We start from the raw sequence: 60,948 nt of genomic DNA, 5'->3' as shown, positions 1-60,948 counted from the left end.
CACAGTACAGAGACCACCCTTATCAAAGTGTTTAACGACGTCCATATAAATTAGTAACTTCAAATTAGTAACTTCAATTCAATTTTCAATTCAATTTTATTTATATAGCGCCAAATCATGAAACATGTCATCTCAAGGCACTTTACAAAGTCAAGTTCAATCATATTATACAGATTGGGTCAGATTATACAGATTGGTCAAAAATGTCCTATATAAGGAAACCAGTTGATTGCATCAAAGTCCCGACAAGCAGCATTCACTCCTGGGGAAGCGTAGAGCCACAGGAAGAGTCATCTGCATTGTACATGGCTTTGCTGCAATCCCTCATACTGAGCAAGCATGAAGCGACAGTGGGAAGAAAAACCACCCATTAACGGGAAGGAAAAACCTCCGGCAGAACCGGGCTCAGTATGAACGGTCATCTGCCTCGACCGACTGGGGTTACAGAAGACAGAGCAGAGACACAACAAGAGAGACAAAAAAGCACAGAAGCACACATTGATCTAGTAATCTGTTCTACATTAGATGGTAGTAGCGGGTGAGTCGTCTTCTCTGGATGATGTCACAGTTAACAAAACGCCAGACCAGGTGTACCTACTATGAAGAAAAAGAGAGAGAGCAAAAAGTTAAAAGCTGAAATGACGACAGTCATTTCAATGTAATACAATGCAAAACTGGAGAACAGTAGAAATCAGTAGAGTGAGAAAATTAGACCCTGATGTCCTCCAGCAGCCTAGGCCTATCACAGCACAACTATAGAGATAGGTATATCAACTTCCTCTTTAATACTCCCCCAAAACATCTGTTCCTAATCTGTGACTATACCAGAATTGAAAAGGTTCACACGTGATAATGAAGACCACAATGTTTATATATATATATATATATATATATATATATATATATATATATATATATATTTAAATAAATAAAATGCAAAATATTTCAGCACATGACTTTCTCATTACTTGATAGTTTTAGAACATAACATAAAAGAATATGGCATTTGACATTTTAAAAGTTTTAAGCCCCCCCTGAACATGAGAAAATCCTCGTTATTCGATGCTGTAGCGCACATATTCCCTAGTTACTGGGGGAAAATAGACGACCAATATGGCGGCTGGTGGCTTCAAAACGACTCGTTCTAACAGCGGGCTATTTACGGAGCCCCTCTGGTGACATGGACAGAATTTTTTTTTTTAAAGATGTTAAGTCGTGGCCTCGCATTAGTACATCGTGGCCACGAAGTACTAATTACTAATTCTTAAAAAAAAAAAAAAAAATCGGTCCATGTCACCAGAAGGGCTCTGTAGCTATTAGCACTCCAGTGCATAATATAGCTCCCGACGGACCCACAGTAGGGTCGTAAAATCTGGTAAATCCTAGACAATGATTCAAGTCAGAACTTGCCATATCGTTCAGATTCAGGAGCGCGACATAATTCGTAGGTGTTTAACAGGAGGAAATGGAAATATGAATATAAGAACAAGTAGTACCATCTGTCATACTTTAATCCGTTTTCTTCATCGATGAGCGGTCGTCCCAAGCGGGGCGCGCTACCGCGACAGGGCAGGCATGCACTTTTCGGCATAACACCGGGACGTGCCTGAGCTCCTCTCAATATTCATAAAGATAAAAGGGAAAACCACCTAATTTAATCTGTATTATAAATGTGTGTAAAATGTTTTTGTCCTCTATGATATGCATAACAGAACTAGTAAAACCATTTACATTATTTGTGATGCTGCAAAATAATGTATCATTCAAGAACGACACACTTCTAAGCATAGTTATCCAAAAGAACTTTGAGTAGAACTTGTACTTCCAGGATTCAACCATCAAATTCTATGATCAACAGATGTGAGTCCAGAGGGAGCTCTGAAGAAACTGGACTGAAATAGCTAGAAAATATGAAAAATGACCTTACTATAACCTATTAAAACTTGAATAAAACGTTTTCACGTGACTCTCTTAATTCACCAGTATACATAGAAGGCCTTTATTCATAACTAACAAAAACACAGGCGGTCAAATCTTGTAACACCTGTCTCTTCCATTCCAAAATGCATTCCAAACAGCAACCTTATGTTACTGCAGAGGGCGCTGTGGACTCATCCGGTTCAAGTTATTTTATAGCTGTAGGTTTTTGATCCACTGGCTGTCGCCATCATAGACATATATTATGTCTTATATTATGTCTATGGTCGCCATCACAGACATGTAGACGCCGCGTCCTCGGGTGAGAGGCGTGCCGACAGAGCGGCCATCTTAGGTCAGACCAAGCTGCGCTCAGACAGAATACACGTCAATTCAGGAAAATGTATTTTATGTTTTCAGACACTCTGAATCCGGTGAATTCTCACCCGATTTCCAGATAAATCAACTGACTGAAAACGTCACCCCTTTAGGGGCTACATGGGACCAATTGATTGAATTAAATGATTGTCTAATTTTAATAAATAATTTCGATTTTGTATTGAAAGTAAGCAAACTTCCAGAGCTACGTCCCAGGAAGCCCGACTTTTACTCCGCTTATGGGTGCGCATATAAAAGGACACCAGGAACCAGATCCTGGGGAATTACCTTCCATAAGTAAGATTTTATGATAGATAATCCCCATGCTTTACAGTCACAGTTTTTCTGGCATAAACACAATATGTGCTAATGGGTAGCAGGGATGGAAGCAGAGAAAAGTACATTAAACACAAAAAACAAACAAAATGGTCCTAAATTACTGGATAGACATGATTTATGTCTATCTAATATATTATACAGTATTTTTGGTTTTGCTATGATTTTGTAATTTCTCACCTGTTTTGGTGTTTTGGTCCTGTGAATACACCATGGCAAGGTATTTATCTACTTATAATTCTGGATTCTAAGATGCGTTATTAGGTTTTTTTGTTGATTCTTTTTTTCCCCAGATTGCGGTTTGTATTATATCATTTTTAAATGTTGTTATGAGCACCTTTGCTCTCACTTGTCTGTATATAGTTTTGCTCCTATGTAGATAAGTGCTGTTGTCTGTAGATCAGTGTCTGTATATATATATATATATATATATATATATATATATATATATATATATATATATATATATATATATATATATATATATATAGGAAGAAAGAGAGAGAGATTTATGTGTGTATAATTTGTGTGTATATTAGATTAATATGTAACTGCAAAATATGTAAGTGCATGTACATTTTTCATCCAGTTTGACTTCAATTTAAATAGTTTTGGTTCTGAATAAATATATGTAATCTGTCTGAAATGTCACGAGCATTGCGAACATATGATTAAAATGAGATCTGAGCTGCCTCCTATTAATTTTGACAGCAGCTGTCTGATCTGTGGTCTGACCCAAGATGGCCGCCCTGTAGGCACGTCAGCCTAGCGGCCGGCAGCGACCAATGGGGCGTCTACGTAAATGATGTCTATGGTCGCCATCACCATTTGAGCTCAGTAAAGAGTTCAGTTGATACAGTGTGACTTGTTCAAGAATCCCCCTGAATCAGCGGAACCTGCTCGGCTCTGATTGGCTGTTTATGTTCTCTTCCTGCTATGTCATGTGACCAACTGCCGTAACAGAGCTGACCCAGAACTCTCAGACGGACCGTCTGAACGCCGCTGCTGGACCTGCAGGTAAAGTCTGGCCTTTACACCGCGGTGTTTTGATGCTGCAGAACGACATGATGAAACACGTCTCACTCTCACTCAGGAATGGACGAATTCAAGGCATTGTTTTATTCCTATGAAGAATCTCTGGTCAGTTATCTGATTAGGCTTTAAAGCCAAATCAGTGTCAGATCGTAAAGTTAAATGTTATAATTAAAACAAACCCGAAGAAAAATAAATAGATCAAAAATAACCGCGCTGTTTCGCTTTCCAAAAATTAAATTTTAAAAAATTTAAAATTCAAATGAATCAATTAAATCGATTTATTCCCCAGCCGTATGTTCTTGTAAACATTAGAAAAAACACCGTTGTTACACTTTTGTACTTTTTTTAATGCAATAAAACATATAATTAAGCGAAGTACATCTGCAGCTGTCCGGCAGACTTTTCTGCAGGTTGCTGATCACTCTAAACACTTTTTTAAAAGGAAACATGTCTGTTGTGAGGCTGGAAGAGTGCCAACAGCACATCCGGGCGCAGCTGGACGGTGCCGTGGAATTCTGGCTCAAATACTCCCACGACGCAGTGCATGGGTACAGTAGTTCCCTATCTACTGCTGCCAGTAATGCTGCATCCAGCCAGTGTGTCTCTGACAAATTTCTCTTTTCCTATTTCAGAGGCTTTTTCACTTGCATTGGGAGGGATGGTAATGTCTATGATGAGCTGAAGTATGTGTGGCTGCAGGGAAGACAGGTTTGTCCTTGCAGTGGCTGTTTAAATGTTTGATCTGCTCTGTGAAATCTCTTCCAGAAGGACCATTTTGGATTTTTTTTCCAGGTGTGGATGTATTGTCGTCTCTATCGAAGCATGGATCGCTTCCACAGACCTGAAATTCTAGAAGCTGCAAAGGCCGGTGAGTTTGAGGCAGTTATGAGTCTGCAACAGTGTTTAAGTTCGATCAGAACATACCCAAGTCTGGTTAGGTTATCAGTGTCTGGTCATTTTCACAAACAATCCAAACTTTCATGCATTGTGAATCAAAATGGCGCAATATTTAAAATGTATTACAGATGTTTATTGCAATTCGCTCCAACAGTTTGTTCTGATATTGGAATGAACACAAAGCAAGAATAAAACCCAGTACGTGGCAGTTGACTCACACAGACTTCTTGGTGTGAGGACAGGCTCATGAATGCCTTTTCTTCTGTTTTGCTGCAGGGTTATTGCAATGCCACGTCTGTGACTCACATTAGTTCAGGGGCTTTTGCTTGTTCTGGACTGCTGTCTGATAAACTCCTGCTGGCAGAGACAAGTGGGATCTAACAGTCAGACAGTAACCAGTTGTCTGTCATGTGCTCCAGCCAATCATTGACTAGAATTCCACCTTTTTCTTGCCCAAGATGTGATGACAACAATGGATCAGCATGTCCTCCTCTCTCAGAACATTTATTTTGCAGGGAATATCACAGTGGAACCAAACTGCATTATTCTTTCATGAAGTAGCCTATATTAGGCTTTTCATTTCAATTTTGGATTCAGTTTATTTGCTTGGCACCAATTTACAATGAATTCCATCTCTTAGCACTTTACAAGATTTAGGAGCTGTAAGGAATCCCACAATACTTTGCATGATACAATGTATCAGCACAGCCCAACTCATGGAAATTAATGAACAATGTTTGGAGAGAAGAGAGTGCACACTTTGTAGTTCATTTTCAGAAGGCTGTAGGCCCGGATTTGATTCGCATCATCCATGTGTGTTTCCGTCACGTAACGATGTCGCAGTTAAAGGCTGTCTGAAATCAGCCCAGCAGGCTGAAGCTCCTTTCCTCACCACGACTGTTCTGACTGTTGACCCTGTGAAATGTCAAGGAACAGGAGCTATAATTAGGCATTTTTGGGTGGAGCCAAAGTTCTAATACTAAGCATACTTTCAGTTCTTCCTTTTCACATCGAAAACATTCAAGTTGTTAAAAAAGTATCCATCTGAGGAACCCTGCTAACTGCATTGAGTAACTGACTTTGCAGTAATTCCTTATCTTGAACAAGCATGTGATGGCAGTGGAGATGAACCAACCACTTTATTGAAGTCTGCAGCAGAACCAAAAAACAGTCTGCACAGCTAGAGTATTTGCTCCTGCCACTTTTTGGATGCCAGCATTCTGTTTAAATGAAGATGTTTGAAACAGTTTTTGATTCAGCAGTTTTACCCTAGAGGCCACAAAATAAATAAAAAAATGCCAAAATACCTCTCCAAAATAACTCAATACTGAACTGTTTTCATCATTTGTTGAAGTAAATCCTTTTATTTTTAATGGAACTAATTTCTTTCTATTTTCTTTAGTCTGCCCTGACTTTTTTTGAAATCTTTGAATGTTTCAGATAGTCTTTCTATGAACTTTGGTTGCTCACTAATTTTCAGTCCATCTTTTGAAAATTTTTTAGAAGAATGTTTAATTTGTTGACTTAACTCTGACCTATCAGTAGTTCCGGCACAAAAAGAAAGAAAAAGGCTCTTAAACAAAAGGGATGAACCAGTTCTATCTTTTTGCATAATGGTCAATGAAGTGAAAACATAAAATTAAATGGGATCTTTAGCACCAGCCTGTCACAATGTCACAATTTGTTCCCATTTCTTTTGCTGACTATGGAAATTACCAAAGTGTGATAGACAAAAAATCTTATTTTACTTCCTAAAAATGAATTCCCAATGATCATTTTGATATTAATAACGTACAGTAACACACTGTTTTAAATGAAGACAAACATTTCATCTATATTCCATAAAATATTTGACTACAGCCAGAAAATCAAAAAGGTTGTTAAAACTCTCACTGAGCCAGATCAAGTTGAGCCACAGCATGATTAAGTTATTGACCAGTAAATGACCTGTACTCAGGCTTTGCACTATAGCATAGTTACATTGTTTCTGTTTTAATATAGTGGATGTTACATGTTGAGTTGCAGAATTAGATTCATTAAGCTTCAGTTCTGAACCTTTGCACACCCACAGTAAGTTTTCTGGCACAGGTGGTGATAGTTTACTTTGTGGACTTTGGTGACAGTCATGTGTTTGTTCTGGAGGTGGCGATGATCATCACTGAGAAACAGCCGAGTGCTCCATGTTGTTGCCATTGGACAGGAACAGATTTGTATAGTGATGTTAGTTTGGAAGCTTTAAACATACTTTCAGTATTAAGTTGACTACCTGCAGATCATTAGGATAGTCCTATAGTGAAACCCAACATTTGGACTACAGTTCAATGTAATGACATATTAAGCAATATATTCCTTAATAATAATCTATTGAATTAAATACTAATACAGATTAACACACCCTTGCAGTTTGCTCTTTCTAAAGCCAAAAAGTTTACAAAATATTTTTTAAAATGGCTTAAAGCCTTTGTTGGTTAAAAAATGTTAAACTGTCAATCAGTGAAAGTCTTATTAGTGAGGGTCTTATTTATTCCAGTAAGACAATACTGCATAATATTCTGCATATATTACAGCAGTGTTCCTCTAAGAGTCAGTGGGGTCCCTACTAATTTCCTGCCAAGTATGGAGAATTTTAAACCATTGTATAAAAAGCAGTTCTGAAACATTATGCCTATAGCCACAATAATTAATAAAATTTGATCCAATTCTATTTATTCTTATTCTTATTATAAAAGCACCACTTTCTAACTAAAGTCAGCTTGGGTCACTATGCACACAAGTTAGCAGATCCTAATCATATAACTTAAAAGCCAGTGCAGTTCTAATCATTATTTCTTCCTGTTTATTACACTTCAACACAATTCTATTATCATTCTATGCGTTCAGTACAGCCTTAAATTCAGTTTAATTCTTTCATTCTGTATTTTGCATCAGTAACCCACTTAATCCTTGTTGTGATGCAGGGGGTTAGTGTCTACATCTAGTGGACGTTGGGCGAAGGATGGGGTACATCCTGAAATGGTCACTTGTCTATCAGAGGGCAATACAGAAGTAGACAACCATACTCACTCAGACCCAGGAGAAGTTTAGAGTGAGCCATTACTATGTTTTTCGACTGTGGAAGGAAGCCAGAGTTCCCAGTGAGAACCAACCCACACATGCACAAGAAAAATATGCAAAAAGATGGGATTCAAACTGGGGACCATGTTTTTCTAAGGCACCCACTAACAAATGTTTTACTGTGTAGCCAAAATAAACATAAGTTAGGCCTTGTCATTTGACAACTTTTCTTTTCCAAACTAACCTGCTCAACAGCTTTAACACATACAGTAAATTAAGCTGAGATTTTATGATTATGTCTGAAAATTTCCCTGGACTTATGTTTCTAATTAATGTGTGAAACCATAAACTAATGCCATATTGATCTGTTTGCTTCTTAGGGGGGGCATTCCTCAGAAAGTATGCCCGTTTGTCCAGTAGTGAAAATCAGTGGAAATGTGCCTTTTGTTTAACAAGAGATGGCAAAGCCATCAAAGTTCAGAGGACCATATTCAGTGAGTGTTTCTACATAATGGCCATGGATGAATTGAGCAGGGTCACTGGTGACAAGGAAATGCAGGTATGAATAAAATTCTGTCCATTTTGATTAATTAAGATTTTTTTTATCTGAGTTTTCTCTGGTTAAATGCACTTACCAACTATATGCCTGACACATTTAGGTCAATATCTAGCATCTTGGATGAGAACAGGAAGAATTCTGAAGAACAAGAAATCAAAAGGGTCTTTTTATCAATATCTTGTCTACAATAAGCTGTCAGTGTAGTTTATTAGTAAAAAGATTGAAAGGGTGCCCAGTATCATGTTGTGGAGAATACCATGGTTAAGGGATACTTTACCTTTATCTACTTAAAAGGGACATTCTATAAAAAACAATTACATTTTGCCAGAGTCCATTTTTGGTGTCTAAACTGAATGCCACTTTAATTATTACTTTGTGGAGTTGTAGGCTATAGGACTTTTAGGTATGAAAAGGCATTATTCAGAGTAGGGGTCAGAATTGTTAGATTACAGGACCAGAACACAAATTGGAGCTTCTATGCCTGTTACTTTGCAGTTGGCAGCAATTTATTAAAATTTATTTTCTGTGATTATGTACTTCAACCAATTTGGTAAGTTTCAATAAAGTGTTAGTTCTACTTAACTTAAACTTTTTTAATTTTTTACAAAGTCATCTACTGAAAGGAAAAGGTGTATTGGTAAAATTAATTTCAACAGATGATTTTGTCTGTTATAAAAAATAAGTCCAACAAAAATGGGGATTTAGTTGGGATAGATTAAATAGAAAGTCAAATCAAGTTTATTTGTGTAGCACATTTCAGCATCAAGGCGGTTCAAAGTGCTTTACCTCATGAAAACATAAAAACATCATAAACACATCCAAACAGTCACTGGTTGTGAGACCAATAACAAACATTACATTTTATCAAGTGAAAACATCAATATACATCAAATATGTTGGTCAGTGGTCCTACTATTATGGGTAAAAAGCAACTCTAAACAGGAGGGTTTTCAGTCTTAATTTAAGGAACTCAGTGTTTCGGTTATTTTGCAGTTTTCTGGAAGTTTGTTCCAGATTTTTGAAGCATAGAAGCTGAATGCTGCTTCTCCATGTTTGGTTCTGGTTCTGGGCTACAGAGTAGACCCAGAACCAGAAGATTTGACTGGCCTGGAGGGTTGATACAGAAACAACAGGTCTTTAATGTATTTTGGTGCTAAGCCGTTGAGGGATTTATAAATCAGCAGAAGGATTTTAAAGTCTATGCTCTGAGCTACAGGGAGCCAGTGTAAGGACTTTAGAACTGGGCTGATGTGCTCTATATTCCTGGTTTTATGAAAACATGAGCAACAGCATTCTGGATCAAAGCACAAAACCTGACATGGAATCATTCTGCTGTTGAGCCCAGTATTATTCATGGGTCCAACGTAATCTTTAAATTTTACAATGTTTCATTTAACTGAAAGTAATATTAATGCTTTGGAGTGACACAGCCACAGCCCTGACTTCAATGTGTTAGAGGATCTGTGGAGGGAGCTAAAGTTTAGGGTGGTGGCAAGGAGGTCTTCCAACCTCAAAGATTTGGAGCTCATTACAAAATACAAATTGTCAAGATTCCAGAGGAACATGCAAAAAGCTGCTCAGCACATATAACAAAGGATTGATTGCTGTAACGCCAATAAATCTGTTTCCATCAATTATTGAGAAGAATGTAAATAATATTTCATATAGCATTTTTAAATAAATGTAGAACTGATTTTCCTTTTAGATTGTTATATTTTCTTTTGCGAGTTCTTAGCTCATTTCCAATCAAAAACAAAATTTGGTTGAAACTAATTTTAAATGTAAATCTGCCAGGGGTATAAACGACCCAGGGCTTAAGTGTAGATACACCAGTGTCCTAAACGTACAGATTTCATCAGTGAGTTCAGTTTAGTGTTTTTAAAGGCTCAGTCCTGAACATTACTGTATAGTCCTCTGCTGTGGTGCATTTTAGCTGGAGGCTGAGCAGATGATGGAGCAGGTGATCTACTGGGTCCGGGAGGACTCCTCAGGCCTGGGACGGCTCCAGCTTCCAGGAGATGTTCCCACCAACAGCATGGCGGTTCCCACGATGCTGCTGCATCTGGTCCAACAGCTGTCTGAAGGCCGGTTGGAGGTGGCGAGGAAGTATGCAGAACTGGGAAGCTGGTGCGTGAGCCAGATTCACCAACACATCCAGGTATGTGCCCACTGGCCAGTGAACATTTTTAAAATAAAAATATGTCCAAACTTTGTCTAAATGGCTCATAGACATCTAAGCTGATTTGGATAAATATGTGGTTCAAATGTTTTTGATTTCTAGAATTAGTTTTCACATTTATTAGAGGTCTTAATTTTGGCTGGTTTCAGTTGAAATGGTCACGCATGTAAAAAAGAAAAATGCAAACCTGGGGCCTCTCATGTTCTGTCCAAGTACTTTTACCAGGTAAGCTACAAAGCAGCTGGTTTTAGATCGGTCCAGGACACTTAATGTGTGTCGGCCATCTTGTTAGTGTTGTGATTATCACAAATGATCCGTATCTCAGCCTTACATATACAGTGTTTAGTAAGCACATTTTTGTGATATAAATAAAGTCAGAGACTTGTGAACTGCTGCTGCATGTGGGTGAAGCTCTGTTTGTAAATTATTTATGCTGAATAACTGACAGGTTCACATTGATGAAAGCAAAATGACTTTTGTTTCCATTTGCCAGACCAGTGAAAATAATACCTCATTATTTCTACCCCTATTGTCTCAATTCTCTCACATAAAATACTGACACAAATATAAATATAAACAGATGAAATAATATGAAATGTATTACTATTTAAATCAGGCTGTCTTGATTAATTTTTTCAGTTTTTTCTTTCTGGCATTTTGCAAGTTTTTGTTTTTTTGACCTGATGATTTTCTTTCTTGGCCAACAATAAGGAAAGTCTATATAGGTCTAAATCATGGCTACAAATGGATGTATAATTGACTGAAGTCTAAATGAGGTTTATGTATAGCTTTCATGTTGAAATCAGGTCTAATTGCTCACTGAGTGGGCACACATGACAAAGCTTAGCGTTATATTTATAATCACATTACAGTATAGTCAGCTTCTTCGATGACAAATGAAAACTGTCCTTTTCTCTTTAAAAGTTTCCATTAAAGTTATATCTTAACTCCAGTTTAGAAAGTATGTCCTTCAGAAGTGTATCTTTTTCAACCTACAGATTTATAAGATGCTCTTCCGTAGGCTAAAAACCATTTCACGACTTCAAAATATATTTAATGTCAGTTTCACAGTAATCTACGCTGTTGTATTTTTTGTGGTATTGTGTGGAGTGATTCTGAGCAGATAGTATTTTACCAGCAGAAAACAAAGGTCAGAGTGAACTCTGTTTGGAGAAGTATGGAATTGTTCTGATATGGGAGCTTTAGTAGTTGTGTAGTAAGAAGGTATCAAATTACCCTAAAATTGTCTGGTTTTGAGTTACAGTTTGTGGACTGGAGCACAGACAAGAGGGAGCTGCATGTTGAGGAGAGTGGTGGTTTATTGTAAAGGCAAAGTCAAACGCACAGGCAGGCAGATGAAGCAGGGTACAGGAACATGACAAGGAAGGAAACCAGAACAGGAGTTCAGGAGGACCTGACGATGAGTGTGAGTGTGAAAAAACAGATGGACTATATAGGGGAGGAGACAGAAGTAATAGCAGGTGGAGGAAATTATACAGGTGAGAGGAGTAAGGCAATTAGACAGAAGAAGAGGTAGGGCAGTGAAATGGATAGTGTAGGACAAGAACTAAATCTAACATGATGAATGACCAGACTTAAGGGAAAAATAAACTAAGGATGGGCAGGCAGAAAATAACAATCTAACAACTACTAAAATAGTTATGTTTACGTGGACAAAATTTCACGATCTTATTGAAATGTATTCGGATTTAAAAAACAAAAAAATAATTGGACTTTACCATTTATATGGGCACATAATCAACTAATCCGATCAAAATGTTTGCGTATACACCTGTATTTATTCAGAATAGAACCACCCTGACTTGCACAGTTATCGAATTTCCCTTAAAAAAGGAAAAAGAACATCCATCTTTGCTGAACAACAAAATAATAGTAAACAAAGCAGGATTATGTGAGTTTGTCTTCCGAGCGCCCAGGTTGACTTTCACCAGCTTCTAATTACTGAAAAGTTACAGAACCAATGAGGTTGTATTGGGAGCATAGACAGTTTTGCTTCCTGACTTATTTTCATGTTGAGTGGAGGAAATACATCACGTTTACAGGCAGTCTTCAGTTGATCCAAAATGCTGCAGCAAGAGTTCTGATGAAAATCAACAAGAGGGATCATATTTCTCCAATTTTAGCTTCCCTTCATTGGCTTCCTGTTAAATCAAGAATAGAATTTAAAATTCTCCTTCTAACGTATAAAGCCCTTAATAATCAAGCTCCATCATATATCAGAGCTCTGATTACCCCGTATGTTCCTAACAGAGCACTTTGCTCTCAGACTGCAGGTCTGCTGGTGGTTCCTAGAGTCTCTAAAAGTAGAATGGGAGGCAGATCCTTTAGCTATCAGGCTCCTCTCCTGTGGAACCAACTCCCAGTTTTGGTCCGTGAGGCAGACACCCTATCTATTTTTAAGACTAATGTTAAAACTTTCCTTTTTGACAAAGCTTATAGTTAGAGTGGCTCATACCCTGAGCTATCTCTATAGTTGTGCTGTGATAGGCCTAGGCTGCTGGAGGACATCAGGGTCTAATTTTCTCACTCTACTGATTTCTACTGTTCTTCAGTCTACTGTTCTCCAGTTTTGCATTGTATCACATTGAAATGACTGTTGTCATTTCAGCTTTTAACTTTTAGCTCTCTCTCTTTTTTCTTCATAGTAGGTACACCTGGTCTGACGTTCTGTTAACTGTGACATCATCCAGAGAAGACGGCTCACCCGCTACTACCATCTAATGTAGAACAGATTACTAGATCAATGTGTGCTTCTGTGCTTTTTTGTCTCTCTTGTTGTGTCTCTGTTCTGTCTTCTGTAACCCCAGTCGGTCGAGGCAGATGACCGTTCATACTGAGCCCGGTTCTGCCGGAGGTTTTTCCTTCCCGTTAATGGGTGGTTTTTCTTCCCACTGTCGCTTCATGCTTGCTCAGTATGAGGGATTGCAGCAAAGCCATGTACAATGCAGACGACTCTCCCTGTGGCTCTACGCTTCCCCAGGAGTGAATGCTGCTTGTCGGGACTTTGATGCAATCAACTGGTTTCCTTATATAGGACATTTTTGACCAATCTGTATAATCAGGTAACCTGACGCCGCCAGATAGATTTGCTTCGCATATCCATCTGGAAACCTTCCGTTGAAGTAATTTTGGGAAGGGGCGAAAATACTGGTTAGCTGATTGGCCTATGTTGGTGATAGACGGGCCAAATAAACCAATCAGATCAACGAAGCATATGACGTACTCGTCAACATGCTTCGTCGTCGCTTTGTTACGAGCGACGACGAAAACACAACCACAAGCCAAGCTACTGTTGCTGCTGCAGGTAAAGGCTCGTTAGCTCAGCAAAGAAATACTCTGTAATTCCGATAAAACTTGCTCGATAGCCACGCTAACGCTAGTTTCATCGGCTGAAGCCGCCATGTTCTTTAGACTGAACTGTCGCGCTTCTCGTTGCGTCACACCTCAACCCGCCTCAAAGCCAATGCTGATTGGACGTTCGTTTGGTGAACGGCTCCAAATTTTCTTTAACGGAGAGTAGCCAGACTGATCTGCGAGTGAAACCTTGAAAGCTCGCGAGATCAGGATGGTCTCACGAGGCTATATAATCTGACCCAATCTGTATAATATGATTGAACTTGATTTTGTAAAGTGCCTTGAGATGACATGTTTCATGATTTGGCGCTATATAAATAAAATTGAATTGAATTGAATTGAGTTTACATTGGGCACACATGCCCACTTGGGTCAGTTTGCCAGATTCAGATTAACTTGATCCTGACAATCGTTTACATGCATGTCGATCGGATTATCAATTGCCATGAACCCCCCTCCATCACTCATTCGGAATACAATTTCATTCCAATTGAGCCTAATCACAATATCCTGATTGCCGTGTTTACATGACACATTTTTATTCCGATCTGTCCTTTATTCTGATTACTTTTGTCCTTGTAAACATAGCTAGGAATTCTGTACAATATAAAGTCATTCATGAATGGTCCCTGTCTGTGTTGAGGAGCTGTTTGCGTAGCTGCCTTATAGGTTTCTTGTGAGTCTTAGCACTTAGGACTCTGTGATTGCTGTCTGTTAGAAAAGGAAACAGTCCTTAACTTGATCTAAGACAAAGCGTCTTATCAAGAAAATGTCCTCTTCCATGCCAAAGTTCAGGAGAGTAAGAGTGAAAGACTTTTTTAATCACTGCATTCTTCATAGATTATTGCAAACTAGGATTACTCTGAGATTGTACCATTGAACTGCAATGGTACAATGTTCCTTTCATTTAAATAGTTCCAATTAGTTGGAAAGTAGAAAGTGTCCCCTTACATACAATTCAATAAAATGTAACTTATTACAATAATGCTTTTGAAGGTGTTGCTAATTTCTTCATCATTTTACTCACAAGTGAATCAAACATGTCAAGTAAGGCTTGAATTTTTCTCAAAGTGAGAACTGGTAACCCAAAGTTTCATTTTATGTTTGTGTAAAATAGTCTCAAATCATTAGTATTTTTTATATTTTGCTTGATTTTTATTTATTTAAAAGTAATTGGCAAATTAAAAAACACAAAGAAAAGCATCCTTTGAAAATAGTCTCAAAAAAGGACTTGACTGAAAGTGGGGAAAAGCAGCTGAGGTCAAAGGACACTTGGAAAGACCTTCAGAAAGCTTGGTATCTTAGGACAACATGAAAGTCTGGCTGCTTGGAAGAGAAAGAGGGATACCTTGACTTTTGAACCCAACAGTGTTTTTTTGTTTTGTTTTACAACTGGTTCAGAAACTAAAAGCTCCAGTTTGTTATTTCTGACTTAAAATGCAGTTGAAACCTTCAGTTCTTTTATTCTGTGTGTAAACCTCCTCTGTAATGTGGCACAGAGAGATGGCACAGTGATCTTAGAGAATGTGTCAGCGGCCGGGACAGAGCTGCCTGGATGTCTGGGCCGGCTGCAGAACCCAGGTAACACTCAGTGTCAGCGGATGTGGAAGCACAAGTTTTCCGGCTCTCATCTGCTTTTTTTTTTAAACATTTTCCATTGCGGTTTTCTCTCCCTTACTGGCTGTCTTCTGCTGACTCAGGCCATGCCCTGGAAGCAGGCTGGTTCCTGCTGCAGTATGCGACAGGAAATGATAACAAGGAGATCCAGAGAACTGCCATTGAAAAGTTTGTGGAACTTCCTTTTGAGAGTGGCTGGGATAAAGATCATGGTGGCCTGTTCTACTTTCTTGATGTGGATGGTCACTGCCCCACTCAGGTCCGTATACACAGAAGCCACGTTTCACTTTGCATTTCGTATGACGGTTAATGTTCCTTAAAAACACAAGATTGGACTCCTTGTTTGTATGAGCAGCTGGAGTGGAACATGAAGCTGTGGTGGCCTCACAGTGAGGCTCTGATTGCTTTCCTCATGGCCTACAGTCAGACCAAGAAGCCCGAGCTGCTGGAGAAATTCCTCAAGGTCTATGACTACACCTTTAGCCATGTAAGTTGATTTTGAAGACTTAGCAGCCACAGCAACAAAGGTTGTTTTCATCTCTAATTCTTAACCATCAGACCTACAGAACCCTGTAATGATCTTTAAAAGGGACATATCATGCAAAATCCACCTTTTTTTTTTACCCTTACATACATTTACTTGTGTACTTGGAGTCTCAAGGAATGCAAAAAAATTTTAATCTTTCCAGGAGCTGCGTAGGTATCTTTGTATTCTGTTTAGGTCATATATTTCAAACTGTTCAGTTTTCTCTGTGTTCTGTTACTTTAAAAAAAAAAACTATGACGTCACATTATTTGCTGTGAAACTTCAAAACCAAGTCATGACCTTACGGCTTACCAATTTTGCAAATCTGTGATTTTTATTTTTTGCTACAATTTAGTAGTCCAAGTTGACTGATGCCGAAGCTACAAGTGGATAAATCAAAATGTTTGGTTGTTCATTACACCGTCCCTCAGCAGACTACAAAAGTAGCTCGATCAGTGTGAAGTGGAACGCTCAGTGACCTGGAGGAGGTCGGTCTGTAAAGTGCCTCCTTTAGATTTCCACTTTATATAGACCACAACTGGATGATTACAAGTATATGTCCTCTTTAAAACTAAATTTTTTATTTTTTTTAAAAAGTTGCACTGCAATTTAAGAATTTTTAGATAAACACTTATCAAATTTAAAGAAGCTTTAAAGATGTTTTTTTCATAGTTTTTGTGTCTTTGCTCTCATAACAAGATGATATGACTATGACTGTTATCAGAAGGTAACACTAACTATGACTGAGTTTAAGAAATAAGACATAATACAACCGGTTAAACTCATGCTAAAAAAAATTACTAAAACCAGCAAATGGTAGATTAAAATCCAAAATGAATCAAAGTTTGTTATAAATCTGTCTAATTACTAATATATACTTCTATAAGTATATGTCAGAGCAAAGATTTTTTTATAAAATGCACAAGCCATGGTGCAGGCAAAACACTGACAGTTTTGGGCAGGAGCACACAGGCAGCACTGGGCAGACGCTCTATAGCAGGTCTGAGTAGATGCACTGTAGCAACGCTGGACAGGATCTGTGGCTTATTGGCTTACAGAAATCTAGGGCTGGGCAAGGTTCATGGTCGTGAAACAGTCCACGTCGTGTCTGGAATACAAAAAGCCAGGCAGGTTCGGAAGCATCAGGCTGACCCTGTGTGGCAGTAGTTAGAGGAGAATACTCATTGCTGCTTCATAATCTCTCTCCAACTCCTCCAATGTCTCCATGAAGCCTGGAGGTGGATTGAGAGGAGCATGGTCTCGCAGCAGTTTAATTTTAGTAGAATACTGTCTTGGATGCTTCCCTTGCTCATCATGATGAACCAGAACACTAGTGATGGATGAAAATGCTGATGGGGCCGAGGTCCAGGGGTCACTGATGCAGACGTGACACTGGAAGCTGCCTCTGACAGGACCGCCACTGCCTCTATGGCTTGATGAGGATTGGTGCAAATATGCATGGTTTTGTTCTGTGCACTGACTATTAAGAGAGAAGGCCTGCAGCTTTAGAGCAGTAGTTTAGAGGCTGTAGAATCTGAAAGAGATTCACTTATTAGTTTGACTTTTTTCAATTAGTTTGAAATCCTGTGGTGTTAAAACACTTGGAACAGAGAAAAGTATTTTTTTCCTTCTGCAGGATTGACTGCAAAGAATCCTGGGACATCCATCCATCCATCCATTTTCTTACTCGCTTTATCCCTCATGGGATCGCGAAGGGTGCTGGTGCCTATCTCCAGCATTTCAATGGGCGAGAGGTGGGGTTCACCCAGGACAGGTCATCCTGGGACATAATTGCTTTTTATATAAAGTATGGTCTGTGTTTTCTGTGCTGTAGGAGGAATAAACCTCATTTCTTGTTATTTGAGAGACTTTGTCTGGCATGTATTGTTAGAGGCAGTTTCATGGGTCATGTCTCATAACTTGGCATGTTTTGCAAAAAGAACTGTTTAGGCAGTTCATATAAGGAGATTATGATTCTAAACTAGATGCTTATCCCTAAATCTTGCATAAAAGATCAGTAAATTAATAACAAAAACCAATCCATACTGAATGATCTGTATTCACCAGTCAAATAGTTGACGGTAAACCTGCTTCCTCAGCAGTGTACCAGGGGGACAACAGCACCACCATTAGGTTCAATTGGAAAATAACAACCTTAACTGTAGGCATTAGATAAACAATTGTTTTTACTTATCAGTGGAACTAGTTCTTATTTAATAACCTGGGCATGCAGAGCTATAAGATTATTAACTGCCCAGTATAGAGAAATTCCGATGTTGTTCCTACATTTATTTACATAGTCTAAAGTTTGAACAGTTCTTTAAAAGAATTTTGTTTTTCAATTCTATCCAGTTTATATAGAACAGCATAGAAAAATATTTACTGTCTTACAGTGACGAGCAACTTAAAAACTTAGTATTAAAGTTTAACTGAAATTAAGAGTGCAATTGAGTTGTTTTTTTTTAATGAATGTGTATGCATGCATGAAAAACACAGACTATTTACAAGAAGGGAAGAACTGTCATACTTATCTTTATACCACCGTCTTCAAAAAAAGCTATAAATGTTGTCCTGTGTTATCAAGCTTGGATGATTATATTCCACTACCTTCTTACCATAAGCTTCAGTCAAAAAATGTGACCTAATTTTCCCATCATGAGACTTATATAATTTGACCCAATCTGTATAATCTGATTGATTTTGACTTTGTAAAGGGCCTTGAGATGACATGTTTCATGAATTGGCGCTATATAAATAAAATTGAATTATACTGATGATATGTAATATCACCATAACTGTTACCGATGCTTGATTTTACTCAAAAGTCTAAAGGGGTCAAAACATCATTAAAATATTACAATCTGACATGGGTTTGAATTTTCTTAGACAAAACATTGAAAAAGCAGCAACAATGTGAACTGCTTAAGATTGGGACTTTACTTTTAGTGTCTGTGCTAAGCTGGCTGAGCACGGGTTTTATTCCTGACCATTGATGATGCGTTTATCTGATAAATTTACCCTAGGAATAAAAACTAATCCTTTTAACTCCACAGCTGGGGATATTTTTACAGCACTTTCTGAACACTTTTTATTTTTTTACTGATTTTTAAATGCCAGACTTGTACAATGAATGGTGGGATTATCCATCCACTGTCAGTATCATATAATGGGTGTTTGTGTCTGCATGCAGTTTCCTGATCCTAAGAGCGGTGAGTGGTTTGGCTATCTGACACAAGACGGGAAAGTAGCTTTGGATTTTAAAGGAGGACCCTTTAAAGGTAAGCACTTGTATGATGTCTATAGTGCTGTTTAAAAACAACAGATGGCATGCAGAGTCACATGTACTGTTCAAGAAATAGACTAGTACAAAAAGCGTGATGATCAAGACTGTAAGGATTTTGTCGTGGATGAACCCGGATACAGCACGCACACACAGAGCTGAGTTTAAGAGAGTTTGTTGAAAGAAGTGGATGATGATGGCAAGTGGAACCAGAGTTCTCAGAGACAGCTAGCAGGACTAACCTTGAGGAGAAGCTGAGGTGACAGGGTACCAATTAGTGATGGGACATCTGAAGAAAGGCTTTCTTCTTCTTCATTTTGTGTTTATTGGCGGTTGGCAAACAACTATATGGTGCATTACCGCCACCAACCAGTATGGAGTGTGGATCAGGACAAACATGCTCAAAAAAAAAAATTATATATATTTTTTTCGCTAAACCTGTAACCAATAAATAATGCAACATAATTCTATAACCTGAATCATAAATGTTTTTACTTAAAATATTTATCAGACAGTACTGCTCTTTCTCCTTTTCAAAACTCCTTATTAGCTGTGTTCTTTGTCTTTGAAATTTTCTACAATTATACATAACATGTTCTATAGTTTCTAATTCCCCACATACATTACAATTTCCTGATTCATGTTTCCCCATTAACTGTAATGTTGAATTAAGTCCTGTATGTCCCAATCGTAATCTTGTTATTGTCCTTTCCTGTATTCTGTTCCTCCCAATTTTCCCTCTAACTTCCCCTACCTTCCTTTTGTCATGATTTGTTTACCGAAGAACTCAGGAAGCGCACACGGGACTAAAGTTTAAGAGTTTTTATTTAAAGGAAGTGTGCTAGATGGCGGATGATGAAGACTGGAGGTTCAGGGCTGCAGAAGGTCAGGGATGTAGGTGATGGCAGGAGCTGACGGCCTGGAGCGAGAGTCCACAATAATCTAAGTGGCCAGGAAGCTCAGTGCTACTTAGTTAGCAGATTACAGGAGACACCAGGGCACTGAGCAGAGCTTTCTCAGGGCGGCTAGTCAGGTGAACAGATCTCTGGAGACACTGTGGCACAGAGCTGGGCTTCACCAGAGCAGCTTGTCAGGTTAGCAATTCACTGAAGAAACCTGGACAAAGAGCAGAGCTTCTCCAGGAACGAACCACAGAATAAAAAGACTTACAGAGGTACTGGCATGGAGTGGTGGATAGCAGAAGACGGCCCAGTGCTGAACTGAAGGCAGAGGGAGGTTTAAATAGAGCACTTCACAGGTGAAACAAGGGTCTGACTAATTAACAAGCAAATGATTATCAGGTGTGACTGACTGCTGAGGAGGTGAAGTGAAAATTGACAGAAAATAACTGATGACTGAAAACAATAAATAAAATTAAACCTAACTCAAAAGAGATGAAAAAATGAAAATAACAGAAAAACAAAGAAAAAACCAAAACTCAACCATGACACCTTTGTATTGTGTAAAGCCATCTTCCTTTTATATCCCCTTCCCACTGTTTTTGCCATTTTTCTTGAATGTTTCTTTTAATAATACTTTTAACCTCTGATTTATCCATGTCTATTCTTTTATCACTCTTCCTTTTATTTATCGATTCTTTAGCTTTCTTATCAGCCTTTTCATGAAGGAAGGCTTTGAGGCATGTACCGAGTAAAAAGGGGGCGTGTAAGACGAAGCTCTGCTTCGTAGCTTGTGTCATATTGAGGAAAATCACGTGATCAACAACAAACGAGGCCTCGCATTACATCTGCCACGTCATTGCTTCATTTTGCGTATCATTTTTTAAAATAGAATCTGTTGCTCCGTGGGTGAGGTCATCTGCCGACGAAGAAACCGTCGAAAATCTGAAACAGTGAAAAAAAAGTCCTATTCCTAAATAAAATCAATTAAACCTAAAATCCAGATATTTCTAAATGTTCTTTTGTTTGATCAGAAGATACATCAGAATCACTCATCAAAAGAAGACTAAAAGCCATTGGAAAAGGCAAACTCTATGCGTAACTTAATATTAAGAACCAGAACTAGAACTCCCAGGAAGAGATGATTTTAAACAAATTCTGTTTTTCAGGAAGCAAGTTTCAAGCTCAAAGCATACAGAGTCTGCCCCAACAATCACTCAATTCCCAATACACTAAAGTAACACATATCTTCATTGTCAAATAAGTCCATGACATAAAAGAAAACCCAGTACAACCACTGATGGTAAAGGAATAGATTGGCTACAAATCATTTTAATAATTAATACATGACAATTAAATATGATTCAAATGATTCTCTTACTAAACATGAGTTTGATGAAAACGTTGTGACAATATTGCATTTACTTATTTTTGGAAGTATGATCCAACTAAGTGACAAGGCTGTTACAGTTTTACCAGCAGATGTCACTAGTGAGTGATGAATGAAGCATCGAGTAATGAACCTTTTTCCAAAGCAAAGTGTTGGAAAGCTTCATTGCTTCATGAGGCTTCATTTTCACATCACTAGTACCAGTTATGCAGGAGACAAAAACAGACATGCGTGGAGTGCGTGTTGAACGACGACGGACCAGTGAAGAAATGAGCACTAATGGAAAACAGAAGCCAAACCAAAACTAAACCATGACAAAGACACTTTAATTATTGGCTTTAAAATTACTCTTCATTAATGTACAGGTGATTGGCACAACACCTCAGCTCCTTTCATGCACAGTCTTTATTTGACAAACTGGAAATCTTAATGGATCTAAACGTTAGCTGCTGTCAAGGCCAGATTTTCCAGGCCAACATTAAGACAGTGTGGTAAATTTGAGTTTAAACTTCCACAGTCATTTACCTGTCAAATCATAACCCAGTAACCCAAAAACACAAATCTAGCTGTTACGTGTAAGTACAAATCTAGTTTGTTTCTGTACTAAATGTGAAGGGTGAGGGTTAGACCAATAAGATGAAAGATGTGTCAATAATGGGAGGTCTTAATTCATTTAAAAAATACTTAATAAATCAAAAGAGAAAATTAAACTTTGTTGTACGCTGTATCATACAGCTGTGATACAGTGTATCAACTCTTTTTTCAAAGAGTTGTAGCCTCTCCATCTGGCTGGCACAGGCCCCAACAGGAGGGTTAAAGTTCTTGCAGCACTTCCCCAGCTTCCTATGACTAGCTTCTCAAAGTTATTTTAATTATAGCTACTCCAACATGCAGCCACTTCCAGTCGTGAAATTCTAGAAAATTCCTCCCAATTTCCAGTTTTCTCTTTCCAGTCTTTCCTTCTTATTAGTTTGTGAAATGGTAGATGGCCTGCTCTTGTGTAGTGCTTTATCAAGTCCTGAGGACCCCAAAGCACTCAGTCTGCATTTGCCAAACAGGTCCTCATGTAATGCATATGCTGCAGCGATCCATTGTGGTGAAGAGAGAGCTGAGCCAAAAGGCAAAGCTTTAGCTTTACTGATTGGTGTATGCTCCTACCCTCACCTAAGCTCATGAAATTTGGGTTATGCCCGAAAGGCCAAGATCCTGGCTACAAGTGGCTGAAAGCAGCTTCCGGCATGGTGGCTGGGCACTCCCTTAGAGGTAGGGTGAGGATGCATCAAGAGGAGTCAGCTGAGCATGGGAATTTGTTCTGAATGTCCCCTGGATGCCTCCTCCAGGAAGTGTTTCAGGCATATCCAATTGGGAGGCGGCCCAAGACACGCTGGAGAAACTGTCTTTCAGCTGAGTCTGCTGTCCCGGCGATCCGGTCCCGGATAAGAGGAAGACAATGAGTACAAGTACAAGTACAAATTTAAATATGAGGTTACAGTTACAAAACTCAGACCAGACCTCTTAACAGTACCCTGTGCCTACATTCCGTATGGCTTTACTTTTCACATGCAAAATAAAACAAGTTGGCCTTGTGATTTCATTATTGTGTAGACAAGAACTTACATTGAATAACACCAATGAAATCCAGCTAATTTGTCCAAAATAACATCTCCCTTCAAAGTAGAAATCAGCCCCGTCTGAAGGCTCATGAAATTCTGAAGCTCATTCTATTTGAAACAAGATATAAAGAGGTGGTGCAATATTTACATTTCAGCTAAGACGTTTCTGTAAGACGTTAGCTTCAGCTGCATATGCAGGCACGGGTTCTCTATCCGGTACTTCATGTTCCTCTCAAAGCACTCTTATTACTTTCAATTCAATTCAATTCAATTTTATTTATATAGCGCCAAATCATGAAACATGTCATCTCAAGGCACTTTACAAAGTCAAGTTCATTCATATTATACAGATTGGTCAAAAATGTCCTATATAAGGAAACCAGTTGATTGCATCAAAGTCCCGACAAGCAGCATTCACTCCTGGGGAAGCGTAGAGCCACAGGGAGAGTCGTCTGCATTGTACATGGCTTTGCTGCAATCCCTCATACTGAGCAAGCATGAAGCGACAGTGGGAAGAAAAACCACCCATTAGCGGGAAGGAAAAACCTCCGGCAGAACCGGGCTCAGTATGAACGGTCATCTGCCTCGACCGACTGGGGTTACAGAAGACAGAACAGAGACACAACAAGAGAAACAAAAAAGCACAGAAGCACACATTGATCTAGTAATCTGTTCTACATTAGATGGTAGTAGCGGGTGAGCCGTCTTCTCTGGATGATGTCACAGTTAACAGAACGCCAGACCAGGTGTTCCTACTATGAAGAAAAAGAGAGAGAGCAAAAAGTTAAAAGCTGAAATGACAACACATAATGCATAATTGAAGAACAGTAGAACTCAATATAGTGAGAAAATTAGATCCTGATATACTCCAGTAACCTAAGCCTATAGCAGTAAAACTATAAAGGTAGCTGAGAGTAACATGAGTCACTAGTTATAATTTTTGTCAAAAAGAAAAGTTTTAAGCCTAGTCTTAAAAGTAGACAGGGTGTCTGCCTCACGGACCAAAACTGGGAGTTGGTTCCACAGGAGAGGAGCCTGATAGCTAAAGGATCTGCCTCCCATTCTACTTTTAGAGACTCTAGGAACCACCAGCAGACCTGCGGTCTGAGAGCGAAGTGCTCTGTTAGGAACATACGGGGTAATCAGAGCTCTGATATATGATGGAGTTTGATTATTAAGGGCTTTATACGTTAGAAGAAGAATTTTAAATTCTATTCTTGATTTAACAGGAAGCCAATGAAGGGAAGCTAAAATTGGAGAAATATGATCCCTCTTGTTGATTTTCATCAGAACTCTTGCTGCAGCATTTTGGATCAGCTGAAGGCTTTGAACTGCATTTTGTGGAATTCCTGATAGTAAAGAATTACAATAGTCCAGCCTTGAAGTAACAAATGCATGGACCAGTTTTTCAGCATCACTCCTGGACAGAATGTTTCTAATTTTGGCAATATTCCGGAGGTGCAAAAAGGAAACTCTGGAAACCTGTTTAATATGGGATTTAAATGACATGTCTTGGTCAAAAATAACACCAAGATTTTTTACTTTATTACCAGAGGCCAGGTTAATGCCACCCAGATTAAGTGATTGGTTAAGAAGTTTATTTTTTGAGGACTCTGGCCCAAAGATTAAAACTTCGGTCTTGTCAGAATTTAGATGCAGGAAATTTAAAGTCATCCAGCTTTTGATGTCATCAAGACATGACTGCAGTCGAAGTAATTGATTGGATTCATCAGGATTTATGGATAAATATAGCTGAGTATCATCAGCATAACAGTGGAAATTAATCCCATGCTGTCTGATAATTTTGCCTATCGGAAGCATATATATAGTAAAGAGAATTGGTCCAAGGACTGAACCCTGTGGTACTCCACAGGTGACCCTAGAGTTTGAGGAAGATTTATTATTAACATGAACAAATTGGAATCTGTCTGACAGATAAGATTTAAACCAGCCTAATGCTTTCCCCTTAATCCCTACAGTATGTTCAAGTCTTTGTAGGAGAATATTGTGATCAACTGTATCAAACGCAGCACTGAGATCTAACAGGACAAGTATAGACACAAGTCCATTATCTGAGGCCATGAGAATATCATTAGTGACCTTCACCAGAGCTGTTTCAGTGCTATGATGAGCTCTGAAGCCTGACTGAAACACCTCAAGTAGGTCATTACTTTGTAAATGTTCACAAAGTTGATTAGCAACTACTTTCTCAAGAATTTTAGATAAGAAAAGAAGATTAGATATAGGTCTGTAATTTACTAACTCATCTTGATCAAGAGAAGGTTTCTTAAGTAAAGGTTTAATAACAGCTACTTTCAAAACCTGTGGTACATATCCATTTACTAAGGATAGATTAATCATGTCTAAAATAGTGCCACTGATCAAAGGGAATATGTCCTTAAACAACTTGGTTGGGATTGGGTCTAACATACAGGTAGAAGGTTTAGATTAAGCTAAAATTTTAGATAGCTCAGAAAGCTCTACTGCTTCTAAACAGTTCAAACACTGCGCAGATTCTAAAGATTCCTCTAATGCTGCCTCACTTACTGAGGACGAGGTAATCATGTTTGGGAGGATGCCAATTATTTTATTTTTAATGGCATCAATTTTATTTATGAAGAATCCCATAAAATCATTACTACTAAGAGCTAATCTGACCCAATCTGTATAATATGATTGAACTTGATTTTGTAAAGTGCCTTGAGATGACATGTTTCATGATTTGGCGCTATATAAATAAAATTGAATTGAATTGAATTGAATTAAGGCAATGGATGGATCAACAGAGCTGTGGGTCTAATTTTCTCACTCTACTGATTTCTACTGTTCTTCAGTCTACTGTTCTCCAGTTTTGCATTGTATTACATTGAAATGACTGTTGTCATTTCAGCTTTTAACTTTTTGCTCTCTCTCTTTTTGTTCATAGTAGGTACACCTGGTCTGGCGTTCTGTTAACTGTGACATCATCCAGAGAAGACGGCTCACCCGCTACTTCCATCTAATGTAGAACAGATTACTGGATCAATGTGTGCTTCTGTGCTTTTTTGTTTCTCTTGTTGTGTTTCTGCTCTGTCTTCTGTAACCCCAGTCGGTCGAGGCAGATGACCGTTCATACTGAGCCCGGTTCTGCCGGAGGTTTTTCCTTCCCGTTAATGGGTGGTTTTTCTTCCCACTGTCGCTTCATGCTTGCTCAGTATGAGGGATTGCAGCAAAGCCATGTACAATGCAGATGACTCTTCCTGTGGCTCTACGCTTCTCCAGGAGTGAATGCTGCTTGTCGGGACTTTGATGCAATCAACTGGTTTCCTTATATAGGACATTTTTGACCAATCTGTATAATATGAATGAACTTGACTTTGTAAAGTGCCTTGAGATGACATGTTTCATGATTTGGTGCTATATAAATAAAATTGAATTGAATTGAATTGAATTGAATTGGCTCTGGGTAAGTTTGGCAACTGTACTAAAGAGAAATCTAGGATTATTTTTATTCTCTTCAATTAATGATGAAAAATATGCTGCTCTAACTCTGCGAAGTCTTGTTATACAACAATAGTCTGTCCCTCCAGATTAAGTAGGATTCCTCTTGGTGTGTAGAGCGCCATTTTCTCTCCAATTTCCTAACATTGTGCTTCAAGGAACGCAGCTCTGAATTAAACCAAGTAGCCAGCTTCCTGTGAATAATCACCTTCTTTTTCAAGGGAGCTACATTGTCTAATGCAGAACGCAATGAGGAAGTCACATTGTTAGCAAAGGTATCGATTTGTGAATGGGAAGAAACAGCAATGCTGCCATCTACAGGGCATTTCTGCAATACTGAGGATATTAAAAAGGGGACAGACTCTTTAAGTTTTGATACAGCATTATCCGATAAAAATCTACTATAATGGAACCCTCTTTTGGGGGTGGAGAATTCAGTTAGATTAAACTCAAATGTTATTAAAAAATGATCAGACAGGACAGAGTTGTGAGAGAATACTGTTAATTCTTCACAATCAATGCCATATGTCAGAACAAGGTCTAAAGTATGGAGCCGAGAGTGCGTCGGTTCATGCACATTTTGAGCAAAACCAATTGAATCTAGGATAGTTTTAAAGGCTACACTAAGGTTATCACATTCAGTGTCAACATGGATGTTAAAATCACCCACTATAATAACCTTATAAGTATTTAACACCAAATCAGAAAAGAAATCTGACAACTGATCCAAAAACTGAGTGTAAGGGCCTGGTGGACGATACAAAACAACAAACAGAAGAGGTTTTATTGCTTTGCAGTTTGGATGAAGGAAACTGAGGGTTAAATGTTCAAAAGAACTGTAATTATTAGTTGGCTTGGGACTAATTAATAAATCAGACTGAAAGATAGTTGCCACTCCTCCTCCTCTTCCCACAGATCTGGGAATGTGGAAATTTGAATAACTGGAGGGGGTTGACTCATTTATACTAACGTAGTCCTCTTGTAGCCAGGTTTCTGTGAGACAAAACAAATCAATCTGTTTATCAGAAATCAATTCGTTAACTAACAAAGTCTTTGGAGGGAGAGACCTTATATTTAATAGACCACATTTAATTCTTTTATTTTTTGGTTCAAAGTGATCCGTATGGATTTGTATTAGATTTTTATGATTTGTTCCTTTTAGATCAGTTTTTGATCTGTTAAGTTTTGGCCGTGGGAAAGACACCGTCTCAATAGGATAATGGATGGGTAACAGTACAGAAGCTGCAGAGAGGTGTGTTAAACTACGGCTCTGCTTCCTGGTCTGGACCCTGGGTTGTCAGCATTTAGGAGAACTAATAAATCCGGCCAGATTTCTAGAAAGAAGAGCTGCACCATCCAAAGTAGGATAGATGCCGTCTCTCCGGATCAGACCAGGTTTTCCCCAGAAAGTTCTCCAGTTATCAATGTAGCCCACGTCGTTTTCTGGACACCACCTAGACAACCAGCGGTTGAATGATGACATGCGGCTAAACATGTCATCACTGGTCAGATCAGGCAGGGGACCAGAGAAAATTACAGAGTCCGACATAGTTTTAGCAAACTCACAAACCGAAGCAACACCAACTTTGGTGACCTCTGATCGGCGTGACCGGGTGTCATTACCGCCAGCGTGAATAACAATTTTGCGGTATTTACGCTTATCCTTAGCCAGTAGTTTTAGGTAGGATTCTATGTCGCCTGTTCTGGCCCCTGGTAGGCATTTAACTATGGTCCCTGGTTTCTTTAGTGCCACATTTCTCATTATGGAGCTGCCAATAATTAAGGTCGGCTCCTCGGCGAGACTGTCGCTCAGAGGGGAAAATTTATTAGAAACGCAGATGGGTTGGTGGTGATCTGGGGTCTGTAATCTAGAGCTATGCTTCCTACGAACCGTCACCCAGCCAGCCTGGTTACCAGGCTGCTCGGGTGCTACTGCTTTAGGTTCGCTACGTGAAGTTACTCTATGCGGCTCCGCGCTAGCAAAAGAGCGGCTATCAGCTGGTTTTTCAACAGCACGGAGCCGGGTCTCCAATTCTGACACCCTCGCCTCCAAAGCTACAAAAACACCACATTTATTACATGTACTATTATCACTAAAGGAGGCAGAGGAATAACTGAACATCTGACACAGAGAGCAGCAGATAGGAGACTTAGTCAGAGACGGAGAAGCCATTATGAGGCTAACGCTAGGCTAAAGCTAGGCTAGCGCCCTATTATCACGCCAAAGAACAAACCGTGTGAAACACGAGGAGTTCCCAAACATGATGAGCAGCCACAGACAATGTTTTAAAAGTGCTTATGTTTGGAAACAGATGTTACAGCAAAGAGGTTTAAAGATAAAAAGTGAGAGAGCCTGGAGCAAAGCTCCGTCGTTCACACAGCAACAACAGGAAGTGACACAATACGCCTTACCGCAAACAGGAAGTCCGCGAGCCAATCTTGCCCTAAGTTGCAGGAGGGGCCATGTGTGGTTGTGTTCCTCAGTGTTGCCCTGTGTGCCATAATGATATTGTTTCAAACTGGATCTCTGGTTATGGAAAACCAAAGTGCTTTATGAATATTTTTATTACAAATAGTTAAGAACAGTTCTGTCTTATAATCTCTGTGTTGTGTCTTCTCCAGGCTTCTTCCATGTGCCCCGCTGCCTGTACATGTGTGAGTGCATCTTGGATGATCTGCTGGCAGAAAACCCCTGAACATTTAGATAGCAGTGATCTGACAAAGGGCAATAATCTGATTTATAGTTATATGTGCTGACTCAAGACACAGAAAAATTCTGAAATTTGTCTACATTTACCCCACTGCCTGTAACAATTTTTTTTAAGTGAACTGCAGGAAATTAAAATAAATGTTTTTCTATACTGTCAGTTTAGTGTAAGATTATTTTGGTACATTGTTGTTCAACTAATCTAACTTCCAAACACATCCATGCACAGTAGATATTGGTGTTTTCATCGCTGCAGCTTCAATCTGTATGTTTTTTGAAGAAATAAAACTGTATCTGAATAAAAATATAATCATTCTGGAAGACCTCTATCATCAAACACAAACATAACATATAAAACTGACCTTGTTTGTTAAGATGTGCCTTATTCTTTAAAAGATTTGATCTTTTTAACATTCTCATCCTATGTCCTGATGAATCTCAATAATCCAGGTAGGTTATCTGGACGGGTTATGTTTTTGCTGAAACTTTTTCTCCCTTCTCTGAGAGACTTTTTCAGTCTGTAGAGTTGTAGGTAAACTCAGCCTTATAAGCTGTACTTTTTGTGCATCTTAGTTTCTCTAAACTCCCGTAACAAACGTAACAACTACTGGTCTGGGTTTGGGGGCCACGTTTTCACCCCATGCCTGGCTGGAGTCCCATTTAGGTTTCTTGTCTGCTTCAAAGAAAGCCCAGTTGGGATAACCACATGGCTCTAGGGCCTGTCTTGTGTGTGATATCTCCTTCTCCCTGGCTCCTGAGCTTGTGGGGACATTGTCTGCTCTGTGATACAGAGTCCTGATCATAGGCAAGGCAAGGCAAGGCAAATTTATTTATATAACACAATTCAGTAGAAGACAATACAAAGTGCTTTACATGATTAAGATATAGCAAAATAATAAAATGTAGATAGAAAATATAATAAAAGCAAGTAGGGATAGAATGTAGAAACAAAGAAGAACATTAAAAACAGTAAAACTGTTTAACTAGAACAGTCAAAGGCAATTTTAAACAGATGTGTTTTTAATCTTGATTTAAAAGAACTCAGGCTTTCGGCACTTTTACAGTTTTCTGGAAGTTTGTTCCAGATAAGCGGAGCATAGGAACTAAATGCTGCTTCTCCTTGTTTAGTTCTGGTTCTAGGTATGCAGAGTAGGCTGGAGCCAGAAGACCTGAGTGGTCTGGATGGTTGATACACTGATAACAAGTCTGTGATGTATTTAGGTGCTAAGGCATTTAGGGATTTATAGACTAACAGAAGTATTTTGAAGTCTATTCTCTGAGATACAGGGAGTCTTTTCTCTGATGTATTAGAGCGAAAGTCGTTGACGTACCTCTGTGTGTTGTCATGATTCTCCTGGGTCACATTTTGGAGCGGAGCGAATCTGTTTCGTAAAGGAATTCCAGCATTTCCAGCAGGTTTACTCCTGTCATTTGTTGTGGGAACAGCCCGCTGTTGTTTCACTTGTCCTGGGACATCTCTCTGTAGTCTCGGCCAGTTTTCTTTGTCTAGGCGTGGGGTTCGTTGATCCTTTGGTCTTGCACCCAGAGTGGTCCAGGGATTCTCGTTTTCCTCAGGGATCTGTTTGTTCAGAGAGTTGCTGGGCTGGTGGTCCCCGTTTGGAGTCTCAGGCAGGGTTGTTTCATTTCCATACGCGCCGTTTACATCATAATTCAGTTCGAGTCGGCATATCTTCTGTTCTATAACAGCGATCTTCTGTAGAAGCGTGTCAAGGTCCACTGTGGTGAAGGTAGGCATCTTTGCAAAATCAAAATCAAAAATAAATAAAAAGAAAATAAATAAAAATAACTAAATCCAACTTTCCGTGGTTTTGGCAAAGAGATAAAAAGGAGATAAAAAGTAAAAGGCAGGAAAATGCAAGCAAGCAGGGAGCAGAGAAAAATGCGTCCGAGCAAACTGTTTTCACTGTTGGATAGAGCAGACAACTGCCCACAAACTCAGTTACTGAGAAAATGAGACGTTTATTTTCTAAACGTGACATCCCAGTGGCTATCAAACTCCAAAACACATTGTGATAGACTTGTTCACCCGAAAGATCTGGTCCCCTGCCACAAAAGGAGCAGTGTTGTTTATGCTGTTTACTGCCAGGAGGACTGTGATCAGGGCCCCGTTCTTCGTACGTTGCTTAAAACATCCAAGATCAAATGAGACGTCCAAGAAGATTTCATCTGGCTACTCATGATCCGGCTAATTGGGTTCTTCGAACACACCTGTTGTTTATGATTAGTTTGGCTAGATTGAGTTATCTGAGATTTATAATAAGATTTAAGTCATTAATTAAAACGACAGGGAACACCTCAAAATCTGTTAAAGCCAGGAGAGAGGGCTGGCAAAAAGCAGCAGACAAATGAATGCGTAAATACTGTCCATGGTAGATGTTTCTATCACTTTCTACAGTATGAAATTTTGCCTTTTAATAATCTCATATTTACTTTGTTCTTTTATATCACAGCCTCCACGGGACCCACTAGAACATGGGGACAAGTAAAAGTGAAATACAAGAATATTCTACAAAATGGTAGCCTTTAATTATTATACTTTATTTTAAAAAGCCACTTGTTATGGCAACAGATCCAATATCGGCGTCATTCCTTAGACACGGGAAGTAAAGGACACGTGCAAACTGAGAATTTTAACAAAAAAATCTTTATCTCTAAAAAATGAAGTTCTTCCTTTTCCAAGTCATCCACAGTTTATACGGTCAAAAACTGTATTGCTCCGTGTCTAGATAATCCATCCATCGTTTTTTTCTAATACAATATACGGCTCGACAGGAAGCAAGCCTTTCAAAGTAAAACTAAACTTCACAATAAAATGGCCTGAACAAATCTTCTTACTGAATATGATAAAAATAAAAAGAAAACCATCATACAAATACTTAAATATTTTCTATTTATGGCTCTAACACAACGCTTTCCTCTTTAAAAGCCACTGTTAAATGATGTGTTTGTCTGTTTATAAAAGCTACCAAGAAAAATCTCTCTACAAAATCACTGTCACACTGCGCTAAAGGATCCTGTCTATCTCGCAATACGCAATTAATTCAAAAAGCTCTGAAATTATTCTTGCACCTTCCGCAACAGGTTGCTGTCATAAAAATGGACAAGACATGGCTACGACAGACTTCCCTATCTCCTCCGCCCATAAAGCTGTGATCTAATCCTGTTTACATTAAATAAGCTTGCGCACATGTTGCTATGACAGCAAGTGCAGGATGACTTTCGAAGAACCAAACGATCTAAGATAATGCCAAATCATCAACAATCAAAAGCAGCTAACTGAGTTAGCGACGTACGAAGAACGGGCCCCAGTTCTACATCGGGGAAACAGAGCAGCCATTGGCCAAAAGGATGCCCCAGCACAGAAGAGTCACATCATCAGGCCAAGATTCTGCAGTTTACACTCATCTGCAGGCCAGCGGTCACTCTTTCATGGATGAAGATGTTCTCATCCTGGATAGAGAGGAATAATGGTTTGGGAGAGGAGGAAAAACATCCCGTAATTAAACAGGACTCGTGGCGTCTGGGTCTAATTGTTCCTTTCTTACAATGCTGTTATTGCGAGTATGACTTAGCCTTCTGGGAACAATAAGTGGCCATCAGAGCATAAAGGATCAGTTGGTAGGCTGATGGTCCTCTTCTGCATGTGAACAACCAGTTTTAATTGTCACCATTAAACTTACTGATCCCCAGTCCAAAGGTACTGTTGCTAAGGCTGAGTTTACCTATAACTTTACAGACTGAAGAAGCCTCTTGGAGAAGAGGTGAGACATTTCAACAATCCTGTCAACTCAATGACAATGTCAACCTGTCCAGAGGACCTACTCAATTTTGTCTTTTTTTTGTGTCTTCTCATCCTACATTTTAACGGCACATGTATTTCACGTCTTTTGGAATCTGAATGACCAAAAATTAAATTAATTTCACATTTCCATGTTGTTGTTCCCCTAATGTATTAGAAAAACCTCAATTGCCAAATATTTATATTTTAAAATCAGAGTTGGTACCAATGTCTTGTCATAAATGATTCACCAGATCTTTCAGAATTAGTCTCTTGAAGAAAAAAAACATATATTTAAACTTGTCCTTTTGCAAATAAGTCTTTTAAACCCCTAATATTAAATGTTGAACAAGGAATATCACTTAGATGTGGCGACAATGAACACATTCAATAGAAAATAGAGAAATTAGTTAAGGAAGCAGTAAGGATGACAGTATTTAAAATATCTCCATATAACTTTCAGTTATTTTGCTTACTTAACCTACTCCTATGGCCTAACATCTACACACTTGCCATTAATGTAGCCATATGGACTACATATGGTCCTCCTTGTCAGCAAACCGAACACCCTCCTCTAAGCAGACTAGTGATGATTTGGTTCTTTTCCAGATGTCTCAGATGATTCCTTTGGGGAACTACAATCTGTTGGTACCTGTTTTCCGCTTTTCTTCTCGCTTGATGAACAATGTCTACAGCATCCTCTATTTTTTCTGCCGTGTCTGGGGCCGCTTTGCACAATATGTTGACAGCGTCTGTTCTGATCTTTTCATTCACATTCTCCATCTTCTTCTGTATTTTCCTGTTCCACCAGCTGTTCTTTCAGGTCTTTTTCTTTGAGGAGGGAGCCTACTTGTTGCTCCAGAGCTCTGATTTGCATTCTTCCATATATTCTGAGTTATGTTGTTTATTCTACAGTGGCTAGCATTTTCTGGTGTGTTCATTGGCGTCAGGTTGTCTTTACCGCGCTTATCAGAGGTGCTAGCAGCTTCAGCTTGCAGAGCATAATCATGCTCCGTCACGTTCTCAGAATGCCATACTGGGTGGATTTAGCCCCTACAGGGTTTTTAGGACTTTTCATGTGTTAACCGGATGAGTTCGCTACTCTACTGCTCATTGAGAGTGGATGTACAGACCTACCATAAGACAGATCCAACCGCTTCACTTGCCATTCCACTGGAGGCCATCAACAGACAGACAGAAAATATTCAGGGCATAATGAAGGGCATGCAATGCGTGGGAGCTCTGGGAACCAGATATTCAAGCCAGAAAGTGTTTGCGTTTTAAACAGCTTATTTTAAAAAAGGAAGAAGGCGGCAAGGAAGATAGGCAGGCAGGAATGGCTGACCAGATCATGCAGACACAGACTGACTTGACCAGACGATGCGGGCGGTGTGTTCCCAGCGCAGGCAGAGCGAGACACGGAATCCCCAGGAACAACCTGAACCAGGCAGTGCACACAAGCACTAGTCGGGCCATCCAGCGAGGGCAGGGCGAGAACAGGCCCACAGGATCAGAAGGCTAAGCGACAAAAACACTGGGGAAAAACACCTGCAGGGAGTGGATGAGTGAGGCAGGTGTATGTTGGTGGAGTCCTGGGTGGAATCGTGACTGAGATGAGCAAAGGACATGAGAACAATGAATCTGTCCAAAACACAAAACAAAAGCCCAAATCATAACGACATCATTAAAGCATTGCTCCATTGTGGCCTCCATCTTGACTGCTATGGTTACAGATAAGCGCTGTTTCATCCAGTGAGTTTTAGACCAACAGGTCTGATCCTGCCCAGACTGACAACCTGTGTATTAACATGTGGACTGAAACATGGCCTTTCCAGCTGCAGATACCAATGTGTTAGTCTATCACTCCTTTCTGCAATCACTCTTGAACAACACTCAAACCTTGTGGAACTCATCTGCTTCAAGCAGAGATATATTCCTCACTCAAGGAGGACATTCCAACTATTTCCAGGTTTAAAAAAATACGCTTCAGATTTGGCTCAAATTTACTCTGAAGGTTGTAGACTAAAAATTTGAACAGATCTAGGTCCGCTTCAGAAAAAACAGAGGTAATAACTTGAGATTGCCAAACTATATAACGAAAGTTATGACTGTAACTACGGTTCTATGAATCCTGGATGACCGCCAGAGGCGGTGCTCAAAGCACTGAATGATCACTCTTGCGCATGCACAGGTTGAGAATCTTATACCAACATAGTCAGGTGTTACCCCCAGTGACCCCGGAAGTTCACATAATCACGTGGCAACGACAGCTCAGTCCTTGTTCTACCACGTCCACAATCCAATGTGCAAGATGCTGTTTAGAAAGGGCCTGCCCCTTGCGGGGCCCAGTGTAGCAAACAAACAGACTATCAGACTGCCAGAGAGAAGCTGTGAGTCTGACATATGTCAGTTATATAACTTGTTTCACTTATATTACTTGTTTTTGAGTTCACATAAAACTAAGAACTACATGTGTTATTTTGCTATAATTTGTTTTAACTTGTGGTGGGAACCTATGACAATGTGTTGTGGGAAAGACTGATTCTGTATTTCTTATTTTGCTTATATTTGCTGTATTCTGAGTGCACTCATATTATTTTGCTTCGCACACTGCTGAGATGCTGGGAAAGTTTTCTGTTTTGGAAACATGTTTTGGGAAGCAGGGCAGCTGTGGAGGGAGAAATGGCCACTCTCGCTCTACATCTGACTCTTTGTTTACAAGTATATAAAGAGGAGACTGCCCTCAGCCCTGTGAGTCTGCCGTGAGTTCGTGTGGATACCGGCATCGAGAACGCTGATCTTAACCTAGGACTGAGGGCTCCCAGTTCGTGTCAATGGTAAGGGCTGATTCTGAGAATCTGTTGAGCGTCACGTTTGTTTGAAAGCTTGTTGCTTTATTGTGTTGTGATATTACCGCCAGGATCATCAAAATGGTTGACTGAATCAGATTGAATTCTGATGACACAGCTACAGAGGAGAGAGAGCCAGCGGGGACAGCCCCTCCTTCTCTCACCAGGGGGTCCCCTGCTGATGATAAAACTTTCCTCCCACAGACAAAGACCCCCACTTCTGCAGACCTCTTCAGCAGCTGCACAGATCACCTCTCCAGGACAAGGGAGGAGGCCTGAACCATGGGGCCATATGGCCTCATCTGCTGGAACATCTGAAAGATTGCCTGGACCAGCCACAGTTGATCCAGGGTCTGCTAATGTCGTCTGCCGGCTTCAGCAGAGGATCTGACTGAATCCGGATGAACAACACACAAAATACAGAGCTAAGTTGCTGTCCTAACCTTACAATCAGATGCAGGGGGAAAAGATCCTGCATGCGAAACAGCTTTGTGTATTTTTCCTCAGCCTGTACAGGAAAGCGAACCCAGATGGGGCGGAAAGCTGTGGAATTCTGAGGAAAAACCCTGCTCAAATCGGACTGCAGCCGGTTCAGAGAACGTGCTCACACCATTCCTCCGACCCGACCACGCCGTTAGCCAGATGCTGCTGCAAGGCTAACGCTAGCCTGCCAAGAGCCAAGCGCTAGCCCGCTAGCGCTAGCCAACAACTTCCCTCCTTCAACGCTCCTCCCGTGAATGGCCAAAACTGGACAGGACTGACACGAAACAAAGGACAGAGGTTTGGGCAGCAGTCTGAGGGAGAAGTTAAAAGGTTTATTGGGAAACGATTTGTAAACCTTTGTGACCTATGGTGTTTAGAAAAAAGGGCTAACCGGTAGCTCGCGCTAGCCAAACATGCTATTAGCCTTGCTAACATCCGGTCTCGGACCTTTCAAAAGGAGTCCGTTTTAAAGCATAAAGCGTAACTGTTCTGCGCCGCCATTCTCCGATGGTGTTGTAAGCTTTATTCCCGCATCAATATGGTATATTAATGCCGGTTTTCAAGGCAATCTTGGCAACTTTATGTTGTAACCTCTTAGCCACCGAGTTGCCACAGCGACCCCATGCGCCCGGAGGGAGAATCGCATTAACAAACTCGGTCGTAAGGGTTTAAATGATTTTACAGGACAAACAGTCCTCAGAATATTATTTCAACAAATAATGTTTTGTTTAACTTGGGCTTTGCATTGTGAATGGATTGAAATACATGGCAGATGTTTTAACTCCACTCCATGCTTTTGAAATCAGATCTGTAGTGAACAGGGATTCACTGAATTAATCTGATTATGATCAACCACTTTTGTTTGTCTTTTGTTTGTTTTTGCATGTAAATAGTTTCTTAGCTTAGCTTCTTTTTATCTTCATTTTGCTTAGTAGTTTAGTTAAGTTTCACTAGCCTAGTAGATAGGATTTATTAATCAAAATATTGTGTTAATTCAGGTAAACAGCATTACATAGTGATGTTCTCTGGATGTTCATTTTATTTCTGTTATTAAATTCTTGAACTTGAAAATAAGTTGTCACTCCTTTTATTCTATGTGTGTGCAGGTTTTGCTGTTAAAAAGATTGCTAGTGCTTGAATTCATCCCTTTCAACCATTGTCTTGATATCAGCTTAAGAGCTGATCATCACCAGACAATACTTAACAGACAGAGAGTTATATATGAAACATTAAATAAAAAAAAAAAAACTTTAAACAGTGTATAATTGCACAACAATTGCTTGCTACTTTGCGTGTGTGACGAGCTAGTTGTTTTGATGTGCTGTATTCTGTGGGGAATGATAATAAATGTGTGCCTTATATTCTAACAGAAACAGTGTTTGAGTCCTTATTTGTGTTTGCTGATCTCTCCCGATCCTGAAATAAACATTTCATAAAACACTCATCCACCCGCTTCGCCGAAGCCATGGCGAGGAGAAAAGCTGTCTTTTTTGACACACACTCAAGGCTCGCCTCTGCCAACGGTTCAAACGGAGGAGATCGTAGGGCAGCGAGGACGAGAGAGACGTCCCACACAGGCACAACGGGGCGTGTGGGAGGGCGCAAATGTCGGGCACCTCTCAGGAACAAAGAAACATCTTTGTTACGGCCTATCGTTTCTCCACTCACCACCGAATGCCAGCTAGAGATGGCAGCAACATTAACGTTCAGAGTGGATGGAGACCGACCTTGAGGAGGCAGTGCTTGAAGGAAGGTTAAAATAACAGAAACAGGACAGTGTGCAGGGTCCTCACGTCTTGCCTGACACCTCCTAAGTTCACATCAAACTTTTTTAAGGATTTTAGTGACCTCTTGTCTGTGATATGTGTTGATTATGACTGTTTAATTATTGTTGGAGACTTTAACTTTCACGTTGACAACCCTGAAGACAAAAGTGCAAAAGAACTGTGTGACACACTTAGAAACTTTGGTTTAACTCAACATGTTAAACAGCCAACACACAAACAGGGACATATTTTAGACTTGATCATCACTAAAGGTCTAAACATTTCTAACGTCAATGTAACTGAATATTGCCCTATCTGATCACTTCTCCGTTACCTTTGAATGTATAATTTCCAGTGACTCATTTAGCCAAAGAGACACCGTAAGAAAACGCACCTTTAAGGACAATGCCACAGAAAATTTTATTCGAGCTTACTCTGCTACTTCAACCTTGGGCTGCAACTCAGTAGATGAATTAGTAGATAACTTTTATTCTAGAGTCTCAGACATCATTGACTGCATTGCTCCAGTTAAAGTGAAAGTTCTTTCCGGGAAGAATAAATCTCCTTGGAGAAATGCTCAAGCAGTTAGAGGTGAAAAAAGGGAATGTCGAAAAGCTGAACGCAGGTGGAGAAAGAACAGACTGCAGGTTCACTATGACATCTATAAAGAGAGACTTTACAGATATAACTTACAACTGAAAAATGCAAGAGAATCTTTCTTCTCTGAGATCATTAAGAAAAACCTTAATAATGCTCGTGTCCTATTTTCCACAGTCGACAGATTAACAAGTCCTCCTGTGTCAGTGGCTTCCGAACTCCACCCCACCAGGGCCTGCAATGAATTTGCCAACTTCTGTACTGAGAAAATCCAAATGATTAGAGGATCAGTTTGTACATCCACACCAAGTTCAGTACCAAAGTTGTCTCAAACTAGAATTGATTTTGACCAAATGTCCAAATTCACCCAGCTAAGTTCCTCCCCCTGCTGTCTTGATGTTCTACCCACAGCTTTTTTTAAGAAAGTTTTACCTGTCATAGCGTCTGAGTTGACTCAGATAATAAACACGTCCCTTCTGTCAGGTGTTTTCCCCCAGTCCCTAAAAACAGCAATTATCAAACCACTGCTGAAAAAGAACAATTTAGATAAACTACTACTCCAGAACTACAGGCCCATCTCAAACCTCCCCATTAACAGTAAGATTATAGAAAAAGCTGTATTTCAACAATTAAACACCTTCTTAACAACGACCAGCCGCTTTGACGTATTCCAGTCTGGCTTCCATGCTCACCACAGTACAGAGACCGCCCTTATCAAGGTGTTTAATGAGATCCATATAAATTCAGACTGTGGAAGAACCACCGTGTTGGTTCTATTGGACCTCAGTGCAGCATTCGATACTGTTGATCACTCCATCCTGTTAGAGCGCCTGGAGAACTGGGTCGTCCTCTCTGGTACAGCTCTCAACTGGTTTAAATCCTACTTAAAGGACAGGGACTTTTTTGTATCAGTAGGTAACTTTACATCAAAGATGACAAAAATCACATGTGGGGTTCCCCAAGGGTCCATCCTGGGTCCCCTCCTCTTCAATATCTACATGCTCCCTCTTGCTCAGATAATAAAAAAACAACAACATCAGCTACCATAACTATGCAGACGACACACAGCTCTACATCACCATGTCACCAGGTGACTATGAACCAGTTCAGGCACTGAGTAAATGCCTAGAAGAAATCAATGCCTGGATGTGCCAACATTTTCTTCAACTGAATAAAAACAAAACTGAAGTAATCATATTTGGACCAATAGAGGAGAGATCCAGAGTTAGATCACAGCTTCAGTCGCTTCAGCTAGGAACCACTAATCAGGCCCGAAACCTGGGTGTAGTGATGAACTCAGACCTGAACCTCCAAAAGCATCTAAAGACAGTTACAAGGTCGGCTTTCTATCACATGAGGAACATTTCCAGGATTAAAGGACTAATGTCTCAGAAGGATCTGGAAAAACTAATCCATGCGTTTATTTTTAGTCGACTTGATAACTGCAACGGTGTTTTCACAGGTCTGCCTAAAAAGTGGATCAGACAGCTGCAGCTGATCCAGAACGCTGCTGCCCGCGTCCTCACTAAGACTAAGAAAGTAGAGAACATAACCCCAGTTCTAAAGTCCTTACACTGGCTCCCTGTATCTCAGAGAAGAGACTTCAAAATACTTCTGTTTGTCTATAAATCCCTAAATGGCTTAGCACCTAAATACATCACAGACTTGTTATCAGTGTTTCAACCATCCAGACCACTAAGGTCTTCTGACTCCAGCCTACTCTGCATACCTAGAACCAGAACTAAACATGGAGAAGCAGCATTTAGTTCCTATGCTCCACTTATCTGGAACAAACTTCCAGACAACTGTAAAAGTGCCGAAAGCCTGAGTTCTTTTAAATCAAGATTAAAAACACATTTGTTTAAAATTGCCTTTGACTGTTCTAGTTAAACTGTTTTATTGTTTTTAATGTTCTTCTTTGTTTCTACATTTTATTCCTACTTGCTTTTATTTAGCTATATTTTAATCATGTAAAGCACTTTGCATTGCTTCTGTACTGAATTGTGCTATATAAATAAATTTGCCTTGGCTTGCTTTGTCTTGCCTTTCCAGCTGCTAAAAATCTTCCACTTATGGGTGTACATTAGTCGTGTGGAAGGGGCCCAGGCATTAGTCATCGCATGTCCGATGTCTTCGTCATATTCGGAGAAGGACACGCCAGGCCCTGTAGCGGCCAAGCCCACAATTTGAGGCGACTGGGATTGGGGTGCAGGATCTGACTGAGAGCCGGAAGAGATATGTGATCCGGCTGCCGACAGATGCGAGCCAGAGTCAAACTGATCTTGAAAATCAGTGCCAGATGCTGCCAGGGAAATAGCATCGTCCTCCAAGGCAGAGAGTCCTAAACCCATGCTCTGCCCTGGGTCAGGGTCTCCAGTCAGGCCAGCGCCACGTCCGTCCCTACGGGACTCGAGCAGCGCTTTCATCTCCTGCAGCTCAGAAGTGAGATGGGCGACCTGCCCAGACAAGTCCTCCGAATCCGTGGAGCTCTTCTTGGTCCTGTTCTGGGGAGGCCCCATAGCCTCAGGAGCCATACGCTTCGCAGGCTGGCTGGCGCCTTGACAGTCAGCCAAACGAGCAGTACGCAGGGACAAGGGCAGGACAGAACAATTGGGGCAGGGTGCATCAGTCAAGGCCTCTCTTAAGTGATTCGGTCCCAAACAAGAGGGACACAGATCATGCCCATCCTCCAAGTGGAGAGGAGCCAAACAAGCTCTGCCACACGGCACATCCAGCATTTTACGCAAGCCCAAAAACGGCTGCGATTAACGAAATACAGGCGAGCTGAACACGGCTGCACAGTCAATGAAAAGGGCAAGCCCGAAAACGGCTGAGTAAATAAAAAGTTTTTTGACGGTCCCTAACTGCACCACCGCGTGTGGGAGGAGGGAGCAGCTGAGAGACGCTGGCTGAAATTGGAGTCCCTCAACCGGATCAACCATGAGTTAGATCCCGCTGACTCCGTGGAGCTTGAATGTCCAATATCCAACTTCAAACCAACTTCACCGTGGTCACAAAGATTTACTCGCCATGTGGAGGCTAGTCCTCTGAAATCCACTCGCCAAACGGGAAATGTACTCGCATTTGCTGTCTGGCGAGTGTTAATTTCGGACCCTGCGTACAGCGTTCTAATTCTTCCAGTCTATTAGCAGCTTCCCTTAAGAGGTCGGACACTGAACGTCTGCCTGCTGAGTTTGACATTAGTAAACAATGCTTTAGTGCGGGGAAAATCCATGTAGATTTGACCGACGCAGTAAAATGCTAACCAACCAATGCACAGAAGTTGAGCCCTTAAGACACAGCCCTCCTCATTTGCATAATGAGGCAGAAATGCATACAGAAATGTAAAAAGGACAGGCAGAAATAAAAAGCATCACAGAAATATATAGGGTAATAAAACAGACAAAAATATTATAACATGCACATAAATAATTACTTTAAAAAAATAAGTAATTAATAAATAAAGTTAAAGATTATAACGGACAATAAATAAATAAGGTAATTATTACAAAGGCGAATAAATAAAGAAGCTAATTAAAAGAGATGTCTCACTGTATAATTTAATTTCTACCTACATTTATTAATTTGGTGGCAATTAATTGTATGCTTATTTATTTATTGAGCATTTATTTATTTCTGTATTTATTTTTAGATATGGAAGACTTGGTCCTCCATACTGAACTGACTGTTGAAGAATAAAAAAAGGAGAACGATAACTGTTCAGTATAGATACTCCTAAATGAATTAGTGTGTAAGTACAATGCCTCCCTAACATGACACAGTATGATAGATGGCCTTAATTACAAAAAATATATATTTGCATTAATGTATATTGAAAGGAAGGAAACTAATGACAATTATTAGACAAAGTGCAGAAGAAAGGGAGTAGTCAAATGAGAATGAAATATAAAAAATTGGTATAAATAAAGGAAAGGAAAATCAGGCAAAGTTGAAAGAAATGTCATATTAGCTTTTGTTTTTTTACTGCTATTTACTGTAAACATCCTCATTGTATAAGAAAAATAAATTATCCTTAAACCTCTCCATGAAAGAAAAGGTGTCAGTTTACCAAGTCATCCATACACTCACTTAAACTCAAACCGTATTCCTAAAAACACTCCTTTTATTAAAAAACATTTAAATGATCATGTTGTTTATGGGATTTGATAGAATCTGTATACTGTGGTATTGCCATCTGCAGTTAATCATCTGCACTATTGTGGTTTGAATTTAAAGAGATTTAAATGAGATGATGACTGGCACAATAAATAGGAGAGGAGAAAGAAGAGAATGCAGGTGAAAGCAATCAGCACAGGGGAAATATGTGTTGGTAAGTAGACTGAGGGACACAGAAAGCAATGATACATTTTATTTATTTATTTAAATGCATACATTTGTATTGTGTCCTTAGCACAGCTCTCTTCACCCTTTTCAACCAGGACTGTTCTGCTGTCCACCCCACAAACATAGTGATGAAGTTTACGGACGACACCACTGTAGTGGGTCTCATCTCCAACAATGATGAGTCCCAGTACAGGGATGAGGTCAGCAGTCTCACCCAGTGGTACTCCAGGAACAATCTGATCCTGAACACCTGGAAGACCAAGGAAGTAATAATGGACTACAGGAGGTCCAGGAGGGCTGAACACGCTCCTCTCTACATACAGGGGGAGGTGGTGGAGCGTGTGGACATTAGATTTCTGGGTATTCACTTCTCCTCCAGCCTCTTTGGACTGCAAACACCTCCCACCTGGTGAAGAAGGCCCAACAACAGCTCTTCTTCCTCAGGAAACTGAAAAGGTCTGGACTTTCTACTAAACTGCAGAACTTATACAAAGCTACCATAGAGAGTGTCTTATGCCTTAGCATAACTGTATGGTATGGGAGGGGGAGGAAGGACCTAGTATGGGTAGAGAGAACAGTGCAGGGGATTGTGGGATGCCGCCTGCAGGATCTAGACTGAATTTATGCAGAACAAGTCCAAAGAAGAGCCTGACCCATCTCTACTGCTCCCACTCACCCAGGTAATGCACTGTTTGCTCCTCTCCCATCAGGTAAACGCTTTAGAAGCATTAAATCCAAAACAAATAAACTTAGATACAGCTTCTTCCCAAGAGCTGTTAGGGCAATCGCCTCCTGTTAGGAGACTGCAGTGCGATGCTTTAAACCCCCCCCCCCCCCCCACTGTCACTAGCCCGTCATACATTACAATCACCTTAATATTACTGCCTACTTGCACATTATCATTTCAGAATATCTGAATACACATTTGTCATGATTTGCGGGTGTCGAGAACCAACGGTGCAGCAAAGCAGCCATCAAAAGGTTTAGTAACTTTTAATCGAAGGACTTCAGGTAAGGTTACAGAGCGTATGAACTAACTGATCGACTAAGGTTGATATTTACTCTGTTAGGTATGGCTAACAAAGGATCCAGCGAAGACTGAACAGAAACCAAGAACTTAAATATGCTGGACAATAATCAATCAGGATAAGAAACAGGTGAGATAATTAACAGAAATAGAAACAGCTGGAAAGCTAACTAGGGTGAGAAACTAGAAGGGGATGGAACACATAAACCAAACACTAACTGAAAGATGCACAATCCAAGGAACTTAACTAATAAATAACCAAATTCCTTAGGATTGTGACAACATTGCTGTAAACAAAGCCTCAGGTCATGATTGTTCAATAAGCACCTTACCACCTCATTATCTGTTATCTGTGACTCTCCTGAATGCTAAAAACAAAACAAAACAAAAAAACAATCTAACCCTTGTTCATTACCTGTTTGTTTGTCAGTTTTTACCTTCATTATGTGTAATGGGAACCAAAGTGGCCAAAGAGAAATTTTGCCACGGTAACACGTGGTGACAAATAAAATACTCTGATTCTCTCTGATTCCTAGATTATAAAGTCAAAGTCTGGCCCATACTCTGAAACAGTAGATGGCGGTCATGCCCCTTCAAGTTGGTCGCCAACCACCAAAAAATTTAAAGAGGCGAGAGCAACATTCTGACAGGGACAGGAGGAAAACAGAACCTAACAATACTAAACCATGGTGAATTAAAAGACTATGGCAAAATAAACCCACTGAATCAGCGGTGGCCAAAGTGGGACCCGGGGCCATTTCTGCCCCCTGGATTGATTTTGTGCGGCCCTCAACTGCAATTCAACAGTTTGACGCACCAGCATGTGTGAGTAATGTAGATGGTTGCTATTTATTCTTAATTAAGACAAAATTGTTAGAGATTAAACATTTCTTGCAATTTAATTTTGATTTTTGGTAAAACACTAAGTATCTAATTTCATAGTATAAATAGGATCACATTTGTTCAATGACTTTTACTCAAATGCAGACTTTAGTGCACCGAAATTGGCTTTTAATTAATTCAGTTGCTGTATTTATACAGCAGCTAATCTTCTTATTGCAGAGAATAGACAAAAAAGTTAATTTGTGTCCAAAGAAATTTCCAAAATGGACGACCATGTTTTAATACGACAAAAGACGCAAAACCCTTTTAAATTTTGAATATGCAATGATTTACACATCCCTTTTGAACATAAAAACATCATTAAAGCAATGATTTCTATTAGATGAATTCCAGAATATTAAGAGAGAGACATTTGTAGAAAATGTGTAATAGATGCATCTCAAAAACTTTCAATATTTAATAAATATTGAAAAAGTTCAATATTTTTGTCATTTCAGAAAGGGAAACTCATTACTCACCCGCTACTACCATCTAATGTAGAACAGATTACTAGATCAATGTGTGCTTCTGTGCTTTTTTGTCTCTCTTGTTGCGTCTCTGCTCTGTCTTCTGTAACCCCAGTCGGTCGAGGCAGATGACCGTTCATACTGAGCCCGGTTCTGCCGGAGGTTTTTTTTCCCGTTAATGGGTGGTTTTCTTCCCACTGTCGCTTCATGCTTGCTCAGTATGAGGGATTGCAGCAAAGCCATGTACAATGCAGATGACTCTTCCTGTGGCTCTACGGTTCCCCAGGAGTGAATGCTGCTTGTCGGGACTTTGATGCAATCAACTGGTTTCCTTATATAGGACATTTTTGACCAATCTGTATAATCTGACCCAATCTGTATAATATGATTGAACTTGACTTTGTAAAGTGCCTTGAGATGACATGTTTCATGATTTGGCGCTATATAAATAAAATTGAATTGAATTGAATTGAATTATGAATTCACTACACTGTTTTATGCATTGTTTTAAGTTATTTAATATTTAATAAATAACTTACTCTGTTAGGTATTGTCCGGTGAATATCAGCCAAACAGCTGATATTAGAACAATAGATCAAAAGGTAATTCGAGCACTGGCATTTTTTCGACAGCAAACTCTGCACATATATGGAATAAATGAGTGACAACTAATCTTCAAGTACAATAATTTATTAACAGAAATCAAAAGAACATCCAAAGAACACCACTATAGAATGCTGTTTATCTGAATTTTCAGCTTTTTACTTTTTTTGTTCTCTCCCTTATTCTTCATAGTAGGTACACCTGGTCTGGCGTTCTGTTAGCTGTGACATCATCCAAGGAAGACAGATCACCTGCTATTACCATCTAATGTAGAACAGATTACTGGATCAATGTGTGCTTCTGTGCTTTTTTGTCTCTCTTGTTGTGTCTCTGCTCTGTCTTCTGTAACCCCAGTCGGTCGAGGCAGATGAACGTTCATACTGTGCCCGGTTCTGCTGGAGGTTTTCCTTCCTGTTAATGGGGAGTTTTTCTTCCCACTGTCGCTTCATGCTTGCTCAGTATGAGAGATTGCTGCAAAGCCATGTACAATGCAGACGACTCTCCCTGTGACTCTACGCTTCTTCAGGAGTGAATGCTGCTTGTCGGGACTTTGATGCAATCAACTGGGTTTTCTTATATAGGAAACCTTTTAAATAACCTACAAAAGTGGGCAGCCTCTTGTGCAAACCAAGACAAGAGGACTTTAATTGACCCATCCCAGCACAAGAGTCCGTATTTCAGCTGAAAACGTTTTTTAATTAATTTTTGAATTTTAGTTTAATGTTAAAACCTTAGTCACCGTTCTGTATTGTGAATCCTGTTTTATTTGCCTTAAGGATTAATTTATTTTTATTTTTTTTCCCAGTGTCCTGTCTAGCAATGTGGCAATAAAAATTGATATCTTAATGCCAAATAGAGCTCGACAGATTTTACTTTCACAAGTGGAGCAAACAGCTTTCGCCATAATGCTCCGCTTGATTTGTGCGTGTAAATAGCTTTATTGTGATTCCTGCAGGGAGAATTTCAAATTATATGGACACTACAATGGGAAAGTAGGAGAGTAAAAGAAAAACAAGAACAGAAAAAGAAAAAGAGAAAGAAGAGGTGAAAGAAAGAAGAGATAAAAGGAAGAGAATGATAAAACTTCCTCTGTCTGCTCCATCACCTGGAAAGAGACACAAAAAGAACAGCACAACCAACAGACATAAAGCAACAGATACAATCGTGTAACACCTTGATACCATTGCTAAATCATATGTATTATTATTTAAGCTGACATGTGTAATGTGATACCTAAAAAAAAAGGTAAAAGAAAGTAAAAAAAATTATAGCCTTTCTGTATATAAGTGAACATTTAATACCTGGGACCCAGCACCTGTGGGAGATTGTGAGAGTGCACTAGTTTAGGTGAAAATTATCCAGAAGGAAATGGCTTGATAGTGATTGTGGAGAACCGAAGACCCACCTTCCCTGAGCACAGAGGCAGGGGTCAGGGGACCCATAACCCCGGACTCCCAAAGGGGCCCCCAAAGCAGTGCGCCCGAGAGGGGCCTTCACAGGAAATGTACAACCCCCCCCTGAGGAAAGAGGAGAGACGACCCCGAGGAAATCCCCCAGCCACCGCAATGCCGACGCCCCCAAGAGCCGCGGGGACGAGCCCGTGGGCTCCGCCGGCAGCCGGCTCCGCTGAAGTGGTCCTGGCCATGGGCCCTGGGGGCCAGAGGCCCCAGGGGCGCCCCGCCCCCGCGGCAGGGGCCCCGGCCGCCCCCCGGGGGGCCAGGCTCCGCGAAGCCACCGCCGGGAATGGGCCGGCGCCCACCCGGGAACCCGCCCCAAACCCGAGGACCGTCAACGCGCCAGAGGGTCAAGGCGCCCGCCAACGCAGCGGAGGAGGGCAGGACGTGGGGGGATGGGCTCCGCACCTAGCGGAGACTTGAGATGATCTTGGGAGAGGGAGCGGACCGAACCCAAACCTGGAAAAAAAAACAAAAAAAAAAACAAAAAACACTCATTCACACCATCCCTCCCTTGTGCCCCACTCGCCACACACAGACACCAAAAAAAAATAAAATAAATAAATAAATAAATAAATAAGATAAATAAATAAAATAAAAAATAAATTAAAAAAAAGGACGCTTTACACACATTCTCACATAGCATTCACATCCAAAAAACCCAAGTGGGGGGGGGTCACCACAATTCAACAATACGACTGCCTGTGCCCGACCCCCGGCCCCGTCCCCGGACCAGGCGCCCCCCGGACCAGGCCCCCCAAAGAGGGGGGGCCGACACGACCCGTACGGGCCATCCGACCAGAGCCCCCCATCACCCACTATATACCTAATAAACCCCCTCCCACCCCGACCTTACGGTAAAAACAAAAAAAAAAAAAAAAAAAAAAAAAAAAAAAGGATTAAATATAATTCATTATTTCTACCGGCTTTAATTTATTACTACCTTTTAGGTTTACAGTTTTCAATTTTAAAATTTCTTGAGGTATTCTTTAAATGGGGTTTAAATTTTAAAAGCTTGCAAGCATTTTTGAGTAATTGCATTTATTTTTTTAAAATAGCTGGAAAATAATCCCACTACCGTCTCATGAAAGAAAGGTTCGGATATTCGCGGCGATGCCCCAGAGACGCTCCGAGACCAGGAGCTCCTCCACATCCCTTGAAAATCCATTTGGGGTACCAGAGGCCGGATAACCTCTCCGGGCTGGCCAAAGCAGCTCCTGTCCCCGGACTCCCTGGCTCGTCGGTCGGAGATCTAGTTCATGACGCCAAATGTGGATGGAATTCTAAACAATAATACTTAATTTCCATCATTACTAAATGAAAAGACGGTGGTGATGAAGTTCCAGCACTTTTACTGAGAAACAGAGCAGAGATCACATAGATGGAAAGTAATCGTACCCCACGGTCCCGCTGCAGTCTGCATCTGCCCTGTCTCTGCCCGTCTCCCTTTTCGCCTCCCCCTAATACTGCACAGTGGCCTTCCCATGAGACAAAACAAAGACAGTCTATCATAGACAATCAGTATCCCCCAGCAGATGCAGCATTTGGCCTTGCAATCAATTCAGTTCAATTCAATTTTATTTATATAGCGCCAAAGCATGAAACATGTCATCTCAAGGCACTTTACAAAGTCAAGTTCAATCATATTATACAGATTGGGTCAGATTATACAGATTGGTCAAAAATGTCCTATATAAGGAAACCAGTTGATTGCATCAAAGTCCCGACGAGCAGCATTCACTCCTGGGGAACCGTAGAGCCACAGGAAGAGTCGTCTGCATTGTACATGGCTTTGCTGCAATCCCTCATACTGAGGAAGCATGAAGCGGCAGTGGGAAGAAAAACTCCCCATTAACGGGAAGGAAAACCTCCGGCAGAACCAGGCTCAGTATGAACGGTCATCTGCCTCGATCAGCAAACAGTGGATCTTATACACAGCCATCACGTCTGCAGGCCTCCTATGTCCGAGTGGTGTGAGGCCATAGTGACTTCAGAATAATAATTCTTATAACACCAATCTGTATAATCTGATTGATTTTGATTTTGTAAAGTGCCTTGAGATGACATGTTTCATGAATTGGCGCTATATAAATAAAATTGAATAGAAAAAAAAATTAAATGAATTAACAATATATTTAAATCAACAAATACTTTCTTCAAGGCTAGTGAAATAAACTCCTTGAAAAAACGCCTAAGCAAAATGAAGATAAAGCTAAGGAACTATGTACACACAAAAGAAACAAGAGACAAATAAAATAGTTGAAAACCATTACCAGAATGATTCAGTGAATCCTGTTTCACTGCAGATCTAAGTTAGAGAACTAAAGTTCATCTTAAAGAACATGGAATGAGATCAAATTAGCTTGATTCATTTAGAACATTTGGCAAGTATTTCAAACCCATTCACAATGCAAGTCCTGAGTTAAACAAAACGTTATTCGAGAAAATAACATTTTAAAGAACGATTTGCTCTATAAAATCAATATCTTTTGGAGCCTTGATTTGTTTAATGCAATTATTCTTTCGGGAAGCTAGGAGGGCGCTGTAGCAATCAGTCACTTGAGGGGTTAATCCTAAACTTTTACAAAACATGATTAAATTGACATTAATGTTCTATATTAATCTGCTAATAACGCTCATATCAATATCGAACGATGGCAGACTCAAATGAAAACAAACATTATGTTTCAAACGACCCATAGTTGTGTTGACTCGGTGGTAGCACTAATGTTTCCCTGGAAGGTAATAGCGCTATACTAGCGGACATTTGGCGTTAATTTGAAAAGACCTTAAGCTCCATTTGGTCGTAATGAGAGGTCCGGAAAACACAAACATTAATATCTCATCGATGTATAAAATCCTTAAGGAAATAAAGTTTGTTATAACCGTAAATCACACTCAAACACATCAGCAAAGTTTGGATTCTAGAATGCTAACCGAAGCTAGCCTATATCTTAGTCTAGCTTTAAGAACACATTGAAAACACATTCAGTAAACCATTCTAAAATGTTCCTGTTTATCTCTCTGCCAAACCCCTCCCGTTGTCTTTGGTTGTGGCAACGGGGCGTCTGTTTGCAGTGACTGGACTCAGCCTGTGAAGGCGGTGGCAGTGTGGTCTCTCTGCATTGCCTTTCCAGCATCGGGGACGTCCGCACAGCCATCCTGGCCTGCGTTTATACTCTGTGGAGGCTGCAGCGGACTCAGCTTTCCTGTAACAGCTGTGAAAAATCACAAGGCTGGTTTTCGGTATAGACTTATTCTTTACTCCGGCCATTTAGCAGAAGAAAGGCTGTAGACTTAGCTTCAATCCAGCCTGCATATGTGGCGGTTCTCCCAACTCCAGTAGGATCCTCCGTAGAGGGAGATGAGAGTGTTCTTCCCAGTTGTGATTGGCAGTATTAGGGTGTTCAAAAGATAATATTTTAATAAATATATATCCTGTTTTCCTGTTATGCCCTGCAGCATTGGGGCATCTGGGCTTCTGGTTCCTCTGGCGTGTGCTTTGGTGCTCTGGGGGAAGTTACATATTAATTAATACTGTATATTCTTCATTGATGATAGCAAGATGTTGGTTATTGTACATGGAATACTTTATTGATTGGTTTTGCTGTTTTTTCTATATGAATCTTTGCAGGTGTAGAAGCAGACTCAGAAGATGTTATATCGTTTTCTCCTTTTCCTCTACTGTTTCTCTTTCACCTTTTCTCTCTTTTAGCATTTTGTCTCATCTTTTTTTCTTCCTTTCCTTCTCTTCTACCTTCCTGTTTTTGTGTCCATTAAACGTGAAATAGTTCCAGAATAAAATGTAAGAAAGCGTTTCGCATATATATTAAGCCAAGCACTATAGCGAAAGCAGTAATGCTCCAACAGCAAATAGGCTTAAATTGTCCTGGGTTGTTAGAAGCTATTGCTTGAGGCTATTGCTTGGTGTGGTTGGCCTAACTGGTGGTTGGTCAGAAAGTTGTTTTTTTTTCTACCCCATAAAACGCAGTCACAGTGATATGTGGATGCATAGCTACGCTTGTGGCCCAAATGGCATAGTACAACGTCAAACTGGGTCTGTCTGATTCCAATTATCCAGGCCAATGACACCGGCCCAAGCAGCATGGCTGCAGCAGGTTAGCAAGCCCTCCCTACCTGACCCTATCATCCCATCCTGGACCTGTTTGTGTTTTTGGAAGTGTTCAGGACACACTTTAGTGTTACACCATACATATACAAATAATTAATCTGGTTTATCAATTCAAGCTATTATCAATCCATACTGGCTGACCAGGAAAAGGAAGACATTTCAGGACAGGGTCTGTGTTCAAAGATTAATATTTTAATAAATATATATCCCGTTTTCCTGTTGTGTTTTGACATTAATATAAAGCTATTTTTACAACCTCAAAAAAATACAAATAAGTTGAGTGATTAATTTATTTGTTTGTTTAGTGCTTTCCTTACATTTTTATATTGTAATTGTGTAACCTGGCCAGCCAGATTGATAATACATTCTGCATTTTATCAATCTGGGATTGCTCCTATCAATTCTGTTCCAGGAAAGGAGGGACATTCAGCAGAACTTTACGAGCTGATTGGTTGAAGCGACACCTAGTGCTCACCTACAAAAGTTTTATTTTAGCCAATCACAGTATCCAATAAAAATGTAAGCAGCAGGCGCCACGAGAAATCACAAGTAATGCTGGTCAAGGTGCTTGTGCTGTTTTTAAAAAAAATAAATTGTGAACTCTGACTAAACAGATGTGAGAGCAGCAGCTGCTCGTGTGTCCCCCTGAGCTGCCAGGTTTATTTTGGTTGGGCTGTGGACTCTGCAGCTATTGCTTTCATCACAGTCGGTATGTCCCGCCTTAAACCATGACACTGCAACGTGATTGGCCCAAACAAGTGAGATGGGTGCAGGGGTCCGTTCTTGGTACGTTGCTTAAAACGTCCGAGATCAAATGAGACATCTAAGATGATTTCATCCGGCTAATCCTGATCCGGCTAATTGGGTTCTTCAAAGACACCTGTTGTTTATGATTAGTATGGCTGGATTGAGTTATCTGAGATAACTCCGCGTTCATGCGTTTGTTTAAAAGGGGAACTGTATCGATAGCAGAAACAATGATCAGCAGCGCTGCTATTGGCTGTTCAGCATGGCCAAAGAACGGCCACAGTTTTTCTCCCAAGCAGAACACGAGCTTTTAATGGAAGGTTATGCCGAATTTGAGTCATTAATTAAAACGACAGGTAACACCTCAAAATCTGTTAAAGCCAGGAGAGAGGGCTGGCAAAAAGTAGAAGACAAATTAATGCGTAAATACTGTCCATGGTAGATGTTTCTATCACTTTCTACTGTATGTATTTTTGCATTTTAATAATTTCATATTTACTTTGTTCTTTTATGTCAGAGCCTCCACGGGACCCACTAGAACATGGGGGAAAAGTGAAGTACAAGAATATTCTACAAAATGGTAGCCCTTAATTATTATACTGTATTTTTAAAAGCAACTTCTTCCTCTTTTTTTAAAAGCCACTGTTAAATGATGTTTGTCTGTTTATAACAGCCACCAAAAAAAAGGCTGAAAAAAAAAAACAGGTTCTTTTTACTTTTGTTGCATGAGGCATGTTTCACCCTTTCTTTTTCTTTCACAAAATGACACAAGGTGCCATCCGTTCCCTATATAAACGGCATCTTCAACAAAAAATTTAGTATTTTGACCTGAAAAAACACTAATTAAGAGGAGAAATTGAACTCCACAACTTGAAAAAGAGAAAAATTGCACTAGAGATCGAGTTGCTTCAAAAGGACCTTCAGAGTAAGTTCTAATACACCATTTGACAGTAGTATTGCTGACTTTACATAACTATCTCTTATTGCAGGCAAAAGATGACTTGCTGTCTTATCTTTATAAAGAATTGTTTAAATAAAACGACAGGAACTATGCATTATTTGTTTCGTCTTTTATTAAACATTAAAAAATGGTGTTCCACAATTCTGTTCCGTCCTCTGCCACTAGGTGGTCCAAGTGCACTGGCTGGACAGACTTCCCTATTTCCTCCGCTTATAAAGCTGCTATCTGATCCTGTTTACATGAAATAAGCCTGCTCGCAAGCAGGTTTAAGTTTGCGCACATGTTGCTATGACAGCAAGTCCAGGATGAGTTTCGAAGAACCAAACGATCCATGATTATGCCAAGTCGTCAACAATCAAATCCAGCTAACTGAGTTAGCGATGTACGAATAACGGGCTTCAGGACTATGAAGATAGTTTTGTTTCTTTATTATTCAATCAAAAAAAGGTTGTTTTAATCAAAAAATATATTTTCAATTAAAAAAAACTTCAATGAAAAAATACCTGTTCAATAAAAGAAAAAAAGTATTTGAATGCAAAAGTATAGTTGAGACTCAAAAAATACATTTGATCACTGCTTTTCTTTGATTAAAAATGTTTTCTTTGATAGAACTCAAGTTTTTTTTGTTCAACATTGTTTTTTGATTAGACCATATAATGGGTAGGACATTTGTGTCTTTATCATTCAATCAACAAAGAAGTTGCTTCAAACAAACAAACAACAGAATCAATAAAAAAGTCACTTAAATGAAAAGATAAACATTTTCAATCATAGAAAATAGTTTTTGAATGCAAATAAAATAATTGAGACTCCTAAAATTGCATTTGAACATTTTTTTATTTAATTGAAAATTTCCTCTTTGATCGAAGTAATCTTTTTTTGTGTTTGGGACATACATGTGTAGGGCATTTGTGTCTTAATCATTCAATTCCAAAAAGTTTATTTCAATCAAAAAAAATATTTTCAATCAAAATTAAAAAAAAAGTATTGAAGAGAATGTGTTTTTTTAAGTGAAAAAAGTTTTGAAGTTCAAATTGTTTTGATTGAATCATGTTTAGTTGAAGTGAAAAAAGTTTTGAAGTACAATTTTTTTTTTGATTGAATAATTTTTTTTTTGAAGCAAAAAAAGTTTTGAAGGGCTTTTTTTTTATTGAATCATTTTGACACAAACGTCCTGCAGTGGGCGGGTGCTTCTCTATTGGTCAGACATGTTTGATTGACTGTTAGCAGAGTAACTTACACAGACAATAGGGGATACTGTTTCAAACCAGTTTCTTTCAGACTGGGGCATTTTATTTAAACAGACATGCATTAATTCAGTCACTAATTAGGTCACATGACATACACTCTGCAATATGATTGTGTAACCCAGGTTAAAATTCCTTGGTCCCAATTTTTCTCAGTACCTGAACACACCACAAGACATCCTTTTAGCCAACCCGTCATAGAGGTCAGGCGCATTTTATAAGCTGAAGTGAGTTTCCCCAAGCAGTAGTGAGGGGGAAGCCACCGGAGCAGCTGCACTTGGTATGTCTCTATACACAATACCTTTATTTGCTGATTTTCCATCTTAAATGCTTGTTGTCTCTAGCATGTGACTGTATTAGTAGTGTCCACTACCGTGGTGTTTAGAAATCAACTGGTGCCACGGGGTGTCGAATATCTGCGGGAATTGGTAAGTCTGTTTGTTGTTGTTCACTAGATAGCCATGCTATCTATTCTGCTGAAATGCTCAATGCTAATAGCTAATTAGCATTCTCAATATAATTCTAGTGGGCTGTGGTGGCCGGTAGCATTAGCAATGCTAGGGGCATTTGTACTCCATTTGCTCCTATTGAGTTTTACTGGAATTAATGAATGATAATCCAAACCTAGCACTTTGTTCTCAATGCTATGGTTTTGTTAAGTATTTAAGTTGTTTATTTGTATATTGCGCAGCACCATCTTGGAAAAAAGATGTGCTGCGCAGATATTGTTGGCGTAACAGGTGACAGTCCGAGCTAGAACATTGCAGTCCACACAAAAGTTGATATAGTTCGTAATGCACTCTGTGAGCCCATCGATGTCCTCCCCGTGGGGCTCACAGAGTGCAGGCCAGTCGGTCACCTCAAATCAGGCCTCATAAGCCTCCTCCAACCACCTGCTCACAGTTCTTGTGGTTGTAGGCTTCCTCTTCACCAGAGGCACATAACAGGTTTTGAGGTGAACCAGGTTGTGATCTGACCTGCCCAGAGGGGGGAGAGAAGTGGAGATATATGCATCTTTAATGTTAGCATACATCAGATCCAGGGTCCTCTCCTCTCTGGTAGGGCAGCTCACATACTGTTTGAAGGTCGGCAGAACTTTGTTCATGGTGACATGGTTGAAGTCTCCCGACATGATGATGAGGGCATTAGGATGTTAGGTCTGTAGTTTGGAGATGGTGGTGTGTATGATGCTGCAGGCAGATGTTGGGTTTGCAGACGGAGGGATGTACAGGACAGCAGCGATGACATGTGGGATCTCTCTAGGCAGCTTGTAAGGACGGAGTCCAACGGCTAGCAGTTCAACATCCGGGCTACAGAGCTGTTCTTTAATGGTGATGTGACCCGGGTAACACCATCTGCTGTTAACTAGAATGGCAAGTCCCCCTCCTTTCTGCTTACCGCTCTTAGTGTCCCGGTCGGCCCGGACGGTGTGAAAGCCATCCACGGAGACAATCTGGTCCGTAATGTTCTTTGTGCAGCCATGTCTCGGTGAAACACATCAGGCTGCACTCTCGGTACTCCGGTTGGCTCTGCGTTAGCGCCGTTAGCCCGTCCATCTTGTTGCTAAGGGACCGCACATTTCCCATTACAACAGAGGGGAGACACCGCTTAAATCTTCTCCTTTCAATAAGCCCGTCCCGTCTCAACCCTCCTTTTATCCCCCGATGTTGCTTTCCTCCTCTGCAACCTCGCCGTGTTTTTCTCCAGAGTTCGGGTGGTATTTCAGCTGGTCTGGCTACCACGCCGGTCGGCATTAGAGCGATCAGCTGTTCTCCGAAGTAAACAAAATGAAATTTAATGTCCACATGTTTACATCGTTGTCTATACACAGGATTTTTTGCAAAAACAACGGCACCCTGATTGTCCACATACTCTCGATTCATATTTCTGACCATCAATGTTTTCTAACAAATGCTGTAGAAATAAACATTCCTGTACAGTTGCAGTTAAAGCCATATACTTCTGTTGTGCAATTATACACTGTTTAAAGTTATTTAATGTTTCATAAATAACTCTCTGTCTGTCAAGTATTGTCTGGCTGGATGTACAGCCTTCACAGAGAAGATGTCCTGTGGATATGTAGGGATGTACAGCGCGTTCCATAGCGTTGCTTTGATATGTCGTCCAGTGCTGTCCACTAAACACACTGCAGCTTCTCATCTGCTTTTAGCGACTCCGTTGCACCTCGTACCGTCAGCCAATTCCACACAGTGTGTGTCGGCTTGGAAACTGCTATCAAACCATTGAAACTTTGCAATGTCTGTGATGATGTGTAAAATTGCACCTGCATCCACCATTAGGCTTCTTCTTGCATCCTTATGCTTCCACATCTCAGCGTCGCTTGCCCGAAAAACATATTCCTTGTCACCTGGCTCCTTGGACACTTTTCTTGCGCTATCCCGTGGTTTTCTATGTCACCGGTTGCATCGCGGTGAGTAGCACTTTTACATTGACTGCACCATTGTTTACGCCTGCATGTGCTTGCTTTATGGCCTTTTGTGCCACACCGGTAACTAATAATGTCAGTACTTGCAACCGCACAATCATCAAAAGTAACTTTGCTTCCACTTCCCAGCTGTGCTCTTGCCTTCATTACGTTATCCCCGAAAGTAGTTGTCTGCATATTTTCAATATCCTCATAACTTCGAAGTCTTGTTTTAAATTCGGCAAAAGTCATTTTCACATCACTCTGAGTAACATAGATAGTAAATGGCTGAAATGTCTCTGGAAGCCCTTTCAAAATCATTGCGATCAAAAGTTCGTCACTCAGATTCTCACCTGCATTCCCTAAAGCAGTGATTGTAGTTTCAGCTCTGATGACATATTCCGTAACACTCTCACTCTGCAATTTTTGCAGTGAAGCTAGCTCTGCATACAAGCTTATTACACGGGGCTTCCCTTTTCCAGCATAATATCCACGTAGACTCTGCAGCGCCACACGTCTGTCATCTGCTGCTTCTCTCATGACCAGCGACAGGCTTTTGTCATCCAGGAACTGTATCAGCTCAGCATAGGCTTCGGTGTTTTTCGTCCCGTCGTCCTCATCTTTGACAGAAGGTTAATTTAAAATAGTCCCTTTTAGTCCTTGCAAACAAAGATGACCTAAAAATTTCGTCTCCTATAGCTCATAATTCTTCTCATCTCCGTCAAAAACAAGCCTTGACCAGCGGCTCGTGGGTACCGCTGCTTTTGTGTTTCTGCTCATATATGTAGCCCTTTTAAACCGCAATGAAGTAAGTAAGAGCCCCTGAGTTCATTAAACCCATTAACTTATAAATAATAACACTTCCGTGTTTAAACCTTTGTTTAAGTTTCACTTTAGAATAATAATGCTCCAGTACTTTCCTATTCTCGTCACTCAATAATATAGCTTTGACCAAAAATAATATACTCCAAATACTATTCTACAATAAATCAAACACACACCGGTATGAGATGTTGAACATATATTGAACACAATAATAAGTTCACAACAAAAAAAACTAGATGTTTCAATCTTTTGGTTTCAAAACCTGTTTTCAATGTGGGCCCACACTTAAATGTTCTCCTAAGCCGGCAATAATTAACTGAGATATAGTCCCAAAAAAAATAAACCCGTTGCAGGCCTGATGTGATGATGAAGCGTGGATTTTGATACCTTACTCCAGAGAAACCCCGAACCTTCTTGAAATTTAACTTGACCTTAGTCCAGTTGGCAAGATGTCTTCAGCTCCTTCACAGGATTCAGGAAACGGCCAGAAAAATCCAGCGCAGACACAGTCCTCCAGCACAGCCACAGACTCAGTGCAAGCTCATCTCTTTGCACTAGACTCAATTCTGTAACGCTCCCACAGAAACCTTAGCTAAGTCTTCTGTTAACTGAGTTAGCTCACAGTACTCAATGTCCATTCACTGTGCTAATGAATGCTAAATGCTAATGCGCTAGCGAGCATTGCATATTACTTTCACCTACTGTACAGCGAATTCCGGTTTGGAATGATCACAGTAGCTACAAACAAAAGTCGATATCAATAAACAGACTGTCGAGTTGAAAACCTGAATATCTACAAAGCACTTATTTCTCATCAACTCCGCCACGTTTTCCAGCGCAGTTTCCTTTTCTTTTTCTCTCTCTCCTGACTAGGGTGGCCATACGTCCGGTTTTAAGACGGACAGTCCGGTTTTTAAAAGGTCTGTCCGTCATCCGCCGTTGCTTTGAGACGGACGCCCATTTGTAAAAAGTATACATATTTATGAGCAAATTCTAAAAATTATATACACTTAAATAAAAAACATAATTCCATAATAATCCACTGTGGCAGATTCCATCAATCCATCCGTTTTCTGACATGCATATCCCTCATTGGATCGCGAGGTTGCGGCAGATTATTGGATGAAATTGTTAAATAAATATGAGACATTTCATTGGTCAACGGTACTGAACGGTAATCAAATCAGCAATGTGTACGTGCTGACGTCAGCTCAGCAGCTGGTAGTCCAACGGAACCGAGCGCACCTGCAGACCGCAAAAATGCCTAAACGGAAGACAACATTTAATCCTGAATGGACCAAAGACTATGGATTTATATCTAAAAGCAGGAAGGATGATTCTCATGCATATTGTATGCTGTGTCGATGTGACGTGGATGTGAGCAGTAATGGTAAAGGTGCAATCGATCGACATGCTAGCACAGACAAGCACAGGAGCAACAATCGAAGTGCGGGAACCTCTTCACTTTTTTCATTTTTCCACGAAGCCACGTCTCCACAGGATGACAAAATATCTGCTGCAGAACTTTGCAAAGTGTATCACGCCGTCAAGCATCACCAATCATACCGGAGTGTAGACTGTGGAGTAAAAGTGGACAGAGAAATCTACAACGACCATTAATAGCCAAAGGGGTAACCTGTGGAAAAACGAAAGCTAAAGCTTTGTGTGAAAATGTTCTGGCGCCATACTCCATCCAGGCGCATTTGGACTACATAAAAGAAAACGATCTGCATTATTCACTGGCGACTGATGCATCAAACAAAGGTACGATCAAGTGTTTCCCCATCCTATTGAGATATTTCCACTTTAAGGCTGGCGTGCAGCACGCCAGTGTTGTAGTACTCGAGTCCGAGACTCGAACTCGAGTCCGAGTCATTAGCTAAATTTAAAGACTCGTGACTTGACTTGGACTTGAGCACTGATGACTCGAACTTGGACTCGGACTCCTACATTCAGATCATTCTGACTCGGAGATTGAGAAAAAGACTCGACTTTTTTTAATATCATTAGGCTATAATTTTAATATGTCATTAGAATATTATTTGGTGTATGATTTTAATATCTAAATGTCGTACCGCGCACGTGACGTCACCATCTCATGAGCAACGCCCCTTGCCGCTAAGGTTGGGCAAACAGTGTGAGAGCGCACGTAGCAACCAGCCGTTACACATGCAACAGATACAAGGATATGACCGACTTTACAGCTGTTAAACTTTCACAAGAGGATGTCCAGGCACCTATTTTACTGGTAGAACTGTGGAACAACATACCAACGTTCAGCTTAAACGATGGCTTGAGTGTCGAGGGCTTAGAAAGACTGGGAAACGGGCCGAGTTGATAGAAAGGTAAGTCGATGTTTTTCTCCTGCTCGGCGTTCATTGCGTCATCGGCCGTTTTTTTTTTTCTGTTTGTAGTCACCGTCCAGGAATCGGTATAAATTTTCCGGCCCGCCGAACAATTTAGTCCGGCCCGGTGGCCAAATGCATTATCATTATCCAACGGCTGTATCTCCTCGCTGCATCGACCGATCTTCACCAGATTTGTTGTAAGTAATGGGGGAACGCTGCCGAACGCGTTTGTGGGAATCGCCCGGTGGACGGGCGAGGAAAATGCGTGACAGCATCTGCGGTGGTGGGCGGCCGGCGGTGCGCGAACCCAGCCGGCCGGCCGGAGCCGCGGCGGTGCGCGAACACCGCCCGCCGGCCGGAGCCGCGGTGGTGTTCGCGCACCGCCGGCCGGCACAGCGGCGTTGCGCGAACCCCGCCGGCCGGCCGGCACCGCGGCGGTGGCCAATAGGCCGGAGTGCGCTTGGCTGCGAGGGCCGATCGACGCCGCTTGCGGCTTTAACATCCTTCATATGCGGCCTATCAGCGTACCTCGAGTCGCTGTTGCACGTTCCATAACAACAATATTTAAAAACCATTGTTAGGAGACGTCTTAGACTTGGAAAAAGCGGTAGTTTTACCAAGTAAAACCAAGGGTAACTACAGCGAAAGAGTTATTAGTGCAATGGAATGTTACTGCTTCATGTCATACATCACACGTCACGGCATGTTCCTACAACGAACTTGGATCAATAAGTGACTCGACTCGGACTC

At 40.3% G+C, this 60,948-nt stretch overlaps 1 protein-coding gene across 1 annotated transcript; it reads left to right on the top strand.

The window, feature by feature from the left end:
- Positions 1 to 3,495: 3,495 nt before the first annotated feature.
- On the top strand, positions 3,496 to 29,557 carry LOC105922071 (renin binding protein). The gene is made up of 11 exons (XM_012857964.3): positions 3,496 to 3,648; positions 4,109 to 4,214; positions 4,299 to 4,374; positions 4,459 to 4,534; positions 7,998 to 8,176; positions 10,110 to 10,334; positions 15,230 to 15,311; positions 15,431 to 15,606; positions 15,703 to 15,834; positions 19,064 to 19,151; positions 29,158 to 29,557. Exons 2-11 carry the CDS (start codon positions 4,114 to 4,116, stop codon positions 29,229 to 29,231), a joined length of 1,209 nt encoding a protein of 402 aa, XP_012713418.2. The 5' UTR covers positions 3,496 to 3,648; positions 4,109 to 4,113; the 3' UTR covers positions 29,232 to 29,557.
- The last annotated feature ends 31,391 nt before the right edge of the window (positions 29,558 to 60,948 follow it).

The sequence above is a fragment of the Fundulus heteroclitus genome, unplaced genomic scaffold (assembly GCF_011125445.2).
Source record: "Fundulus heteroclitus isolate FHET01 unplaced genomic scaffold, MU-UCD_Fhet_4.1 scaffold_58, whole genome shotgun sequence".
Lineage (NCBI taxonomy): Eukaryota > Metazoa > Chordata > Actinopteri > Cyprinodontiformes > Fundulidae > Fundulus > Fundulus heteroclitus.
The sequence above is the reverse complement of the archived record's forward strand: the minus strand, read 5'-3'. Positions and strand labels throughout refer to the sequence as shown.

What these genes read in the sequence shown, in the direction of transcription:
- LOC105922071 (XM_012857964.3), top strand. Translation starts at nt 4,114, where the DNA reads ATGTCTGTTGTGAGGCTGGAAGAGTGCCAACAGCACATCCGGGCGCAG. An exon ending in CTGGTGACAAGGAAATGCAG is followed by an intron (nt 8,177 to 10,109) that starts GTATGAATAAAA and finishes GGTGCATTTTAG; the next exon opens with CTGGAGGCTGAGCAGATGAT. An exon ending in AGATTCACCAACACATCCAG is followed by an intron (nt 10,335 to 15,229) that starts GTATGTGCCCAC and finishes AATGTGGCACAG; the next exon opens with AGAGATGGCACAGTGATCTT.